The sequence below is a fragment of the Euphorbia lathyris genome, chromosome 2 (assembly GCF_963576675.1).
Source record: "Euphorbia lathyris chromosome 2, ddEupLath1.1, whole genome shotgun sequence".
In the NCBI taxonomy this organism is placed as follows: Eukaryota; Viridiplantae; Streptophyta; class Magnoliopsida; order Malpighiales; family Euphorbiaceae; genus Euphorbia; species Euphorbia lathyris.
The window spans coordinates 94,833,450-94,905,538 of record NC_088911.1 but is presented as its reverse complement, the minus strand read 5'-3'; the positions used below and the strand labels follow the sequence as shown (position 1 = coordinate 94,905,538).

At 37.2% G+C, this 72,089-nt stretch overlaps 2 protein-coding genes, 1 long non-coding RNA gene and 1 pseudogene across 3 annotated transcripts; 1 reads left to right on the top strand and 3 right to left on the bottom strand.

Moving 5' to 3' along the window:
- Window positions 1–2,238, bottom strand: part of LOC136219010 (pectinesterase-like) — a 2,707-nt pseudogene extending 469 nt beyond the window's left edge.
- A 37,574-nt stretch (window positions 2,239–39,812) lies between these two features.
- Window positions 39,813–42,116, top strand: LOC136219009 (uncharacterized). The gene is made up of 2 exons (XR_010684011.1): window positions 39,813–40,413; window positions 42,051–42,116. It is a non-coding gene; the product is annotated as an uncharacterized lncRNA (long non-coding RNA).
- LOC136219008 (pectinesterase-like) lies at window positions 40,946–43,038 on the bottom strand. Its single transcript, XM_066006201.1, has 2 exons — window positions 42,117–43,038; window positions 40,946–41,752 (listed from the first exon to the last, which is right to left on the bottom strand). The coding sequence occupies exons 1-2, from the start codon at window positions 43,036–43,038 to the stop codon at window positions 41,058–41,060; spliced, it is 1,617 nt and encodes a 538-aa protein (XP_065862273.1). The 3' UTR covers window positions 40,946–41,057.
- Window positions 43,039–63,440: 20,402 nt separating this feature from the next.
- On the bottom strand, window positions 63,441–65,248 carry LOC136219007 (thiamine thiazole synthase 2, chloroplastic). The gene is made up of 3 exons (XM_066006200.1): window positions 64,761–65,248; window positions 64,154–64,642; window positions 63,441–63,883 (listed from the first exon to the last, which is right to left on the bottom strand). The coding sequence occupies exons 1-3, from the start codon at window positions 65,181–65,183 to the stop codon at window positions 63,728–63,730; spliced, it is 1,068 nt and encodes a 355-aa protein (XP_065862272.1). The 5' UTR covers window positions 65,184–65,248; the 3' UTR covers window positions 63,441–63,727.
- Between the last annotated feature and the right edge of the window lie 6,841 nt (window positions 65,249–72,089).

Below are 72,089 nucleotides of genomic sequence, written 5' to 3'. Positions count from 1 at the left end.
TCCCTGTGTTTTGATTTGGGTCTTGTCTGCTTTGTGCTGTCACCATGTTTTTCTGGTTTGACATTGGCTTTCTGGCTATTATTTGGCAGTTTTGGAATACTACTGCTGCGTTTCCGAAGATGAAATCGACTGTTCCTGTTATGATGGAGTCTCTGTAGAATTGCCTGTAGTTGTGTGTGTAAAGGGTGTCTTGGTATGCTTCGATTTGGCAACGGTTTATTACGGCTTGGTCTGCACTCACCCGCAGTGCTACTGCTTGGTGTTTTTCGGGTCCCGCTGTGTTTTGGACTTTTATGTCTTGGAGGATGAATCCGTCCCCTGCTACAGCTGCAGTTTGAAATGAAATTAGTGGGAAAGACTGTTTCATTGTTAATTATTGAGCTAAAAAGCCTATTTGTTCGCATTTTTGTTGGGGGTGGAGTTGTGAATCATCCAATATGTCTGGTAATGTCTCCGTTTAATGGGTTGAAGAAATGGTCACCATAGGAAGAGAATCTAATGATTTTCTTGGAAATTAGTCTATATCTTTCTATACATCACAAAATGTTAAAAATTAGAGAGAAGGTGCAACGTTATAAACGATACAATTATACTTAAAATTGGATCAGTTTTATTCATAGTTATAATTATATTCTACATAAATCGATGGTATAAACTTCACTACACTTTTATGTATTATAACTCATCAACAATTGATCAAACACATTTGAAGAAAATCATACTTAGATATGTCTTTGATCTCATGTTACGGATGAGAGATGCATAGAGTGGAGATAATGAGATACATGACATAGAGTGCTCTGTTAATGATGACTAAAAATTTATTCAATTTCAAAAAAATTAAAACTAAAAATGATTCACTTGCAATTGTTATAATAGTAAAATTATGCCATTTTAATAGAAGTGTTCTTAATTAATTATCTCTATGTTTTTAATAATCTTTTATTTGTAATTCTTCCAAATCCTTCATCCAAACAAGATTTGAAAGTATTTTTTAAGTGAACTTAGCTCTATGACAAAATTGTCTTTCCAAATAAACTGAACTGCAGAACTAATAACGACCTCTTTACTCAAATAATATCATGTTATCTTAACGACTGGTGTGACATTATCTAAATAGAAACACTACTACTAATTTCGGTTCACGTAGAATAGACCACTACTGATACGAGACCAATTGATCTGAAACACTATAGAAACCTTTGAACCGATTAATGGATCCCCTTGGAAAATAATAACAATAATAATAAAAGGATATAAAGCCAAAGTTAGAGTAGAAAAGATGAATACCGAGAGTGGCAGATCTGAAGGTTGTTGATCCATCCACAACATTAAGACTACCAGTAATAACAGTAGATTCCATACCATCTCCGTATATCATTACATTCTTTTTCTTCTTGCCCACTTCCACATTCTCCTCATAAATCCCCTTCTTCACATATATCACATATACACTTTTACTCTTATTCGGCGCGGATTCAACAGCTTCCTGAATTGTTTCATAATCCCCACTCCCATCTTTCGCCACCACAACATCCGCCTTAATATTCCCCGACGAACTCCCCACTAATCCCCGATCTATCCAACCCGGAATTCCACCACTCACAACATCCTTTTCCTTATCATCATCTAAAACACTAGCAACAAGAGCTAAAGCTGTCCTCGTTCTCGATATCAAATCTTCAACCAATTCAACAAACTTGACTTCACTGCTATTAGAAATCCCATCTAAACATGTAAAATGGTTAGTAAGTACGCTGCTAAGCCATGTATGAGAATTACCGGAATCAGACTGAGTTTTCCAGTCATCTACAGCGGCTATTATGGAATACGTTCTGTCAATAGAAATGTCTATTAGCTGCATACAATCTTCATGACCTATGTGATTGCTGATCTGGATTCTGCGATTTGTTTCTTGGGATGCTGTTTTCAGTTGCGGGATGGATTTGATCAAGAGAGATTTGAGTAAACTGAGGGCGTTGTGATGTGGATTGGCGGCGAGGGCTTGGGATATGTGGAGTGAGCATGATTGAGGATCGTGAGCTTGATTGCATACATGTTGAAGAGGAGTGGGATTGGGGGTGAAATTGATGAGATGGGGGGCGAGAAAAATGCAGGAGATTAAGAATGTGGATATGGAAAGAAGGGAGAGGAGGATGGTGGGGTGAAATTAGTAGTGTTGGTGGGAGAGTTTAGTAAAGGATGATGAATGTTGGAAGGCATAGTGATTAGTGAAGTGTTTTGTTTTCTACAATTCTAATGGTGTGTATGTATATGGAGAGGAAGAAGAAACATTAATGTCCCTACCTACCTTAATTGTGTCAATAAGTCAAGATTTGCTTTCTCTTTATTCAATACATGGAAATCAATCACCTTGTTTTTATTTGTTTTTTCCTTTTGGGAGGACTTTCTTTTAAATCAATAAAATGTTTTCTTTCATATTATTTTATTAGCAAATAACAACTAATTATACTCGAGGTAAGTAATGGATAATACTCTATACTCACAACCATTCAATATACATGATATCTTATTATTGTAAACTCATTTTATTAAACTATTAGCTCCAATAGTTAAATTCTATGACCATTCAATCATTAGGTATCCACCAATCACAAAAAAAATCTATCAATTAATTAAACTCTATCATGTTATTTTAAAAACTAAAAATATATTATAAAACTAGTCAAAAATTTAATAAACTACTCAATAGATATTGAGTAGTTGATAAATGTTCAATATATTAAACTCACTCCAATGTGAGAGAGTTTAATGAAAGAGTATAATAAGTGGTTCATTATACTCTATTGGAGATACTCTTAGTTGAACAAATAGGGCTCTCAGATTAATCGAATTTGGATTTAAAAAACAATAATATTTTTTAATATTTAAAAGAGTTATGATAAGTAACGAGTACCGGATACCCTGAGGGTATTCCCATACCTGCTCCAAGGATGCCAAAGATGCTCTCTAACTCGGAAGCAATGTTGCTCCCAATTGCTCTCCTCCACTACCTTATGTTCAGCTCCACTACATTTTGTCCATTACATCATTTCTATTTATGTTGTTGTATATTTAATTGGCCACTTACATATTTCAGCCAAAACATTTGGTAAATTATCAAATCGACCTGAAACTTCAAAAGTTACACAAATTTTGGCAGAAAGAGCAAATAATTACAAATTCAAGCCGGATTACCAGGTAACATTACCTAATAGGCTTGCATTTCACAAATTACATAATTTAGGCCAATTTTCGTAATTAATTATCAAATCGTCACAAATCAAAATAAGGGTGAAACAGTTATTTATTATAAAATTGATCCAAATTAAAATAAGTGTGAAACAACTACTATTTTAGGTTTGATAGTATCACTTTTATTTGAACTTTTTTCTCTTTCTTGTATTTTTTTTTATATGAGTGGTCGTGGCCTTTCTTCCTATATTGATGGTTGTGGTTTGCATCATATATGAACATTATCTTGTTTTCAAAAACACAAAAATTTTGTCTACACATAATTTTGTCCAAAGGTCTAAAATTGTGGGCATTTACATTCCCACAATTTGTGCAACCAAATGCTATAAATTATTGGAATGTCTTCATCATTAGTTAAATTCAAAACTTGATGGTATCAAATAATAATTCTATAAGATTGTCCAAGGTCTAAAATTAGCAAAAAGAAGGGTTGCTCATAATGTTAAATTGTTTCCGTTTTCAAACATAAATACAAAAACAAAAAGAAAAGAAAATTTTGAAGTGAAAAATATTTTCACAAAGGAAGTAGTAATTTTCCACGAATCATTATTAGCATGAAAGAATCATTTTATATACATAGAGTGCTCAAGTAGAATTGATTAGTTTGTCTATAAACTATAATTATATGTTTCATGGAGTGCTCAAGTAGAATTGATTTTTGGGAAAATGATAAAAATGGGTCAAATGGAAGGCTCATTTACATATTTAACCTATTTACTCAACCTACTACATATTAAGAGTGATTTTGTGTGACTTTCCCATGATATCCCTAACCTTCCCACTTCCCCTTATGCGAACGTTCTCTCCCCTCTTCTCCTTGGGTGCGCGAACGGCTGTTGGCTCTTCTATGAATGATTCGAAGACTTTTGATCTTCCTTTAAATTGCACGAAATCTGCACATTTTTGCCAAATCACAATGAATTTCTCTTTTTCCTCGCTTCATCTCTTGATTCTGCAACTTCCTAATCCTAGAAAACGAAGTCATGGTTCTTCATCTTCCTGTTCCTGCTCATTACTTGGTTTCTTTCTTCTTGTTACCATCAAAGAAATGGTTATTCTACATTATTTCCATCGTTTTTCCCAGTTTATCATATTGTTATTGTCGCTTTTAAGGGTGAAAGGCGCGAAAAATGTAAGTATCTGCTGTTTTATCTGCGTTTTTTCATAAATACACTTCGCGTAGTCGATGATTTCGCGAAGATCTACGAAGAGAAAGAGCATGAAAGGTGACGATATACTTCGTGAATCGATTAGTTCGCGAAGTCTGCGAATAGAAAAGTTCATGATTTCCCTCGCAGACTTCGCGAAAGCATCGATATGCGACGTAGATCGTCACGTTTCAGACCTCGCATACCTCGCGAAAACATCGATTAGCGAAGTAAAATCACCTCTTTCTCTGCACATTTACATTCGCATGCTTCGCTAATCCTCATTTCGCGAACCCAAAATCGTCTTTTTCCCTGCCTAACATGATTAATTTTTTCTGAAGGTGGTTGATTACATAACATCCTTTTCTAGAAGGCGGCGTATTGGGCTGCAGTGGAGATAACTTTCATTTCTGTATAGGGAGAAATTTCCCTCAAGATTGGCACATTCACTTTAAAATGATTGGTTAGGAGAGATTGTGTCAATCTTGGTGTGCACCATGGGATACGTCCATCCCAAAAGGTCTGGACTTCCATTTCTCATCCCAAAAAGTCTGGACTTCCTGTGGAGAGAGAAATTACTCATCCGCTTCAAAATTGGTACCGGATTAGTCAGGTTCACTTTGAAGTGATTTGTTAGGAGTTTATTGTGGCAATCTTGTTGTAAATTTTGATAATGTTATGATTTTAATGCTGTTATTGTGGTAATCTTGTTGTAAATTTTGATAATGTTATGATTTTAATGTTAGAATCTGTTGTTGTTTGGCATTTTTTGTTATATACCACTTCGCGAATTAGCTTCAAAACATATCCAGACTTCGCATATGCTAATTAAATTCATCAAGTAAACCAAACATTAGCTTCGCATATGCTAATTAAATTCATCAAGTAAACCCAAACATTAGCCTCGCAGGCTTCGCATAATAGCGAATCTGCGAAGTCAGATGGGAGGGAGGGAGACGCGTGTAAATATTGAGGGTATTATGGGAAAGTCATACAAAATCAGTCTAGATGTGTAGTAGGTTGAGTAAATGGGTTAAATATGTAAATGAACCTTCCATTTGACCTAGTTTTGTAATTTACCCTTGATTTTTTTTTTTGGCTTAGACCCTACCTAAATCCGATTTTTTTTCTTATTATAGACAAAAAAAATTATGTTAAGAATCTTCAACACAATATAGTTTAATTTTGAAAAGTTTTACATTGGTTCTTGACCACTCCGATTATAACACGTATATATACACACAAAAAAATTGAGCAAATTCGATTTAGTAAAAAAAAAAAAAAAATTTACACACCACGTGTAAAATTGGTCCCCCAACCGAACAATCATGTATTCACTACTGCTCGTATTATTAAATATTTGATAACATTCTTAAACTAGATTAATAATCTTATCCTTTGAGACATAAAAGTTTATTTATACACTGTTGTTTCAAAAGATAGGATATAGTTACGTATAGTTTTAAATATATATTTTTTTGAAAATAAGTTTTAAAATAATTTTCTATGCCATGTTTCTCACAAGAGATTGATTATTAGTTAAGTAATTAAATTATGTTCTTGCTTAGATGAAAATAAATTTCAGAAAAATAGCCCTAAAAGAATTTTAACTATAGCCGATTTCACCCACATTCACATAACATTAAGTAAAATTGAGTGAAATTATGTAAAACTGGGTGAAATTGGTGGGAAAGTGTATTTATACCTATTGAAACTCAACTATAATTAATCTGATGAAACCTTACGGTTAATCATTTAGAATAGTTTTAATCGGTTTTATATGAGTTTCACCAATTTCACCCACTTTCACATCAGCTAAAATTGATTGAAATCATGTGAAAGTAAATTTACACATGTTGAAACTTAATTTATAATTTTATAAAAAGCCTTAGAGTTAAAACTTCAGAATATTTTTAATTAGTTCTACTAGAGTTTCAGCCAATTTTATCCACTTTCACAATAGGTGTAACTATCAAATTTAGCTAGTCATTCAGAGAGTGAAGCACTCCAATCCAACTCCAATCCAACTCGGTGATATAGCTCTCTAAAATATTCATTCTCAATAGCTAAATTTAATTAGTCCCTTTAATTAGCTATTTGTATTTTATTTATTTATTTATGGCAAAAAAGCATCATTAGGCCCCTAATCTTTCAATTTTTTTTGTTCATTAACTCCTTGATCTTTTAGTTGGATACATTAAACATTTGATCATTTATTTTTGGTATCATTTACCCCTTTATGGCCAAATTAGTAAGTTACGAGCATTCAATTCTGTTAAAAATAAGTTATTAACTTCATCTGTATTTGAAACTATTAAAAAAAATATTTTTTACAGTTTGAATTAAGGTTTTAACAGTTTTCCTACAACCACGTTACACATCCAAATCTGCTTTCAAATAGTGAAAAATTACAAATTTCGAATGCAGGTGTAATGAATAACAGTCAGTTAACCGAATTTTATGTTCAAAATTATTATTTTTGGTCATAAATGGCTTAATGAGATCAAAAAATAAATGATCAGGAGCTTAATGTATCCAAATAAAAGATTAAGGGCTTAATGAACCAAAAAATGAAAGACCAAAGGCGTAATGATGTTTTTTGCCTTTATTTATTCTTTCTCTTTTCTTTATTTTCTTTAATTTTATTTATTTTTAATAATAAAATAATTATTTGGAGAGTTTTTTTTTTTTTTTTTGAAAAAGATTATTTGGAGAGTTAAATAGGTAGCATGGTTGAAGAAATTGAACCATAAATGTGGCTAATTAAATTTTAGTTAGCTAAAGTATATTTTATACTTTAAAAGCTAGTTAATGTTAGACCTTGTTTGATAACACGTTTTATCACTTAAATTAAAATGTTAAGCACTTATTTATTTTAAGTGTGTTTGATAAGAATTATTTTTCTGCCACTTAAATTAGTTAATTAAGTTAAAAATCACTTATTTTGATAAGTCAAAATATTTAACTTAACATTTTAAGCTAAACATTATAACTAATATTTTTATATTTAACATTTATTTTTAGTATTTATCAAACAGTTACGTCATTTAATACTTTCAGCTTTTATAATATTCATCACTTAAAATTCAGTACTTATTTTTTCAGTACTTAATTTTCAGTTTTATCAAACGACACCTTAGTGTTGAAGAAGCTTTTATCCTATTCTTTCAAAAAAAAAAAAAAAAAGAAAGAAAAAAAGCTTTTATCCCTATTAATTTAAAGCGTTAAACAGTTAAATGCGTTTGATTTTTATGGATAAAACATTGTGTGGCAAAACCAACTGGGATCATAATTAGTGCTTAGATTTGGTTGAGTGGAACGTGGTAGGAAAAAATCAGGATAAAAGTATAAATTTCTTCTTAAATTTGATACACTTGCATCAATTAACCTGTGTGTATAATGTTTTTCTTAATCTAACTACTACTAGGAATACATAAATTTCACATTGATATTATGGCTACGTTTGTTTTACCTACTGTTTGCTAGTACGGTTTGTTATTGGAAAAATATGTTTTTTCAAAAAGTAGAGAATTCATGCTTTTATAAAATGCTACATTTGTGTAAAAGGCAAACAAACGATGTCACTAACCAAACGCAAATAAACAACCAAACATCCACGTATAAACAACATATTAAGGGGCGACTGGTTGGAGAGGAGTGAAAAGCCCAGCCCCCTAACCTAATGTGGCGTAAGCCGATGTGGATTGAAAGGAAGTTGAGATCCTTCCGCCTATCCGGAGTGTTGGAAAAAAAGCAATAAAGCCTTCGGAGTATCTTTTTGATAGGCGCCTCTATCTGTATGGGGAATTCGCTGCTGATAGATCCCGCCCAGTGTCCTCCTCCTTCCTCCCATGAGATTGAGATGGAGTCTTGGCTGTCAAAATGCAAGAATAGGCTGTCATTGGATTCAAGGATGACAGTAAGTAGTATACATAGAACATGAAGCTCTGCCCTTTTCCTTTTGAAGCAGCTGTTGGCCCAAAATAAATAAATTTTACTTTTATGTATATAGAAAGCTTGGGTTTAATTTTAGGGTATAGTTTATATTTTTTCTAGAAAAATAACAATGATGAATGGAAAATAAAAATAAATATATATATGTAAACTAACCTCCAGCTCGGCGAGCTGGAAGTCAGCACGGCAAACGAGAGATCAGTCCTCGCCCGGAGCCCGTTTCGGTCCACCCGACTTCTCCAAACGCACCCGAACACAACCACGAGCTAACCTACGAAGCCTAGCCCATCCCCATATCTAGGCCCAAGCCTTAAAATTCTCTCTAACCACAAGGTAGTGGGGTGAGGTGGCATGGAAGTTAGTGGTAGTTGGTGGAAGTTGGTGATGTGGCAAGTTAGTGGGCAAAGTTAGAGAGAAAAATAAGAGTTTAGTTGATAATTAATTACCAAAATGTCATTCCAAAAAACTATAAATAGACCCTCCATTCTTCATAATTATTCACTCACTCAACACAACAAAAAACTCTTCCTAAAGGTTCTTTCCAATGCTCTCATTTTAAGTTCTTAGTTCTTAAGTTCTTTGTTTTTGTTCTTCAAGTTCTTAGTTTTAATTCCTTCTTTTAGTTTCCTTTAGCTTTAATCCAAGTTCCAATAGCCTCTTTCCAAGTTTTTTCAATTCAATTTAGCATTCCCAAGCCTTTAATTTGCTCAATCCTTAGCTAGAATTCTGTTTTCAAATTAATTTTTCAGATTCGTCCAAGTATTTTCAAAGCCCGATTTCGTCCATTTAAATTCATTTTTTGCTTTCGATCCCTTCAACAAAGTTGTTCCTGACGTCTTGAATTTCAATCTAGTATATTTATTTTTCCAATTTCGTGCTCAGAAACTATAGTTACAAGTCAATCTTTACAGCCCAAATTCTTTTAGCTAGTCTGTTTTTCAGATTTTTCCAGATTCGTCCAGTTGTTTTCAAAACTCAATTTCGTCCATTTATATTCCGTTTTAGCCTTCGATCCCTTATAGAAGTTTGTTCCTGACCTCCCGAAGTTAAATTTAGCCTATTTACTCGTCCAATTCCGTGTTCTTAAGCACTCAAACGAGCCCACCGAAGTCGAAGATTAAATCTGCCCCATTTGCCTACCACACGTTTTGACATTGCCAAGATCATATACCATACGGGCCCAACCGACCGCAGCGCTCCGAGAGCCTCGAACCGACACCAAAATTCAACGTCCAGCCGAGATAGCTATTGTGGCTCCGAGTTTGTCGTTGAATTCCAAATTATTATTATTATTTGCATTTCAATTCCTTGTATTTGATTTGCTTTTACAATTCAATTGAATTAGCTATATGTTTAGTATAGAAATTTTTCAATTATAATTAATTTCATTTTTTTTATGCTTACTTTGAACATATGTATTCAAACTTTGATTTATATCAATAAAATACTAATTTTTCTAAAATCTCGTGTCAATTTCGCACTTTAATTTTCTTTATTTTTCCGTCTTTAATTTATCCACATTAGCTTAAATAAAAATAATTTATCTCGCAAAGTTTCTATAACGGCGCGAGAGACCCAAGAGGGACTTTTTCAATCCTTGCGTCCCTCGTCAGTCGCCTCGTTTAGATTTCAAGTTTTCGGTGCGCAAATTCCATAAACTCAACCGTCTTTAATAATTGAGAAATAATTTCTCTGGCACGCCCGCACCCTAACCACACGTGACAAGGTTGAAATTAGCATATTTCGAAAATATCGCTAACAATTCTTGGCACGCCCAGTGGGACCTATTTTTAAGCTTTGCCAAAAAATTTAGAACTCGTTTTTGTGCCTATTTTCTTCCGTAACTTTTTTCATATCACATTTATTTATTTTTTTTCGCCCCACTTCCACTTTACTAAAATTTATTAGCTAACGCTAACAATTTTTGGCACGCCCAGTGGGACCTTTTAATTTTTTTCTTAGCTACCAAAAATTGTGTTTATACCCATTTTTTACGTCCTTAATTTTTTCCACACTTATTATCCCACTTTCACTTTACCAAAATTTATTAGCTAATGCTAACAATTTTTGGCACGCCCAGTGGGACGTTTTTCTTAGGCTTTGCCAAAAATTTCAATACCCATCACACACAATTTTTTCCACACTCATTATCCCACTTCCACTTTACCAAAATTTATTAGCTAACGCTAACAATTTTTGGCACGCCCAGTGGGACACGAACTACTTTTTATTTTAGCTTTGCCAAAAATTTCAATACCTTTTTTTTACTCATTTTTTCATCACGATTCATTTTTTTCGCACACTCAGCTTTTCAATTTAGTTTATTATTATTCCATGCTCTTACTTTATGCAATTTTATTCGTTGTATTTTCATAATAAATTTAATTTAATCATTTTTTCTATTATTCATGGAGAATGCGTCTGAATATCAATAGGTGCAAAGCAATCAAACCATGACGAGGACATCATACGAAAATGTAAGGGATGCTACGATACCGGTATATTTTGGTGGTTTCAATCGAGATCGACATTTCACAATAAGTACAACCGGATTGTGGGCCCATTGGTACACCGTCTTTAGATGCTACGACGATGGCTATGTTCAGTTTATTCATAGCGATGAACATAATATTGACTGCAAGTGTTGTGCTTACGTTCAAACCGCATCATTCTATGATGATCAATATGGTTGCTATGTGGAGCAAGTCCAGGAGTCCCATAAAAATCCACATGGTCCTGATTATGTTGAAGTATGGGAGCATCTACGGATGAGTAATCCTTATTTCCGAAATAGTTATATTTGTAATTATAGGGATGAAAACCTCCATTTTCATCGTCTTTGTCGGCAATCTTGCTTTGAAAGAAGTACGGTCATGGCTCCAGTCGAGCATAAGACATATGAAAATGTTGTGTGCGCTAATATGAGCTACGACCAAAATTCTTTCAAGGATTCCAGTCATGTGGCAGAGGTGGAAGCAGTCCAAGTTGTTAAGGATGATAGAGAAATTAAATCATTACTTATAGAGGAGAACCAATCAAAGGACGATGAATATCAACGATTTTTGGATCAACTCGAGAAACAGACGGCTAATATAGCAGCTTCTTTCAGAGCCTGCATTGAAGGCTGTATTGGGGCCATCCAAGATGGAGTACTTCATCACAATACAAAGTTAGAAGCATTTCCCACACGCCCGACTCTTCCAAAAACGAAGATTCCTAATGGTGAGACGACAATAGAAAGTCAAGAGGATGAAGACGATCCCTATGACTATGATTCTAAGTCCATGCAAGAGGATGACGCCGCTTCCAATGATCTTGATTCGGGGGGCATCCATGAAACTCCTATAGAAATTCAAGAAGAAGAAGGAGATGTTTTTAGGAGCTATGACTCAGAATCCAACGAAGTGGATGATGTCGTGTCTAGTGATCTTGATTCGGGGGGTAGCATAGAGGAAGCAACTCAACAAGACCCCACTCTAGAAGTATTGCCCATATATGCAAATCCCCAAAGGTCAATGGGATTTTTATGGAGCCTCGACATGAACGAGAAGGAAGTTGTGCAAACCCAATACGAGGAAGAAGATGTATCTCATGACCTCAATTCAGGTTTCAGCCAAGAGGATGATGACCTATCCGCTACTCCGAACTCGGGGGGCATCCACGCAACTCCTATAGAAATTCAAGAAGAAGAACGAGATATTTCTAGGAGCTATGACACAGAATCCAACAAAGTGGATGATGTCGTGTCTAGTGATCTTGATTCGGGGGGCAGTAAAGAGGAAGCAATTCAGCAAGAACCCACTCCCGAAGTGTTGCCCATAGATGCAAATTCCCCAAAGTCAATAGAATTTCCAGGGAGTCCTGACGTGAACAAGAAGACAATTGTACAAGCCCAGAAAGAGGAGGAAAATATATCTCATAACCTCAATTCGGATTTCAGTCAGGAGGGTGATGACCCATCAAGCACTTCTAACTCAGAGGGAATCCACGAAGGACCTGTAGAAATTCAAGAAGATGAGGAAGACTTTTCTTGGAGCTATGATTCAGAATCTAGTCAAGAGGATGAGGTATCCAACCCGGGGGGCATCCAAATGGAAGAGGTGCAAGAATTTATTCTAGAAGAATCTCTCATTCTTGTGAAGTTTTTAAAATCAGAAGATTTTATGAAAAGTTGTGATATCGAAGAAGAAGCGGCTTCAGAAACACAGGAAAATAAGGAAGATATTTTCTACGATTGTAATTCGCAATTCAGTCAGGGTGAAGAAAACTTCTATGATCATGGTTTGGGGGGCAGTCAAGATCAAGAGATTAATCGAGAATCCACCCCAGAAATACCTCTAATAATTCTTCCAACAACTCATGTTTTTCCAGAGCCTATGATCACTATGAAGTTTGTTAACTCAAACAGGGGACCAAGTTTGCGGACCATGATTCTTCTTTTCGCCAGTCTACTTCAACTTTCCTACCATCCGGACAAGTCACGAGGTTTCTACTTCTTAACCTTGTTTATTTATGTAGACTCTGGTTTACAATTATACTTTATTATGCGGAAAGAAAGTCATAAAAATAAGATCATCGACATGGAAACTCGCATCCCTCTTGTAGAAATATTATTGGGCATCTTATTATATGAGGCTATAACATGATTTTGTACTTACAACATAGCCCATAAGACCATTCATGGCCAAAATAAGTTGGCGTTTTTGCCAGCACCAACAAAAAAAAAATCAGTCAAATTCAATTCTAGGTACAAGTTCATAATCTTCAAATCCTAGTTTCTCAAATTCAGTTCAAAAGATCAGTGAAATTCATATCTTCCAATAATTTTTTCTCCAATTCTATTCTATATAATTGGCATCTGATCATTCAAATATATTAGTTTAAGTCTAATACGCGATTCAAAATCATTGATTTTGATTAATTTTACTCATCCCATAATCTGTCATTGTCATCTTCTTCATTTGCTTCGAGTTCTAATTCACAAATCAAAACACTCAATTGTTACCCTTTCTAAATCGTATTTTCAATCTGTTAGTTGATTACAATTAATTAAAATACCCAGAACCAAGCTTTTGGTAATTATTGATCTCAAAATCATAATTTTCATCAAACAACTATTCTGGTTAGCCTTTTTTTCAAAATTAATTTCGGACGCCATAAGCCACATTTTTCTTCAAAACCAATCTCGATCTCTTCGTTGATATCCAAATTATAACTCTCAACTTTTGCTTTGTTCAAAACGATTTCCTATAACCTCAATTTTCCCACTCAAAATCACCATATTGTCATTTGATTTTTCTTATATCAGATAACTCGTGTATTTATTTTTCAATTAATTGGCAAAATTTCATTTGAGTCCTTCAAATTTTAAAATGATTCCGACACGTCCAATTTCTACGTCCAATTCAACGAATTCCAATCTGATTATTCTAGAAGTCCATTTAGCTTAGATAAATATTATACACTCCTCAATTCAAGGCAATCGTGTCCAAATTAATTTTCATCGTCATCATAGCTTCAAGTTATTTTTTCATTAACCTGGAATCCTTCAAGCCATTTCCATATCATTATCAAAAGCAATCTCTGATTGTAAAGTATCAATTATCTCAGAACCAAGCTTTTGGTATTTATTTGATCTGAATCAAATTTAATCCCATCAAACAATTGTTCTGAACAACTGTTTTGATCTCAAACCATTCATCGGTCACGAGGTCAAGTTTGTTATCATTTATTTATTTTTGCACAATTATCTCCATTAATTTCGTCGTACATATTGCTTTGTAGTTTTCCTACTTTATTTCTCACATTTTCACAAAAAAAAAAAAAATCCATGAGCTCAAACGAGGCTCTTATATAAAAAAACGAAGCAAAATAAAAAAAAAAAAAAGAAAAAAAAATTGTTCAAAAATTCCTAAATACATTCTTTTGTGTACAAATTTTCAATCCTAGTCAATTTATACACAAAAGAGGGGGGCAATTGTTGGCCCAAAATAAATAAATTTTACTTTTATGTATATAGAAAGCTTGGGTTTAATTTTAGGGTATAGTTTATATTTTTTCTATAAAAATAACAATGATGAATGGAAAATAAAAATAAATATATATATGTAAACTAACCTCCAGCTCGGCGAGCTGGAAGTCAGCACGGCAAACGAGAGATCAGTCCTCGCCCGGAGCCCATTTCGGTCCACCCGACTTCTCCAAACGCACCCGAACACAACCACGAGCTAACCTACGAAGCCTAGCCCATCCCCACATTTAGGCCCAAGCCTTAAAATTCTCTCTAACCACAAGGTAGTGGGGTGAGGTGGCATGGAAGTTAGTGGTAGTTGGTGGAAGTTGAGGAAGTTGGTGATGTGGCAAGTTAGTGGGCAAAGTTAGAGAGAAAAATAAGGGTTTAGTTGATAATTAATTACCAAAATTCCATTCCAAAAAACTATAAATAGACCCTCCATTCTTCATAATTATTCACTCACTCAACACAACAAAAACCTCTTCCTAAAGGTTCTTTCCAATGCTCTCCTTTTAAGTTCTTAGTTCTTAAGTTCTTTGTTTTTGTTCTTCAAGTTCTTAGTTTTAATTCCTTCTTTTAGCTTCCTTTAGCTTTAATCCAAGTTCCAATAGCCTCTTTCCAAGTTTTTTCAATTCAATTTAGCATTCCCAAGTCTTTAATTTGCTCAATCCTTAGCTAGAATTCTGTTTTCAAATTAATTTTCCAGATTCGTCCAAGTATTTTCAAAGCCCGATTTCGTCCATTTAAATTCATTTTTTGCTTTCGATCCCTTCAACAAAGTTGTCCCTGACGTCTTGAATTTCAATCTAGTATATTTATTTTTCCAATTCCGTGCTCAGAAACTATAGTTACAAGCCAATCTTTACAGCCCAAATTCTTTTAGCTAGTCGGTTTTCCAGATTTTTCCAGATTCGTCCAGTTGTTTTCAAAACTCAATTTCATCCATTTATATTCCGTTTTAGCCTTTGATCCCTTATAGAAGTTTGTTCCTGACCTCCCACAGTTAAATTTAGCCTATTTACTCATCCAATTCCGTATTCTTAAGCACTCAAACGAGCCCACCGAAGTCAAAAGTTAAATCTACCCCATTTGCCTACCACACGTTTTGACATTGCCAAGATCATATACCATACGGGCCCAACCGACCGCAGCGCTCCGAGAGCCTCGAACCGACACCAAAATTCAACGTCCAGCCGAGATAGCTATTGTGGTGATTTGAAATTCACTCATACAGATGTTTTGGAAAAATTGTTGGAGGTTCTAAAACCATCTCTAACCAACATCAAGTTGATGCTGGGAATGAAAATTGATTCCAACCGTCATCAAACTCTATTCTCATTTTGATGAATACAGTTTTTTTCATCAAATTTAATGTTGTATCAAAAAATTTGATGTTCCATTAAATAATATTTTATTTTTATTTTTTATTTTTTTTGTTTACTTTTTTATATATAAATATAGTTATTGTATATGTTGTTATATATTATTATTATTTGAAAGAGAATTTTGTATTTGGAGAGAGAAAATGAGAAAATAGGTTGGAACAAAAGCACTGTAGCAACAGCAAAATAAACAGAGAAAATAAAGAAAATATGGTTTGATGTAGCAAAAATGATGACATTTAGAGATGTCTAAATCCTTTGTGTCAAATAGAAGACTATTGTGAGCACGGATTTTTCCGAACCTCGTGATGAACTTATAGTTGTCTTTGCTCAGTATGTTGCAGGTGCTGTCCGAAATCCAATAAAAAAGCTAGAAATGACTCTGTGGAATAGAGTACAAATGTAAAATTATAATAAACCTCTTATTGATTATAGTAATGGTTACATGTATTTATACTAACCTTTACAATATTTAATTACTTTTCTACCCTTTATATTTCTATAGTATTACATCAATACTAAATATATTAATACCCCCTCCTCAAACTGGAGGCTGTGAGGAAACAAGACCCAGTTTGGGAAGAAAGAAATGAAGTGCAGCCCCTGATAAGGGTTTAGTGAGGAGATCCGCCAATTGAAGTTTAGTAGAAATATGAGGAGTAGAAAGAAATCCGGAGAGGATGTGATCACGAACAATATGACAATCGATATCCAAATGTTTTGTGCGTTCATGAAAAACCGGATTTGAAGCGATATGAATGGCAGCCTGACTGTCACAATGTAGAGTGATAGGTAACGGAAGCGAAATTTGAAACTCACGGAATAAGTACGAGATCCATTTAAGTTCACAACTGGTGGTTGCCATACTTCGATATTCAGCTTCAACGGAAGATTTACTGACAGTAGGTTGCTTCTTAGCTTTCCAAGAAATGAGAGCATTTCCTAAAAAAATACAATAACCACTAATGGATCGGCGTGTTTCTTTGCAACGTCCCCAATCAGCGTCACAATAAGCAGTGAGTCGTAAATCAGTAGTAACACCATAAAATAAACCATAATAAAGAGTGCCTTTGAGATATCGGAGAAGATAGAACAAGGCGTCAAGATGATGAGAACAAGGTTGATGCATGAATTGACTCAGTTGTTGGACAGCGAAACCAATATCCGCCTGTGAGGGTCACTTGGTGGCCTTTACAGCCGGTCCCAAGCCCGGACAAAGGAGGAGGGTTGCGGTAGGTTTGTGGCGGCCAGCGTAAAACTTAGCCACATCTTATGACATGAACCATAATATAAATACCGTTGGGGCGTTCCCTACTCAGCGACGCGCTGCACTTCCTAGACCCGGGTGTAGTGATAAATGTGCAAGGGTTGCTAGGTCGTCGCCCCGAAGCGGCGCGCCACCCCAGGACCCGGGGGTGGTGTCAAATATGCAAGGGTTGCGGGTAAATAAGCTAGTCCACGGTAATGGTAGGGGTAGGGGTAAGGGTAGTAGGTTACGCTTTGGGACATGGAACATAGGTTCTTTGACAGGAAGATTAGCTGAAATTGTAGATGTTATGAAGAGGAGGAGAATAAATATATTATGCCTACAAGAAACCAAGTGGGTTGGAGCCAAGGCTAGAGAGATAGCTCCTTGGGGTTATAAGCTTTGGTACTCAGGAAAGGATAAGGGTAGAAATGGAGTAGGTATTCTTATTGATAGGGAGTATATTGATGAGGTAGTAGCGGTGTCTAGGAAGAGCGATAGAATTATGAGTGTTAAGCTAGTGATAGGGGATGAGGTTGTGAATGTCATTAGTGCATATGCGCCACAAATAGGATTAGATGTGTCTATAAGACAAGCTTTTTGGGATGACTTAGAGGAAGTGGTGCAACAGGTTCCTAGGGATGAAAAAATGGTACTAGGGGGTGATCTCAATGGACACGTGGGTTCTAGGCGAGATGGGTTTGAGAGTGTTCATGGAGGGTATGGTTTTGGAGATAAGAATGAAGCAGGAAATGATATTTTGGAATTCGCATCAGCCTATGACTTGAGTATCATGAACACATGGTTTATGAAGAGAACATCCCACTTAGTGACTTATCGGAGTGGCGGTAATGCGAGCCAAATTGACTTCTTCTTAGTAAGGAGTGCTTGGAGAAAGAGTTATATTGATTGTAAGGTGATCCCTGGTGAGAGTACGACAACCCAACATAGAGTAGTGGTGCTAGATTTTCGAAGTAGGAAATGTATAAGAAAACAAACACCTCAAGTAGAGACTAAGATTAAGTGGTGGAAATTGCAAGGGGAGAATCAACAAAAATTTGTGGATGAGATGACCAAAAAAGATATTTGGACTTGCAATATGGATTCAGATATAGATTCAATATGGAATAAGATGGAGCATAGTATAAGGGAAGTAGCGAAGGAAGTTCTAGGGGAATCTAAAGGTAGCATGCCACCGGGTAAGGACACATCTTGGTGGACAGAAGAAGTACGACAAGCAGTAAAGAGTAAGAGAGAATCCTATAAACTATTGGGGAAATGTAGGAGTGACGAGAACTACGAAAAATACAAAGAGGCTAAAAGGGAAGTAAAGAAGGTCATACGAGATGCTAGAGCAAAGGTGAATCGGGATCTGTATACAAGATTGGATACGAAAGAAGGGGAAAGAGACATATATAGAATTGCTCGGATGAGAGATAGGAAGACGCGAGATCTCGGAAAAGTTAAATGTGTGAAGGATGTGGACCAGAAAGTCCTAGTTGGAGATAAGGATATCAAGGAACGATGGAGGTCCTATTTTGATGACTTATTTAATGGAGATCGCCAACAAGATGTTGGAGATATAAGTATCCATCACGATATGATAAATCATGAATGCCTGCGGAGAATTCAAAAGGGTGAAGTCAAAATGGCATTAAGTAAGATGAAGTTGAAGAAAGCAGTAGGACCTGATGGCATCCCTATTGAGATTTGGAGATGTTTGGGAGAAAGAGGAATCGAATGGTTGACGACGTTCTTCAACAAAATTTGGAGAAACAATAAGATGCCATCAGAATGGAGGAAAAGTACCTTAATCCCTTTGTATAAGAACAAAGGCGATGTCCAAGATTGTGCCAACTATCGGGGAATCAAATTAATGAGTCACACTATGAAACTTTGGGAGCGAGTGATTGAACAAAGGCTAAGGAGGACGGTGAAGATCTCGGAAAACCAGTTTGGCTTTATGCCGGGAAGATCAACTATGGAAGCCATCCATCTAATGAGACAATTAATGGAGCACTATCGAAATAAGAAGAAAGACTTGCATATGGTTTTCATTGACTTGGAGAAAGCATATGATAAGGTACCAAGGGAAGTACTTTGGTGGGCCTTGATAAGGAAAGGCATTTCGCGGAAATATATTGACATCATAAAGGACATGTATGAAGGAGTATGCACGAGTGTACGTACTAGTGTTGGGAAAACTGAAGAGTTTCCTATTACGATTGGAGTGCATCAAGGTTCCGCACTAAGCCCATTTCTTTTTGCCATCGTTATGGATGAACTAACAAGTTTACTTCAAGATGGTATACCATGGTGCATGCTGTTTGCAGATGATATTGTGTTGGTTGATGAGACGAAAGAAGGAGTGGAGATGAAGTTGGAACTATGGAGGCAAACTCTAGAATCTAGAGGCTTTAAGTTGAGTCGAAGTAAGACAGAATATTTGGAGTGTAAGTTTAGCGGCCGTAGGAGTAGGGAGGCAGGGACAATCACCCTAGATGGGAGAGTTGTTCAGGCCTCGGATTGCTTCCGGTATTTAGGATCTATTATCCAAACGGATGGAGAAGTAGATGGAGATGTTGCCCATAGGATTAAAGCTGGTTGGTCGAAGTGGAAGAGTGCTACGGGTTTCCTTTGTGATCCCGGCATGCCTAATAGATTGAAGGGAAAATTCTACCGGACGGCAATTAGACCAGCATTGTTATATGGTACGGAGTGTTGGGCAGTGAAACACTGCCACATCCATAAGATGTCGGTGGCGGAGATGCGTATGTTGAGATGGATGTGTGGTCACACGAGAAAGGACCGGGTGCGTAATGAAATAATTAGGACAAAAGTAGGGGTTACATCTATTGAGAATAAAATGAGAGAAAACCGACTAAGGTGGTTTGGCCATGTGAGACGTAGAGCACTTGATGCGCCGGTTAGGAGAACCGAAGAGTGGCAAAGGGATGTAGTGGTGAGGGGTAGGGGAAGACCTAAGCAAACTTGGAGGAGGGTGATCGAGAGTGATATGAGTTTATTGGGAATTGAGGAAAATATGGTAGTGGATAGGACGGAGTGGAGGGAGCGAATCTGTGTCGCTGACACGACTTGATTTTCACGGTTTTATATGATGGTTCATGTTAGCCGACCCCGAATCATTTCGGGACTAAGGCTTTGTTGTTGTTGTTGTTGTATACGACCAACGAGCTTTCGATACTGATCGGGAGCGGGAATAGGACTGCCGATGGAAGGATCCAAATTAGTACAGGATTGCATGGGGCAAGGAGATGAATTTGCGGATGTTAAACCCGTATCAGAAAGCAAGTCAGAAATATATTTTTGTTGGGATAGAAAAATACCCGTTTTATCACGAGCAAGTTCGATGCCCAAGAAGTATTTAGCAGGACCAAGGTCCTTGATAGTAAAGAGGAAATGTAAATGATCTTTTACTTGACGAATGACTTCATCGGAATTACCGGTAATGAGAATATCGTCAACATAAACGATAAGTACGATAAAAATATCAGTTTGAGTGTAAGTGAATAAGCAATGATCACAAGATGCTTGAGTAAAACCAAATGCAAGAATCTGAGATGTAAATTCTTTATTCCATTGACGACCTGCTTGTTTAAGACCGTAAAGAGACTTACGAAGTTTACAAACTTGACCGGGTTTAGCTTTGAGATAGCCATCCGGAGGTTGAAGATAGATGTCTTCATCCACAAAACCGTGGAGATAAGCATTATTTATATCAATTTGGTGAATCGGCCAAGCTTTGGCAGCAGCAATGGCAATCATAAAACGAATAGTGACAACTTTAGCAACCGGGGAAAAACTCTCTAAATAGTCAATACCTTGAATTTGATTATAACCACGAGCGACTAAACGAGCTTTGTATCGATCAATCGATCCATCAGGTTTATGTTTAATACGAAAAATCCAACGAGTGGAAATAGCCTTCTTTCCATGAGGTAAAGAAGTGAGATACCAAGTATCATTGTCCTCTAATGCTCTTAACTCAATATCCATAGCTTGAAGCCAATGTGGGTTAGAAGCAGCCTGTTTATAACTAGTGGGTTCAGTAGAAGCATTGATGGTGGAAATAAAAACAGAGTGTGATGGACTAAACGGAGGTAGAATAGAAACAGGAGAAGAAGAGACAAGTGCAGATGAGTTTGGAGTAGTGGTAACAAAGTCTTGAAGCCAAGATGGAGTTTTAAGTGGTCTGCCAAATTTAGAATGACGTGATGGTGGAGGAGAATTATGTAAGTTAGAAGAAGAAGAAGGAAGATGGGGATTAGAGGGTACAAAGTGATGAAGAGGAGAAGAAGGAGGAGCATTGGGCGAATTTGTAGGAGTAGAAATTATTGATGAAGTGTGAAGAGTTGGGTCAAATGAATTAGGTGAGGGTGGAGCCCCAATATTTGAGTTAATGGAGCATGGGTTATTATTTTGGTTTGTAGGAAAAGATGAATTATTATAGTCTTGCGGCAAAGGTGTAGGGGTAGGATTGGACGTAGGAGAGGTAGTGGATATATTAGGGGTGGAAGACATAGGAAAGAGGGAAGGATTATGTGTATGTGGTAGATTAGAGGATGATGGGTTAGATGTATTTAAAGGGTTGGCAGGAATAGTAGGGGTAGTGATATGCTTAGAATTAGGTAATGATATGTCTAAAATATTAGGAAGTGGAAATAGTGAACTAGGAGAAGTATTAGTGGAATGAGGGGATGAATATGAAGTAGTGGAAGCATAAGGAAAAGTAGTTTCATTAAACACTACATCTCGTGAAATTACGATTTTATTAGTTTGAAGATTGTAAATTTTATAGGCTTTATGATCCGGAGCATAACCAACAAAAATGCCAGAAAATGCTCGAGGATCCAATTTATCACGAGAGGGTTGGAGGTTCGAAAAAAAACAATGACAACCAAACACTTTAAGAAAAGAGTAATTAGGAGTGGTGCCATGTAATTTTTCGTATGGTGATTTCCAATCCAATAATGGAGTTGGTAACATATTAATGAGGTAAGTAGCGGTTAAAAGTGCTTCGCCCCAAAACATTTTAGGAAGCGAAGCATGAAATAATAACGCTCGTGTGATTTCAAGTAAATGTTTATGTTTACGTTCAACAATCCCATTTTGTTGAGGGGTATACACACAAGATTTTTGATGAAAAATGCCTCGATTTTGAAAAAAATGTAGGCAATTATGATTAAGAAATTCAGTCCCATGATCCGTTCTAATTTGCTTGATTTTGGTGTTAAATTGATTTTCTATTAACAAAACAAAGGATTCAATGGCATAAAAGACTTGGGTTTTATCACATAAAAGTATGGTCCAAGTAGCACGTGTGTAATTATCAACAATGGATAGAAAATATTTAGCACCCGTTAGAGTAGCTAATTTATATGGTCCCCAAAGATCCATATGTATCAATTGAAATGGTAAAGTAGTTGAAATATAATTGCGAGAAAAAGAAAGGCGGTGTTGTTTAGCCATAGGGCAAATATTATATGGTAAAGTATGTGAGGTAGAAGGAACAGCAGAAATATGTGCTAATTTGGACACCGAAGCATGTCCTAATCTATAATGCCATAAAGAAACAGAATCAGTATTAAGGACAGCATTAGTAAATGGCAAAGATGATGAAAAAGATGGAACAGTAGCAATCTTATGACAAACATATTTAGCTACTATAGCAGGATCAAAAGATTGAGAAGTAAGGTAATACAAGCCCCCTTGAAAGAAGCCAACAGCAATAGTATGATCAGAATATGGATCCTGAAATAGGCAAAAATTAGGAAAAAATTTAAGCACAAAATTAGAATCATGAATTAATCTCCCAACTGATAACAAGTTGTGAGTAAAGGTAGGAATATGTAAAACGTTTTGAAGTATAAAATCAGAACGTATGTTAATAGATCCAACATGTGTAATTTCATTTTTAGAACCATCTGGTAAATGAACCCAATTATTTGGATTAATGGCGTTAACAAAGGTAAAAAGACTAAACTGATTAGTCATGTGTGATGTAGCACCAGTATCTATAATCCAAATAGGGAAAGCAGTAGATTTGGAAAGATAGGTAGAATGAACATCATTAGAATTAACATGTAAATCAGAAATGGAAGATATACCAGCAGCACCAGAAAAATGCATATTATCAGCCCTAGTAAGCTGTGAAGATATATTGTAATCGCCTTGAACAGGCGAAGAATAGCTTTGATATGTAGAACGTTCATCAAATCGCACATTATTTCGATTATTTATCGGCGTGGGAGATAGAATAGTGTCTGAAAAGGTAGAACGATGTACCTTATGGCGGATGTGAGAGACGCACGACGGACCGGAAGGCTGAGCAGTGCGAGACGCCAGAAGAATCGTATCAGTCGCCATTGCTAGACCGACGTTTGTCCGTCGGCAGGTCGTGTTATCGGTAGGAGGAAACACCGACAAAAATAATTCTGGCGGAGCAGCATGAGCTTTAGCCATCTTGATCGGTGAGGGAGATGAACTAGAGGAGATCGAATCAGTCTCAAAGCCAATGAAACCGGAGTTTTCAGGATGAACCATTAGTTGAGCAATAAGTTCCATAAATTTTGATCGAAAAAAAAGGGTGTTGTTAAACCCAGCCCCATTTTCCCACCCCTAGCCCCGTGAAAGGATGAAATTACCCTTTCATAGGTTTTGGGGTAGAAAATTCACTTTTTTTTCCTCTCTCGATGCAAGGGCGTATGGGCATCACACCTCACCACATGGTGGGACGTGTGAAGATCACGCCTTCCCGTGTGGCCGGGCGTGATAGCCCTACGCCTCACCGAGTGGTCGGACGTATGAGTATCACGCCCGACCACTCGGTGAGGCGTAGGGCTATCACGCCCGGCCACACGGGAAGGCATGATCTTCACACGTCCGTGTATCGAGAGAGCAAAAATTTGTGTTATGTATCCCGTAAAATTGTGTTATGTATCCCGTATATATGCCGTTAAACCCGTAAATAGTCCGTTAAATGTACTTAACAAAAAAAATTTAAAAACATAAAAATTAAAATAAACATTAATAAACATAAACATTTATAAACGTAATATATACAACAAAAAGTGTTCAAATATATGAGTATCTAGTTCGCCCGACGCCACGCATCCATAAACGCATCCATCTCCCTCTTAATGCGTGGAACATCCTCGTCAGATCGGTGGGTAGCCGCTAGTTGGGTGACACGCCACAACCAGCTAACCCACTGCAAAAAAAAATGTATAAATAAATATTTAAAATTATACACATATAAACCAATATAAAATAATAATATTAAAAAATAATAAACTTACCAATTCGCTGTTGGCGCGAGAATGCTGTACCGGTCCAGCCTGTGGTGCATGAAGGAGATGTGGATGCGAATACTGCATATACCAACCTATATAAGCAGGATCACAGGCAGTGGGATCGTATCCGACTGGTCGGCATCTCCTCCGATCGATGCCCCAAGCCGATGGAAATCTCCGCCAGGTATCCTCAACTGTGACTAAGGAATGCGTGAGCTTGTACGATAACGACTTCCATGGTCGTACTGCTTTATCAGGTCTAATACGCTCAGCTGGGATAGGCTGAGTATATCCGACCTGTCGCAGCGCTCGGTCGGGCATATACGGCTCGACGATGTCTCTACACCGTATCCAACCGGCGTAGGACACCCGAAGCCGATCATCATCAGCGACAGGACCATAAGGCAACCACGTCACCTGGAAAAAAGTAATACTCAATTATAAAAATAATATACTATAAATAATAATTAAATAAATTCTAGAATTTTATAAATTACCTCTGCCGCCGTCATACGATCCAGCTGCCCCCGAAAGGTATCTAGTCGGGCGGTCGTCTTGCCTGGGACCCCGAAAGGTATCTAGTCGGGCGGTCGTCTTGCACGGGCATGGTCAGCTGGGATCAGGTGAGCTCCTCTATGCGGCCGGAAAACCGGAAAATACTCATATATCCATGCCTGCAGTAGGGTCAAACATCCGCATATACCGGAGCAATCTCCTCAGCTCGCTATCCCCAGCTGTCGGTACAACATGGCTAATGTGGCAGACCCCCATGATAGTCCAGCTGCCCCGCTGACACCGCTGTAAACCTCATGAAGATGGGCCGGCCTAATCCTATCTCCACTCTTGTCAACAAACAGAGTGGATCCAAGCATAAGCCACATCCACGCCGCTGCCCGAGTAGCGTCATCCCTACCCTCACCCAGTAGCCTCTGTACAGCCGCAACAAATACACCTCCACCTGACCATAAACGACTAGTCGGCAATAGAAGCTCATCCTGACTCACCCCAAACATCATCATGCACATGGCATGAAGCGAGTCAACAGGGGGAGACTCGGACACCATCTGACCGTCGATCGGGATCCGAAGAATATGCCACACGTCATGCAGCTGGATAGTCATCTCACCGAACGGCATGTGGAAGGAGTTCGTATCGGCCTGCCACCGCTCAACGAACGCAGTCAATAACGGAGTGTCGAGGTTCCTGAACATGGCACGTGGAAGGTGGGACAAACCAGTCCTCTCGATCATCTCCCTCAGCTGTAAAATGACACATAAAATTATAAAATTACAGAATGTTTTGTATGTTTATTGTTAAAAATACGAATTACAATAAATGTTGACACACTATATTATGCTTACCTCGGGTGACGCATCAGAAAACCACTGACACAAATCTTTGCATGCTGCTGATCTATTATAGCATGTCAGAAACAACCGAATCTCCCCTCCCAACATCCGTGAGGCAACATGTCCTAGAAAACTAGGAATCACGGAACCATCAACGGGACCACCAGCAACCGGTCCGGTAACTACCCAGCTCTCGTCCTCACTAGCTTTGGAACGTTTGCTTGTCCCTGATAATTATAAAAAATTATACAAAATTATACTAAATTATACTAGATTATACTAAATTATACTAGATTATACTAAATTATACTAAAAAATACTCAATTATACAAAATTATACTCAATTATACTAAAATTATACAAAATTATACTCAATTATACAAAATTATACTCAATTATACTAGATTATACTAAATTATACTAGATTATACTAAAAATACTAGATTATACTAAATTATAATAAATTATACTAGATTATACTAGATTATACTAAATTATACTAAAAATACTAGATTATACTAAATTATACTAAAAAATACTAAATTATACTAGATTATACTAAAAAATACTAAATTATACTAAATTATACTATAAATACTAAAAAATACCTGTACCCGCAAAACGACCTCCTACGCGCTGGGTCGGCTGTCTCCCCGGGGTCGGCTGCTCATCGCTCTCCTCAACCTCGGGATCATGTGCAACAGCGGACTGTCGCACTGCCCGGGCTGCCACATCGAGGTAGTCCTACAAAGAATCGCTACCGGGCTCTCTGTCATCAAAATCAGTCGTCCCCTCTACGTCATGAATATCGGCCTGATCCGCAATCGGCCCTCTCCTCAACTGCTCCGTCGCAGCCCCTCTCCGCCTACGACCAGATATATCTATACCACGCAATCTCGTATGCCGTGGTGTATCATCCTCGTCCTCCATATCTAGACGACGAGCAGATGACGGGATGGATTTTCCACCCCTAGTAGGCCGCTCCGTCTACATAAAAAAATTATACTGAGTTAATAAAATTGTAAATATACTATAATTATAAAATTATAATAAATTATACTAAAGTTTTAATCAATTTATACCAAAATTATAAAATTACCCTAAATTAATAAAATTGTAAAAATCATACTAATACTATACTAAAATTAATAAAATGTTAAATAATATAAATTAAACTAAATTAATAAAATTTTAAATAATATAAAATTTAAAAACCCATGTGGGCGTAAGGGAATCACGCCCGAACCATTGGTCGGGCGTATGAGAATCACGCCCTACCAATGGTTCGGGCGTGATATCACCACGCCCTCCCTACGGTTCGGGCGTATGAGTATCACGCCCTACCGTTGGTGAGGGCGTATGGCAATCACGCCCTCACCAACGGTAGGGCGTGATACTCATACGCCCGAACCGTAGGGAGGGCGTGATACTCATACGCCCGACCTGCGATTCCGGCGAATTCCAACAAAAACCAAATAGATTCGTTACGAGCTCGAATTCAACGAAATAAAGCGGTGAATCTTACCATTTTATCTTTTCCTTTATGTCTTCTCTCGCCATCCATGATTCGGTTCAATGTGTTGTCCGGATTTGAGCAAAAAACGTTTAGGGTTCTAGAGAGGTTTTGGAATTTTTGAAATTTAGTCCAAAGGGTATTTCGGTCACTTCTAGGGGCTTAGTAATCCACAAAAAAAAAAAAAAAAAAAAAAAGAAGAAACCCAAAGAAAAGATCTAAACTGTTTATGATGAAAAAGGTCCTTGAAAACACGCAAGTGTGCCTTGAAAATAGGCAGTGGTGCTGTTGAGGGTCTCAATGTAAAACTATTTTTTTTTTTTTTTTTTGATAAACCTCAATGTAAAACTATTTGCTGTTAAAAGAAAAAGAAATAAGTTCCAATGTTAATTGGAAATAGAAAAAGACGAATTCCAATGCTAATTGGAAAGAGAGAAATGTAAAACTTTTAACAGGTCCTTTCACTTTAGCATTTTATTCTCTGATACCATGTGGAATAGAGTACAAATGTAAAATTATAATAAACCTCTTATTGATTATAGTAATGGTTACATGTATTTATACTAACCTGTACAATATTTAATTACTTTTTTACCTTTTATATTTCTATAGTATTACATCAATACTAAATACATTAATAGACTCATTGTCTCAGTAGTATGAAAATGTGGAAAATCCGAATTAAGAAAATGGAGCGACTTCAGATTCTCGTAAATCCCAAAACATGAGCCCCCATTATCTATCTATTTTTCATAGTTTAAATTATTTCCATCATTATCTATCCATTTTTCATCATTATTATTTTTACCTAATTAATTAGTTATCTTTTTATTAGTTTTATTCAAATTATCATTACCCTTTTAGTTATTATTATTATTAGAATTAGGATTAAGGCTTTCCATTTTTTTTTATCTTAGGTAGTACTACTGTATCACTTCAATTATAAAACAAAAAAAGTATGGAATGATGGAGAGTGGGGGCCGGATTTTGTAGAGACGAGTCCCCTTACATTAGGGAAAGAAAAGTCACAAAAAGGATGGGGGGGCATGAGCATGGGATAGACGGAATGCAGGAAATGGGGATTGAGGATGGGCTTAGACAAGGTAGTGGGGGAGCTCCATGATTTGGGTGGAGCCAATTAGAATAAATGAGGGAGGAAGCTCACTGATTTCGGTGGAGGAGAAGATTGAAAAAGAAAAAATTAAAAATTAGAAAAGATAAAGGACATAGGCTGATTTGGGATCAGAAAAATAAAGAAAAGACAAAAGAAAGAGAGAGAGCTGAAGAACAAAAGAAAGAAATAAGAAGAGAGTGAAACTCCTCAAAATTCATCACGAGACAAAAAGTCGGTTCATTGTTCGTGGGTTTCGGCTATCGGATTTCGTTCCAGACGTATCTCTATGTCAACGTTGGATCAAACCTCGGAAGGTAATTTTCTAAAGGGTTTAAAAACCTCCTTAAAATGCTACGTGTTTTTTGTTTTCGTTAGTCGCATGTTATTTTTCAGAATTATCTAAATATTTTGGGTTTGGACTAATTATCATTTTTCTTTGTTAAATTCTAGTTATAGTTATATTTATATTTTTACCTACTTAATTATAGTATTAGTCATGTAATTGTAATTGTAGTTATAGTTACTAATTTAAATTAATTTTAATTATAAGAGTAGTTTTACGTTTATTAGTTTATCATTTTCGTCAAATACTAATTTTGTTAGATTAAGGTGATTACTACTAGAGCTTTTATTTTTTAATATTAGAACTATTTGTTATCAAATATTAATTTCATTAGATTAGTATAACTATTAAAGCTTTTGTTTTTAAAGAGGAAAAAAAAGTGATGAAGGAAAGGGAAAGACCGAAGGAGCGTGAGAGAGACAGGCGAGACCGTTCGAGATCTGGTGGAGGGCCGGAGATGGCGGCGTCGGTGCGGGCGGCGTCGACGGCAGGAGGGGTGAACGGTGCTGGATCGATGGAGGGCGGATCTGTTTTCTTGGAAAGGCGGGTCGATGATTCTAGATCTGTGTCCCCGAGATCGGCCGACGGTCAGCTGTGTACGGCGTCGGGTTGCTCCGATCTACGGGTTGGGATGGATGGAGGGGTGTCTGTGGTAGACGAGAGGGTGTCGGCCAATGAGGAGAGGGTTGCGAGCGGTTATGGCGGACCGGACGGGTTGGGCGAAGGAAGAGGAGGCAAGGATGGGTCGGCCGGCCAGTCAGATGGGGAGTCGGTGGACCCGCGTAGTGTAGGGTTGGGGATGTCAAACTCTGGGATTTTGTGTAACGACTAGGAGGGTGCCGTGGGTGACCTAGCGGCGGCATTCAATTCCTCCTTGCGCCCGGGAATTACTAAATTGTCTCGGAGGGATACGGTCATGGGTGTTGTGGAGGAGGAGCCATCCCTTCAAGGAGGGATGGGGGATGTAGACTTGGAGGAAATTCTGTCAGATTCGGATGTGGAGGATGAGGAACAAGACGACCCGTTGTGTCCAGTGATTCGTCTGACCTCGGCTGACAAACGGTCCCTGCGTTCTAAATGGAAATTGTCTCTAATAGTGACTGTCCTATGGAAAAAAAATTGGATTTAATTATTTTGCTCAGAGAATCCGGGCCCAGTGGGCTAAAAAAGGAAAAGTCAGTATCACTGACTTGGAAAATGATTATTATGTGATTAAGTTTACACAGACTGAGGATTATGAAGCTGTTATTAATGGGGGCCCCTATATTATATCTAATCATGTTCTGGCCTTAAGGCCTTGCGTCCCTAACTTTAACCCTAGGGATTGTTCGGTTAATAGGATTCTGACTTGGGTGAGATTTCCGTGCCTCTCGATTGAGTATTATAATGAAATATTCCTAAAGAAAATTGCTGAACTTGTTGGTAAAGTCCACCATGTGGATAAAACTACTATTGGAGCTGAAAGAGGCAAGTTTGCTAGAGTCTGTATTGATATTGACCTAGCAAAACCCCTTTTGTCTAAATTCTGTTTACAACATACAATATATTATATTGAGTATGAAGGGATCCATAATATCTGTTATGAATGTGGGATGTTTGGCCATACTTATGAGGGTTGTCCTAAAAAGAAGAAGGTCAAGGAGGATGAAGTTGAAGCTATCATGACCAGGGAAAAGGGTATGCAAGGGGATGGGAGGAATTTCGGCCCTTGGATGGTTGCTAAGCGTTCTGGGAGACGAAGGACATACGCTCCTGTGGCCCATAATCTTCCTCCTGACATTAATAATGATCAGATCCTGCTCCAGAATGATTATGGAAGGAAGGAAATATCTAGTCCAAAGAAATGTGATGCTACCTGTAACCCCTTGGAGGTATGTTCTGGATCTAGATTTGGGGTTCTTCCCGTTGATGGAGATCAAGACCCTGGACCTACTGATGATCAATCAGAGTTGGAAATGTCGGACTTAGAACCTGCAAATCCAGATGAAAATAATGTGGAGACTGTCAACCCTCTGTTTGAATCCAAAGAAGTGTCCCAGAATTGTCCTCAAGTTCAAGACCCTCAAGTATCGGAGTTGAATAAAGAGGTTAGTTTTTCTAAACTCAGTATTGAGGCTAGAAATGGGAAAACCATGGGGGTTAATAAGATGAATATGAAGAAACTTAAGGGTAATCATAAGAATAACCAAACTTCTTTTGGGTTATTAGAGAAAAAGGGGTCTGCAGGGACCTCTATTAGGCTCTTAGGAGCCCCAAATAAATATCTGGTTTAGTTTGGCTGGGCCTGTGTTTGCTGTCCTCTTTTGATGGATTTGTTTGTATGGAATGTTAGAGGAGCGGCAAGCAAGGCGACCCGTATCCATGTTAAGGATTTGATTAAACAGTTCAACCCATCTTGTTTTGCTCTACTGGAAATTAAGATCAGTGGAGCTAAAGCTGATGAGGTGGTTAAATTATTTAGAAGTTGGAAGTGTGTTAGGTCGGAGGCTACGGGTCGAGCTGGTGGTATTTGGCTTTTTTGGAAGCCTAATCTCGTTCAGTTTGATATCGTGAAAATGGATAAACAATTTATTCATATTAAAGTTACTTACCCGGGTAATAAACCCTTCTTTATCACTATTGTGTATGCTGACCCTATTATGGCCAATCGTAAACGTCTTTGGGAGGTTTTGTTTTCCTTAAGTACGAGTATGGTGGAAGCCTGGTTTGTTGCCGGAGATTTTAACGATATTGCTATTATGAGTGATCAAAGAGGGGGAGGGAATCACTATATTAACAGGTGTCTTAATCATAAGAAGAATATGGATTTGTGTGGACTGACGGATCTTGGTGCTACTGGTCATAAGTTTACTTGGAAATGAAATAGTACCTTTGTTCGTTTGGACAAAGTTTATACGAATATTGTTGCTCAGAGCAGGTTTCCTGATGCGGCTGTGTTGAATCTCCCTTTCCGTCATTCTGGTCATTGTCCTATCCTAGTCAGATTGGTGAGAGCTCCTCGTCCTAGAGGGGAAAGACCTTTTAGGTATCTAGTTGCTTGGGCATCTCACCCTGAGTTTAAGAACTTTGATCATGATAATTGGAAACCCCATTCTAATGTCTTACTGGCTGCGGAGGGTTTTAGAAGCAATGTGGTGAGCTGGAATAGGAACATTTTTTGCCACATTATCAAGAGGAAACAGAAAATTCTGAGTAGGATGGAAGGCATCCAACGTATCTTGGAAATCAGGTTTGACCATAGCTTGAGTTGTCTCCTTAGATCCCTCCAGAATGAGTTGGAAGCTGTGCTAAGACAAGAGGAGCTACTTTGGTTCTAGAAATCAAGGAAAGCTTGGATTAAAGATGGTGATCGTAATACAAGGTATTTCCATCTTTCTACTGTTATCAGAAGGCAGAAAAATCGGATTGATGCTATCAAAGATCCTAATGGTAATTGGGTTTATGAGGATGAATAAATTCGTCTCTTGGCCCTCAACTTCTACAAAGAGTTATTTAAAGAGGACCCGGTGGATTTGGTTGAGCTCTATCTAGGTCAACATTTCCGATGGTTTGTGAGGATAAGATTATTGAAGCTTTTCACCCTATTGATCAGAAATAAATTGGTCAGGCAGTGTTTAGCATAGGTGCTACTAAAGCTCTTGGGGTTGATGGGCTCCTGGCCGGCTTTTATCATAAGCATTGGGAAACTGTTAAAGAGGGAATTTATAGTTTTATAAAAGGGGTTTTTGCCGGGTCTGAGGATATTAGGCTTGTGAATAAAACTCTTCTGGTCCTGATTCCTAAAGTGGAGAAGCCTTCCTCTTTCTTACAGATGAGACCTATTAGTCTGTGTAATGTGATTTATAAGGTGGTTACCAAAATCGTGGCTAATAGACTTCGATGTATTCTCCCTGAGATTATTAGCCAGAATCAAGGCAGCTTTGTCCCGGGGAGACAGATGATGGATAATATTGTTATCGTTCAGGAGATGGTTCATTTGATAAAGGTCAAAAAGGGTAAGCGTGGTATTGTGGCTCTGAAGCTGGATCTAGAAAAAGCCTATGATCGGATTAACTGGAGCTTTCTTCTTGACAGTCTGGAGAGAGCTGGGATTCCGAAAAATTGGAGGAAATTAATTGAGGCTTGTATTTCTTCTCCTGTCTTCCAAGTTTTGATTAATGGGGATTTGTCTGAGGAGTTTACTCCTTCCAGGGGTATCCGTCAAGGGGACCCTATGAGCTCGTTCTTATTTGTTCTTGCTATGGAGAGGCTAACTCATCTTATCCAAGATGTTGTTAGCACTGGGAGGCTTCATCCGGTGTCCATTAATAAATTCTGTCCCCCGGTCACTCATTTGTTCTTTGCTGACGATGTGATGATCTTTGTTGAAGGAAGTGAGGAGCAAATTGGTGTGATTATGAATATCCTTACTAACTTTTGTTCTGCTTCTGTCAAAAGCTTAACATCCAAAAGTCTAGGATATTGTGCTCTAATAATATGGACCAAAGGGTCTGTAAGAAGATGAGTGAGATTTTTGGTATTCCTCTAACCAAAGCTTTTGGTAACTATTTGGGGGTTCCTCTCCATAGTGATAGAGTTTCGAAAGCTTCTTTTAAAGAGATCTTTGATAAAAACCAATAAAAAGTGTGCTAATTGGAAAGCTAAATCCCTTTCTCTTGCGGGCCGTCTTATCTTGATCCAATCAGTGAACTGTGCGGCTCCCAATCACTTAATGCAAGCTTGTAAGCTGCCGGAGCCTGTTCTTAATGGCCTTGATAAAATCAATCGTCGGTTCCTGTGGGGGAACTCGGAAGAAGGGAAAAAAGTTCATCTGGTTCCGTGGAAGGAAGTTTGCCAGCCTAAAAATATGGGAGGTTTAGGGATTAGACAAGCCAGGGACAATAATAAAGTTCTGTTAATGAAACTTCTTTGGAGAATGTGGCAATCCTCGTCGGCTCTTTGGGTTCGGTTATTGTGTGGAAAATACCGAAAGGATAGGATTTTTGGGGGGCCAAAAGAGAGAGTTCTTAATTGTTCCTTCTTGTGGAAAGGGGTTAATACAGTGTTCTCAGAGTTTTGCTCGGGAATTGGTTGGTCGGTGGGCAATGGCAGATCAATTAGTTTTTGGAATGACACCTGGCTTGGGAAGAAGCCTTTATTAGAGGTGTGTACTTCTCAGCCGCCTCTGGAGATTCGTAATTGGAGTATTGCTGATGTGGTGGACTCGGATGGTGATTGGATTTGGTCGAGATTTGAGGATTACCTCAATCTGGAAACGCTCTTGAGGATTCAGGGAGTTAAAGTTAGTAGTAAGGAGGAAGATGGGGATAATCACTGTTGGTCCCTTACAAACAACGGGGCTTATTCCTATAAATCTGCGTTCGAGGCGTTCTATCTCAATTTAGAGTCTCCTCATTCAATCGCTTGGAAGAACATTTGGGCCTTGAAAGTTCCCTATCGCATTAGGAGTTTCCTGTGGTTTGGTGCGAAAGATAGATTGCTTACGAATGTGGATAGGAAAGGACGCCATTTAGTGGAGGCTGATACTTGTAGCAGATGCAGAGCTCAGGAAGAAACTATCTGCCATGTTCTTAGAGATTGTGTGAAGAGTAAAAAAGTGTGGAGGGAAATTCTTCTGGTCCATTTGCTTCCTAAATTCTTGGCCCATTCTAATCGTGATTGGTTTATAGATGGAGTTAGGGGTTTGTTATTGCCTTAGCTGGAGCATGGTGCTATCCTCTTTGCCGTTGTCTGTCACCAGCTTTGGCAGTGGAGGAATGCTGATATTTTTGGAGATGGAGCAATTGTCATTCCTAACTTACTTGCTTTTTTCTCTAAAAAAATCAATACTATTATTAAGAGCTTCAAGGAGGATAGTTTATCTAGTACTATCCAGAGGAATGTGGTTCATCTATTGGGCTGGAGTAGACCTGGTGAAGGGTTAGTGAAGTTAAATACTGATGGCTCGTGTCTTGTGGACGACAGTATTGCAGTTTGTGGTGTTTTAAGAGATGCTGGTGGTGCTTGGGTGTCTGGCTTTGCTCAGAATCTAGGATTGGGATCTTCCTTCACTGCTGAGCTCTGGGGGATCTTCTCTAGGCTTAGGCTCACCAAAAATCTGGGTTTGAAAAGACTACTCATGGAATCTGACAACCTAGAAGCTGTTAGAATTATCTCTGATAACAAGGCTTTGTGTTTGGGTAGCCAAAATTTAGTGAAAGGGATCAAAAGTTTATGTTCTTCCTTCGACACCATCAACTTTGGTCATGTATTAAGGGAGCAGAACATGGTTGCAGACCGCCTTGCTGCGGAGGGCCATGTGAGGATGTTAGGAGTCTCAACTTTCTCGTCTCCTCCGGACTTCCTTTTTTCATTGCTTTCAGATGACCTGGTGGGGGTTAGCTTTCCTAGGCTAATCCCGGGTTAGTTTGTGGTTTTGTTTGTTTGTGTTTCTTTCCTTTGCCTACCGAAAAAAATTAAAGCTTTTGTTTTTTCTTAAGATTAGAGATAGGTTTATAGTTGTAATTTATTTCTTAATCCCAATTGATTAGATGCTCTCTAAAATGGTTTTTAAAAATATTTAATATGTAATATTTAATTAATTACGAGTAGTTTTGGAATAAAATTAACCCACTAGAATAAATAGACATAATTCACGGATCCATTACTATATTATCGTGTTAGAATCATATGATTTATTTGAGTCCTGGTTTATTGAGTCTGGTGTCATAGTATAATTCCGAAGACGGATTCGAATGTTTCGCGACTAACGTTTTTTTTATTTTTTTATTTCGCATGCTTAATAGATTTATAAACATGTTAAATGAGTCATGACCCTTTTTGACACCTCTATAAACATCAAATAACAACAGTAAACCAAACGGATCCTAAATCCTTTTATAACGGATTGGAATAACACATGTGAAATCCACACTTGTTTTCATCCATAATCTTTAGGGTTAATTTTAAATAGATGTCATGTGGTTTCACGGATTTGCAGATAGGTATCTGTGGTATTTTTTGTTACAAACGAAACCTATGGTTTGCTTCGTTACCAAAATCAATGAAACTGCTCGGGGTAATTTCTGGAAAAAATATTGACTTCTTCTTCTTTCTTCTTTTTAATTCTGAAATTCTAGAACGTGTGTTTATCAATTCTCATGGATTCTCTCGCGGATTAAGGCTTCGATGTCCACCAACATCTTTTCACAGTAACAAGGTTTCTCTCCCTTTGCATCTCTCTGTAATACTGGTTTAACATTTTTCGTTTTGTTGTTAGGTTTTGGATTCTCTAGTGTCTGTGTAGTTAAGAATTTTTGTGCTGCTTCAATTGGTTAGATTAGCTTAAGATATTAATATCCGTGCTAAAGATATTAATTTCCGTGCTAAATTCAGCAAGGCGGTTTTGTTCTTTGGTTGATTGTTGTTGTAGAAGTTTTAGCGCTCACTTTTAGAATTTGAGTGTCTATATAGTTAGGAGTTTTTGTGCTGCTTCGATTGATTTTGTTGAAGGATTAGATTAACTGAGGATATTAATTTCTATATGCTAGATTCAATAATGCTACTTTATTTTCTTATCGATTTTTGTTGGAAAAGTTTATCGCTCGCTTTTAGAATTTGAGTGTTTATGTAGTTAGGTGTTGTCTGCTTCTTCAATCAGATTTGTTGAATGATTAGATTGACTTAAGATATTAATTTATGTGGAATTTCAGAATTAAAAAACACATAATAAAACAGTAACGATGGAGCTGAGGTGTCACTTCCTCATTTTTTACTGATAAAAAATATTATATATTATATAATATATTAATTTTAATTATATTATTATATTTATCCACAAAAAGATTATTTTATCCGTACTATATCTAAGAGTTCTACAAAATTTAAATTAATCCCTAAAATCTCTCTAATTCTCTGCATATCTATCTATATATATAATATAAAACAGTAACGATGGAGCTGAGGTGTCACTTCCTCCTTTTTTACTGATAAAAAATATTATATAATATATTAATTTTAATTATATTATTATATTTATCTATAAAAAAGATTATTTTATCCGTACTATATCTAAAAGTTCTACAAAATTTAAATTAATCCCTAAAATCTCTCTAATTCTCTGCATATCTATATATAATATAAAACAGTAACCAATGTTTTAAAAACCGGACCGGACCGACCGGTCCAACCGGTTCAACTGTGAACCGGCCATGTCTCTGGTCCGGTTATAGGTATACTAGGTCACTTCTATTGAACCGTCGAGAACCGGAGTCAACCGGTGAACCGGTATCAAACCGGTGAACCGGTATGACTCCGGTTCTTTGAGATAAAAAATAAAAAATCAGATGTAATATACTCCATTTTTACGCCAATGATCGATGAGAAGGAAATGAAAGCACAAAACAGAGGTAGAAAAGGCCAGGGCAGTAAAATTAAAGAAGCAAAACCAGTGGAGAAATGGTAGTGGTCAAGGAGCGGTGGAGATAAGAAAGAGGGGAGGAGTGGTGCGGAAGTGGTTTACATTTTTCAGATTTTTAGTTTGAAAAAAAGGTGTGGATGGGAGAGGAAGTAGAAGAGTCACGAGACAAGAAATAAATGGATTTAGGTTTTCTAGATTCCATTATTTAATGGTTAGATAATAAAAATAATTAAAAATTACTAATATGATGATGGAGTATCACGCGAAATATATGGGTTAGGTTTTCTAGGTTTGTTTTTTATGATAAACTAAATAATTATATATAATAAAAAGATGGGGTTAGAAGAATAGAAACATGAATTATATGGAATTGTGACTTTGCTATGGGCCATGTTTGGTAAAGAGTGTTTTGAGATAAAAAGAGCGGTTTTGATCAATTTTAGAGGTTTGACCACTAAAACCGCTAATTGGAGTGTTTGGTGGAGAGAAGTTTGGAAGAGAGTTTTGGGATGAAAACGCTAATTTAGAAAAAGCTCTTAAAATGAGTTTTTTCAATTAGCGTTTTGCAATATTAAAATTAATGGACTTCCTTAACCCTAATAGATAGACTCATTCTTCTCATGCGCCAAAATTAATACCCTTATTCGTCTTTTTACACAAACCGCTATTATCAATCAGCTAATTTTTACCAAACAGGTCTACACAAACAGCTAGTCAAATCAGCTAATGTAATCAGCTAACAGCTAACAGCTAATTTCCAAACAGGGTCATGGTATAGGAATAGGATATAATAAAGGGTTAAGGTGCAAAAATACCCCTAACGTTTTGGGTCAGGAGCAATTTTACCCCTAACGTCTAAAATGGTGCAATTTTGCCCCTAACGTTTGTAGCTAAGAGCAATTTTACCCCTAACGTTGGTAATTTGGGTCAATTTTAGAAATAATTCATCAAACTGTATTCTCGGTCATGAATCTTATCATCTACACTTCAAATGTGCGTCATTTTATCAGTAACAAATCATAAACAAATATTGGGATGTGAAAAAAATAAAAAATAAAAATAAAAAATATACTGTCTTTTCTACGAATTAGACAAAAAAAATTCAAAAAATTCACCGAATTTATAATATTAATCTCAAATTCTATTATTAAATTACAAAAAACATGAATTTTTTTTATAGAATGAATTGATATGCAATTGGTGCAAAATAATGAACAAAAATATATGTGTTTTATAATAGTGTCTGAAATTGATCCAAATTACCAACGTTAGGGGTAAATTTGCTCTTGGCTACAAACGTTAAGGGCAAAATTGCACCATTTTAGACGTTAAGGGTAAAATTGCTCCTGACCCAAAACGTTAGGGGTATTTTTGTACCTTATCCCTATAATAAATAAAGTATATTTATATTTTTTTAATTTTTCTAATTAATTTTTAACGTCTTCAGTATCTATTGAGTTTTAATTATTTATAATTATATATTGAATTTATAGTTTTTTATTCATGGTTATTGGTACAAATAACATATATTTAATAATTTATATATATATTATTTATAATTTAATCCGGTTCAACCAGTTCGGGTCAATCGGTTGAACCCATTGATCCCTGAATCCTTTGTCCCACCGGTTCGATGTCCGGTCCGGTTTTTAAAACATTGACAGTAACAATGGAGCTGAGGTGTCACTTTTTCATTTTTTTACTGATAAAAAATATAATATAATATATTAATTTTAATTATATTATTATATTTATCTATAAAAAGATTATTTTATCCGTACTATATCTAAGAGTTCTACAAAATTTAAATTAATCCCTAAAATCTCTTTAATTCTTTGCATATCTATCTATCTATCTATCTATCTATATATATATATATATATATAATATAATATAAAACAGTAACGATGGAGCTGAGGTGTCACTTCCTCATTTTTTATTGATAAAAAATATAATATAATATATAATATATTAATTTTAATTATATTATTATATTTATCTATAAAAAGATTATTTTATCTGTACTATATCTAAGAGTTCTACAAAATTTAAATTAATCCCTAAAATCTCTCTAATTCTCTGCATATCTATATATTATATAAAACGGTAACGATGGAGCTGAGGTGTCACTTTCTCATTTTTTACTGATAAAAAATATTATATAATATATTAATTTTAATTATATTATTATATTTATCCACAAAAAGATTATTTTATCCGTACTATATCTAAGAGTTCTATAAAATTTAAATTAATCTCTAAAATCTCTCTAATTCTCTGCATATCTATCTATATATATAATATAAAACAGTAATGATTTAGTTGAGGTGTCACTTCCTCCTTTTTTACTGATAAAAAATATAATATAATATAATATATTAATTTTAATTATATTATTATATTTATCTATAAAAAGATTATTTTATCCGTGCTATATCTAAGAGTTCTACAAAATTTAAATTAATCTTTCTAATTCTCTGCATATCTATATATAATATAAAACAGTAACGATAGAGTTCAGGTATCACTTCCTCCTTTTTTACTGATAAAAAATATAATATAATATAATATATTAATTTTAATTATATTATAATATTTATCTATAAAAAGATTATTTAAAGTAAATGTAAAAATAAAATAATAATATTTAATTTATATAGCACCTTTATATCATTAATTGTAATTATTAGATTATATTTTTGTTAATATTTATAGGTTAAGATGAATTCGTGCATCGCACGGGCCAAATACTAATTTGCTTTGATTTTGGTAACGGCACAAACCACAAATTTACATTTGTAATAAAAAATACCTCAAATATCTATCTACAAAACCGTAAAACCACCCGACATTTATTTGGAACTAACCCTAATCTTTATCTTCAAATCGTCACGTTTGGTTTGGGGCATCGGGAAATCCGGAAAGAAAAGGACAGGTTCGCAAAAATAAGTTTCTAGTAACGACAGCGTTTTGCCTTAACATGATAAGCCTCATCCCTTCTTTTCCCATTTTCACTTGTTTTCTTCGTTCCTTCGTTGACAGCAGCCTGTGACAGTACATTCCGTCCAGCCGGCGTTTTGATTGCTTCAGCAAGTGGAAACGATGCCACCAAGTCCACTTACACTCTTCCATTTGAAGAGTCACCTCCAGCTACTATTCCGCTGCCCGGCAGCTATTCCTTGCTTGCTTACTTTCCCGGCCAACCATCGGCGCTGATCTGATCTCATCCCCTCTTTTCCCTCTCCTCTGCCTTACCCCTCCGTCGCTACTGCTGCTGCGCTGCCCTCGTCTTGGTCATGGATTTGCTTCCGCAATAGCAAGGTTGTCTCTGTTAGGTGCCGTATCCACTTCCTCCCTGCCTCAATGAAATAGAGCTCTACTGAAGGTATAGTTCTGATTCCCTATCTTTAGTATCATTTTTTTTTTGTATTAGTTCAGTATATGAATCGCTAGCTAAGAAAATCGAATAGCCACAAAAAGCATTGCATTGACTTGGAAAATACATTTCATGATTGATTTTATTTGTGTTTTTGACTAACTTCAAAGTTAGACTTTAGTTACTTGATTTTTTTTTTTTTTTTTTGGTAACTTTATGGTCAATAGTTTTGGAAGATTTAGCAGTGTAATTTTAGACTGTATGCAAATTGTAAATTTGTTGGTTTCCTTGAATGCTTAATGCATTTTGGTAAACTGTATTGGAAAATAATGGGATGAAGTTGGGAAAATCTCAATTTCTGCTCATCTCTATCCTGGTAATATGGTAATGATCCAAAATTTGTTGAGACAACTATTTTTTTCTCAGCTTAATAATACTGGCAAATTCGTCAAGATGAGTTTCAACAAAGCTTATCTTCCTGCGGATTCCCTTAATAGGTTTAATAGCAAATTTAAAACATTCTCTTGTTTACTACAAGAGCTCCTTGAAAGATGCATTTTATTTATAGAGCATTAAAAACAGCACTTACATACAGCATATATATCATATTTTAGAAGCAGATATTGGCAAGGTGATACAAGCTTTATGTGGCATCAAAGACCCTCATTATAAGGAACTCCAGTGGAACTAAGCCATAAATCGCCTTGAATCAACTCCGTCACAGTAAATTTCCCTGCTTCATATGGGTCCGTAATAACATGATAGCCAGGCCAATTCACTCTCTTACTAGTTCCTGCACCTGGCCCCCTATTTGCAAACTCACCATAATACAAAGTGGTCAGTGCAAAATCCTCATGATTCCATCTGTCCCAACCAGCAGGATCAATATGGTCATCAATGTAAGATTGCATAACTACAGTCCTTGAGTACTCTTTCCATGGCCTGCCAAGATATGAAGGGATCACAAACTGTACTGGTTCTAGGTCTGAACTAGGAATAATGTCACAAAACTGGATTGAAATCCCACTGTTTTGATATGGGTCTACTCTGCCTTGTGCAGTGATCATGTTTTGCTGGTTGTCCATTGGCCTTTTCGCTACAATTATGCAATTTTGGAGTACTACAGCTGCATCACCGAAGATGAAATCGACGGTTCCCTTTATCAAGCAATCTCTGTAGAATTGTCTGTCCCTATGTGTATAAAGGGTGTCTTCATATGCATCAATTTGACAACGGTGTATCACAGATTTGTCAGCACTCACCCGCAGTGCCACTGCTTGGTGTTTTTCTGGTCCTGCTGTGTTTCGCACCCATACGTCTCTTAGGATAAATCCATCCCCTTCAGCAGCTGCAATTTCAAACAAATATTTTCAAATTATATACTTGGAGTAAATCAAGGGATTTTCTTCCTAAAAATGCTCCACCACATATGGAGAACAGTCACTACTTTACTAAAACTGAAAGACACCAAATCGTGCTCTCAACATGAGAGCATTCATCTCATATTTTTCACTCTTACTCTACTCTCACTAAAGAACTGTAACTGGTTTGAGCATTGGAAACTCTCTCACCTTTTTCACGGTATAGATGACCAAATTTCGACAGTTATCATCGACTGACTTATGACAATTTTCACTTGTCTATAGGAACAAATTCAATTGAAATGACTAGTTAAAGGAGAACAAAGAGTAGAAAAGTAGAAAAGAGCATACTGAGTGTAGCACAGTCGAAGGTTGATGTTCCATCCACCACGTTGAGGCTACCGGTAATGATAGTTGAATGCATACCATCTCCAACAATCATTACATTCTTCTTCCTCTTTCCCACTATTACATGCTCGTGGTAAACCCCTCTTTTCACATATATGACATATCTGCTTTTACAGTTATCTGGGGCTGAATCCACAGCTTCTTGTATTGTTCTGTAGTTTCCGCATCCATCTCGTCCTACTACTGCATTCAGCTTAATATTTCTCGGCGGATTTTTCAGTAATCTCTGATCTCTACCCGAGATCCAAGACGGAAAACCACTACTCAATGGCTGGAGAACATCCTTATGATCCGGGGCTAAAAGACTAACAAGTAGAGCTAACGACGTTCTTGTTCTTGGGATCAAGTCTTGCACCAATTCTTTCATGGATGATTGCTGGATGGTATTATTAGCAAGCCCATCTAAGCATGTAAAATGGTTAGTGAGTATGCCACTAAGCCATGTATGAGCATTTTCAAGATCAGACTGAGTTCCCCAGTTAGTTAGGGCGGCTAACGTGGAATTGGCTCTGTCAATAGACAGATCCATTAGATGCATACAATCAGCTAAACCTGCATCTTTGTGATTATTGATCTGGATGCTGCGGCTTGTATCAGGGGCAGCTTCCATTGCCATTCTCATCTTGGGGAGAGATTTTATCACGAACGATTTCAGCAAACTGAGGCCATCGTGTTCTTTATTGTCTGCGACGGCTTCTGATATGTGGATTACACATGATAGAGGATCATGAGCTTTATCACATACATCTACTGGGATGACCGGGTTAGCATGGCTAAATCTGATCAGATCGGGGGCAAGAAAAACATAGGAAATTAAGATTGTAGATATAGAAAGAACAAAGAGATGATTAGTATTGGAAGACATGTTCAAGTGTTGCTACTCTGCAACTGTGATGTGTCCTATGGTTGTTCTCTATTTTATATTTAGGCAATTGGAAAATTCACCTTAACTCCTTGTCATAAAGATTAGCTATTATTTCAATGACATTAGACCTTTATTTTTCATATGAAAATGGATTATAACGTTTTTCCTAACATTGTATTATTGAATTTGAACTCATAATTAAATGATATCGGCAGTGATTCTCATAATATTGATTTAAAGCTTTACACAATTTAGTGTGCTTGATTCTAATGGTTGAAACATTGTGTCAGAAATTTGGGATAAGGCTTCGATTGATCAATTATAGTAAAGTCATTTTTTATTATCATCAACCAAGTTGAGCCAAAAGTTTTAATCATGCTTGTGCAATTATTTTACTTTTTTTATGAAAGGTGCTGAAAGATTGCATGTAACCGAACTCAACTTAGGATCTGGTGACCGTTATTTCTAGGGTTAATTACAAAAAACTACCATGTGGTTTGGCCGATTTGTGATGTGGTACCTGTGGTATTTTTTGTTACAAACAGGAACATGTGGTTGTCGCGGTTACCAAAATCAAGGAAACGGATGTTTGACTGTTAAATTGTAGGAGTATTTTCGGAAACACATTTTTTTGACTTTTTTGTTGACTTCATCTTCTTCTTCTCTTCTTCGTTCGTCTTTCTTCTTCTTCTTCCTCCATTTGCTCTTCTTCTTCTTCCATTTTACGTTCTTCTTCTTCCATTTTCTCCTCTTCCTTTCTTTTCTTCTTCTTTTTCTTCCTTATTTCTTCTCTTCATCTTCCTCTTGTTTTCTTTTTTTTTCTTTTTTTAATTCTGGAAATTCCAGACATGATTCACGTCTGTAATTTCCAGATTTCTGGAAATTCCAGATTCTGGAATTTCCAGATTTTTGGAAATTCCAGAATTAAAAGAAATTAGAAAAAAAAAAAAGAAAAAAATAGGAGGAAGAAGAGAAGAGAGGAGGAAGAAGAAAAGAGAGGAGGAAGAAGAAGAAGAAGAAGCAGAAGAAGAAGAAAAGAAAACGCGACGCAGAAGAAGAAGAAGAAGAGAAGCAACGATGAAGGAGAGAGGAGGTGAGAGAAAAAAAAATTAAAAATTTGAATTTCCTAAATTGCCCCTGTGCCACGTCAGATTTTTAATAGATTTTCTACCGTTTCCTTGATTTTGGTAAAGGCGACAACCACAGGTACCTGTTTGTAACAAAAAATACCACAGGTACCACATCGCAAATCGGCCAAACCACAAGATAGTTTTTTGTAATTAACCCTCATTTCTATTATTACATGTAATTTTATCTTTTCAAACCAAATAAATAAATAAATAATAAAAGAACTGCATGTACATTTAAAGTAATAAAGTGTTATTATTGAAAGAATAATTTAAATTACTTGTTGGTTGGGATTTGATGCAGCTCATCTCGTCGTCTAAAGTCTTCAATTAGTAAACAACCTGTAAAATTTCAGTTGTCAGCATATTTGGCTACAAAAGTTTAGATAGTGATTTCAAAATGTGCATAAAGTTTAATTTGTCTCAATAAAATCACTTAAATTTAATTTTATTTCAATAAAGTTATTTTGGACGTTTTCCAATCATTTTTCTGTCGGAGTTGATAACGTCTAAGCACATGTCTCGATGTCATGTCTCATCATAGAAAAAATTAATACAAACAAAGAAGGATTGTCAATTAAAATTTTAACTATAAATTAATCCACGTATCATATCGATCAGTTAAATGTAGTTAATAGTTATATTTTTTAATATATTAAATGACGTTAACATGATGTTGAGATGCCACGTCAGCAATTCCAATGAAAAGATGAATGAAAAATGTTTAAAGTGATTTTATTGAGACGAATTGAATTTTTTGTAACCTTTTGAGGATATTGTCTAAACTTTAATGACAGCTAATACTAACTACCCTATAAAATTCTCCTCTTTTTTCTTTACCAAAACCACAGTATGAGTATTGTAGTTTCTTTTTTGAAGTAGAATCAATATGATTATTATTTTATTATTTTTCTTCATAAAGAAAAAGTTTAGGTAAGAGTATTTATCCACTTCTAAGGTCAAATTAAACTATAAATTTTGATGAAAATTTAAAATGAAATTTATAAATTATCAATTAATAAAAGTTAAATTTTGAGGGAATAAAAGAATCCAGCCTCAAACATCACAAATAGAGATTCAACTCAAATTAACCTTCATTGGCTTTTATCATTCTTTATAGCTTTATATTCTGATGCTGGAAAAAAAAACATTAATTATAAATATGAGTAAGTTGAATCAATTAATAAGTTTTCCTGACTAAAATATATTGATTTAAACTAATAACAAATAAATAAAAGATATATTCATATTAATGGCATCGATGAAAGATAAATATTTTGAACATGTGGATCAATGGGAGAGGCACACCAAATCATTAGAACTGTTATCTTGAGTTATACTACTTACAATTGGTATATGTCAAATCTTGATGGTCCTACCGGAGGATATACTCCCATCTATATCCTTACATGTGTGTGGCGTCAACTAGGGTATAGAAACCAACTTCTCTCCAAACTTCCCTTCAGTATCTTATAAATGGAACATGGAACAAGATTACTGCGTAACTAAGGTATCTAAATACTAAATCCTAGAATTCTCTTATTCATCATCGTGTTCCTCTTAAACTCTACTAACTTAGACATGAGAGTGAGGTCACTGGCCTCCTTTTTGTCTTATTGCGGAAAAGTTGCAATCTCAGCCATACCACAAGAATTTTCACAAAAATTTGTGAGGTGAGAATGGACTAAACCTCACATCCATGACTTGTCTAAACAATTGTTTGGGCTATGTAGATTCAGAAGGGAGAAAGTTCATGCACTACAAGAAGATAACTGTTTATGATGGAAATTTCCGTCGGTAAAGCACATTAACAGAATTATGACGGAATAAAAACCGTCAGATAAACACATGTCAATACACACATTTCGACGAAATATTCACGGAATAATGTGTTGACAGAACATGACGGAAATATCCCGTCAACAAATTCTGATGTTTTATTTGACGTTTGAACCATCAAAATGTTCAGACGTTTTCACTAACATTAAAAATGTCAAAATTGTTGCTGTTATTTTACACGTAAATGTTTTCGTCAGGATAGTTTTGTTTGACAGAACGTTCAGTCAGTAAATTTAAAACCAAATTTCTTAAAATATATAATAATATATTAGCATTTGCTTTTATAATTATAAATTCATAAATTAAAAAAAATAAATTATTTGTTAAATATGGATTGGAGGGAGCTAATTATATCTACAAAGATGTTCTACTTCTAAATTCCAAAACAAAAGCATAGTTAACAGTCAGTAGTTAATTGTAAATAATAATAATAAAACCTACAAATAAGTAAATATGAACATGTCAAGTTTTTCCAAGTAAATGCTAATAGATGAAGTATGAAATAGATGTGGATGTTTTTCTGATAATCCTTACTCTTGGATGACGCCTTCTGCAATTTCATCAGCTCTCGCAGCAATTTCTAATCCATTCAGCTTTATGAATGCAACTGCCAGCTGAAAGTAGACTCTAATGTGATAAGACTCTATGATTAGAATTTAGATGGCATAATAAAAACCAAAATTTTTGCCGGACTCTATGATTAGATGTACAAGCCTAGTTAATTTCGTGGAAAAGATAACAAAAGCAAAGTTGATCTTATTGATAGTTGATATGGTAATACATCAAATGAGCTAATTATGAACAACAATTTATCACTGAAAGTTAATGTATTATTATTTCATCAGTTCTTGATCATGCTATAGCTAATTATGTTAATGTATTATTACGCTAACTGTTCTTAATTGAGCCAACTTCAATAAATTTTGATCACTTACAAAAAAAACTAAACTGCATCACTATAGTGCATGGTAAACCATTCAGATAAGAAGCTTACAACAGTTACAAAAGTGAAAATAGAACTTCACATGAAATTTGATCATACAATTAATCCATACCAATTTCAACATCTTTCCTCATGATTACCACTGTTGACCCAAAAAATAAAATAATTATTTTTATGTATATAAAATGCTTGGGTTATGTTTTTAGGATATAGTTTATATTTTCTAGAAAATAATACACGTGTAAGCTAACCTTCAACCCATGAGAGAGTCCGGCACCACGCGGGGCGTGTCCTCAATACGCAGCGCGTAAACAAGGCGTCCGGAGAAATCAACGTCACAGACTCAAATACGCAGCGCGTCCTTCACTTTACGCGGGGCGTACTTTCTTACGCGGGACGTACTTGCCAATACGTCATGCGTAAGACGCATCCGCAGAGTATTCCAAGATCAGAAGCACGGATACGCAGGGCGTATCCGCCAATACGCAGGGCGTACTCCTTTACGCGGGACGTGACACCAGAGACGCCACGCGTAAAAATCATCAATGAAACGCACAAGGCCCAGGAGCCACAACACGCAAGGCGTAGTAGGACATACGCGGGGCGTATCGTCTCTTCCGGAAACAGTCAACGGCAGTTGAGGAAGTTAAGTTAGTTGGAGTGTTAGTTGGAGTTAGTTGAGTTAGTTGATGATGAAAAGACCAAAATACCCTAATACCACTAACTAATTACCAAAACGCCACTTAAAAATACTATAAATAGACCCCCTCCCCTACACTAAAATACACACTCAATCACAACACAAAACCCCTCTCTAAAGGTCCCTTTCAATGTTCTCTTTTTAGTTCTTAGCTCTTAGCTCCTAGTTCTTCAAGTTCTTCTAAGTTCTTCTTTCGTTCTTCGTTTTTCTTGGTTTTAATCCCTCATTTAGCTTCCTTTAGCTTCAATTCAAGTTCCAATAGCCTCTTTCAAAGTTTTTTTTCTAATTCAATTTAGCATTCCAAGCCTTTAATTTGCTCAATTCCTAGCTAAAACTCTGTTTTCAAAGTAATTTTCCAGATTCGTCCATCCTTTTTCAAAGCTCAATTTTGTCCATTTAAATTTATTTTTTGCCTTCGATCCCTTCGAAAAGTTGTTCCTAACGTCCTGAATTTCGATTTAGCCTTTTGATTCATTCAATTCCGTGTCCAGAAACTCCGTTTACAAGCTGATCTTTATACCCCAAATTCTTTTAGCTATTCTGCCCAGATTTTTCCAGATTCAACTAGTCATTTTCAATCTTCAATTTCGTCTGTTTACCATTCGTTTTGGCCTTCGATCCCTCATACAAAGTTATTCCTGACGTCCCGAAGTTCAATTTACACTATTTATTTGCCCAATTCCGTGTCCTTAAGCACTCCAACCAAGCTCCCCAAGTCAAGATTAAATCTACCCCATTTGCCTACCAACGTTTAGGCATTGCACAAGGCACATACCGTACGGGCCCGACCGGTTGCAGTTCTCCAAGGACCTCACGCCGACACCAAAATTCAACATCAATCCGAGATAGCTATTGTGGCTCCGAGTTTGTTATTGAATTCCAATTTGTTTTATTGCATTTCAATTCTTCGTATTGATTTGTTCGTTCTAATTCAATTGATTGCCTATATGTTTAATATAGAGATTTCTCAATTGTAATTCATTTCCAATTTTATGTATTCAAACCTTTATTCATCAATAAAATACCAATTTTCACCAAATCTTGTGTCAATTTCGCACTTTAAATTCCTTTATTTTCTCGTCTTCAATTTACCCGCATTAGCTTAAATAAAACAATTTATCTAGCAAAGTTTTCATAACGGCGCTAGAGACCCAAGAGGGACTTTTTCAATCCTTGCGTCCCTCGCCAATCGCTTCGTTTAAGATTTCAAGTTTTGGCGCGCAATTCCATAAACTTAACCGTCTTTAATAATTGAGAAGTAATCTTCTCTGGCACGCCCGCACCCTAACCACACGTGATAAGGTTGAAATTAGCATATTCGCAAAATATCGCTAACAATTTTTGGCACGCCCAGTGGGACCTTTGTTTTTTTTTAGGCTACCAAAAATTGCATATAGAACCTAAAACTTTCTTTTTTACACAATTTATTATTTTTTGGACCTCATATTGCACTTTTCTCGCCCCACTTTACCATTCCAAAATTTATTAGCTAACGCTAACAATTTTTGGCACGCCCAGTGGGACATTTATTTAAGCTTTGCCAAAAATTTCAATACCCTTTTCATATAAACACGACTCATTTTTTTTTCTCGCCCCACTTTTCCTTACCAAAATTTATTAGCTAACGCTAACAATTTTTGGCACGCCCAGTGGGACGTTTGTTTTTTTTAGGCTACCAAAAATTGTGTTTAGGACTTAAAATCTTTTTACACCATTTATTTATTTTTGAAACCTCGTATCGCATTTTTTCGCCCCACTTCCACTTTACCAAAATTTATTAGCTAACGCTAACAATTTTTGGCACGCCCAGTGGGACATTTTATTTTTTGTTTTGGCTTAGCCAAAAATTTGTAAGACTTGTTTTTTCATACCACGTATATATTCTTCACGCTCATTTTTTAACCCACTTATTTTTCATGCCTTGCTTTTGTTCCGTTAATAAACATTTATTTATTTCCTTGTTCTTTCTTTTTCAGCACTAGATTACTAACATAATTTCATAATTTTCACCCATAAGTACTCACGAAGAATGCCTTCTAGGAAGAACACGGGGAAAGATCCCATCCCATCGGACTCCGAAGAGAGTCAAAATCAGAACCGGGATCAGAGCAACGAACCCGGCATGCCAAAAGGTTATGCGGCTGAGACCATGAACAATAGAGGAGGTGCAAACCAACAACCTCAAGGCCCACCCATATTTGACATGGCACCATTTTTAGCAAAACTAGAGAAGCAGATCGACCAATTTCTACATGGATTTTCACAGTCCATGAGAGAAAGTTATGAGGATGTGTGCAAGGCAATGCAAGCCAACAACGAGGCGGTGAAAAATTCCAACAAGAGATCGGCTCTCGAGGAAAGGATCGTTGATTTAACCGGAGAAATCAGCAAAATCCCGGAAAAGTGCGCCGAGCTGTTCACACAAAGGTCGACATCTCAAGGACCGGTAGACGGTGGGAAGAAAGCACCGACATCAAGAACTGGGGAAAGGTATACCCCGCCACCAGCTCGAGAAGAGAATCTCAGGTTCAATGAGCGCGGTGACAGGATCAGCCCAGAACCTATTCAAATCCTGCCACCTCAACAACAGTTTAGATCTCATACAGGACCTAGTAACCATGCCGAACATTACGAGGAAAGCTATGCTCGTAATGTGGGGGGCAATGTGAGACAAGCCAACTTTCACCCACAACGGACGACGCATACACGCATGGAGCCCACCAACAACTTGGGAGAGGCCCAACGCATAAGAAACATCATCCAAGAGATCTATGGGCCAGCCGTGAGGGAAGTATACCGACCCGAGTTCCAGAAAACAATATCCACGGCACTATGATCAGCTATACCCTTTACCCCACAATTTTAGAGTACCCGATTTCGCTTTATTTTCAGGAGAAGAAGGGCAATCCACTGTGGAGCACGTGGCACGCTTCACCTTTCAGTGCAGCGGTTTGAGCATGGACACGAACTTTGACATGTTACGCTTGCGGCTATTCCCAGGTTCACTAACGGGACCAGCTTTCTCTTGGTACACCACCTTACCATCCGGATCCATTCATGGATGGGAACAAATGGAAAGACTGTTCCACAACCAGTTCTATCGAACGGAGCCCGAGATCTGTGTTGCGGAGCTGTCCCGAATGACGCAACGATATGGAGAACCGGTTGAAAATTTTATCAACCGATTCAAAAAGATGCGACATCGTTGTCGAATCAACATCCCCGAGGTCGAGTTCGTGAAGATTGCCCAACGTGGGTTAGAATTCGAAAACCGGAAGAAATTTCAGGGGATAGATTTCCGCGACTACTACGAGTTGGTGGCCAAGGTTTCAGAGTACGAGGAGTTGATGAGGGAAGATCATCGACGTAAGAAGAACTCTGTAGGAAGCTACCAAGGGGATGTACAAACGCATGAGGTAGCCATTGCCGACTTAACGAACACCGGATCTCGAATATGTCCCGTGTTGGTAAAGAATCCCAAAGCACCCGAGGTAGTTAAAAGGATCCCAACCACTCAATATACGTTTGACGTCTCGAAGACGGAAGAGATCTTCGACTACCTGCTAAAGGAGCAGTTCATCACATTGCCTTCTAGACATGTGATCCCATCCAAAGAAGAAATACACGGACGAAACTACTGTAAGTATCACGACAACTGGAGCCACAACACTCAAGCATGTTTTGGTTTTGGAAACGCCGTGCAGGATAAGATTAACCGCGGGATACTCCAATTCCTGGAGAAGAAGGAAAGCATGCTGATCGACGAGGACCCATTCCCAGTAGCCAATATGACCAATGCCACTTCACTAGTGTGGGGGGCAAAGGAAAGCAACAGGGTGACGTAAGAACCCGGCAGGTATGGGTACCAAAAGCGACGCCACCAAAGTTGGAGGAAAGCTCAAGGCAATCACAGAATACAAAGATAAGAGACGTGCAACAACAACGGCCACGTTTCGTGACACCCTCGAGCACGTCGCCCCTAAATCAATGGCAATTGAATAGCCATAAGAAATTCCCAAGACCTCTCTCTAAGAATGCGAAGAGAAGATTAAGGAAAAGAGAGGCAGAAAAGAGAAATAGTCAAAAGGAGTCATCCAGCGTCAACTCCAACGATGCGGAAAGAGGAAGAAAAAACCAAGAGAAGAACCTCCAAATCCGGGTTGGAGATTTCATCATACGGGTAGATTGTGCAGCTACCTCTTTAATCTTACCTTCGGATTTTAGAAGCGAAGACACCAAGAAGGAATGCCCCAAATCCGAGCACAAGGAGCAAAAAGACACAGCCCCGAAGACACCGGGTGAAGAGGGCATGAAGAGGGTTTACTTTGACAAGCCCACTCCAAGGATGACTCGCCATATCAAACCTCTATACGTCAAGGCTTATGTAGATGGCAAACCAATCTCCAGAGTGCTCATCGACAATGGATTAGTCGTTAACATCATGCCTATGAAGATGGTCCTAGCCTTAGGGAAATCAGAGGAAGATATAATCTCATCAGAGGTGTCAGTTTCAGCCTTCACGGGAGAAATTGCAAAGACATACGGCGTCCTACCATTGGAACTCACCGTTGGCTCTCACACCGCCATGGCCGCTTTCTTCGTGGTAAATTCAACCGCGAGTTATCAGGCACTGTTAGGGAGAGATTGGATTCATTCCAACTCATGCATCCCCTCGTCATTACACCAATTCCTTCTATTTTGGAAAGGAGACGAGGTGGAAGTTGTTCGGGCAAACGAGAAGCCATTCGAAGCTTACTCCGATGTGGTCGAAGCCAGACTCTACGAGGAATCTGTTGGCCCAATCCGAGTTGGGTCCAATCACAAAGAGCAATCATGCGGCAAAGAGATCAAGAATATCCTAAGGCCAACGGCAATCGTGCCCCGTTGAAGGCCATTCCGTGATGAGCCGATAATTGAAGAAGTTCCATGATTAAGACAACATCTGGAAAAGAAGCGGTAGCTTCAGCCGCTATATCAAAACTGAATGCGCAACAACTAGCAGAGAAACTGTATCGAGAAAACGACATGAGGGTCTCAGAAATCGAAACACCCAAAGGAATAACAGAACTAGATCCTCAAGGAGAAGAAATCCAATTACAAGATCTGAAAAGGGCGAACCCGAAGTTAGAAGATGAAGGTTCCATGGCAGTCGACCCTCTAGACGAAGTAAACCTAGGGACAGAAGAGGAACCTCGGGTTACATTCGTCAGTAACTTACTACGCCCGACGTTGAAAGAAGCCATTATCACTTTGCTTCAGGAGTTCAAAGACTGTTTCGCTTGGAATTATGATGAAATGCCCGGGTTGAGCAAGGACGTAGTGGAACATAGATTGCCAATCAAACCGGAGTTCAAACCATTCAAGCAACCAACAAGGAGAATGAGCAAAGAGGTTAAAAGCAAGGTGAAAGAGGAGATAGAAAAGCTTTTCAAAGCTAAGTTCATCAGACCAGCAAAGTACGTCGTATGGCTATCTAACATCGTGCCTGTAGTGAAAAAGAACGGCAAACTACGCGTATGCGTAGATTTTCGCGATCTAAATTTAGCCACGCCAAAAGACATCTATGTGATGCTTATAGCCGACATGTTAGTAGATGATGTGTCTAAAAATGAATTAATATCTCTGTGTGATTGCTATGCGGGATATAACCAAATCCCCATTGCCGAAGAAGACATTGCAAAAACGGCATTTCGATGCCCAGGGTCAATCGGCACATTCGAATGGGTCGTCATGCCGTTCGGTTTAAAGAATGCCGGCGCCACATACCAAAGAGCAATGAATGCCATTTTTCATGATTTACTCGGCACCTCTATGGAGGTATACGTGGACGACATCGTTATCAAGTCCAAGCGAGAAATGGAACATGTCGGCCATTTGAGGAAGAGCTTCGAGCGGATGCGTAAGTACAACCTAAAGCTCAACCCTCTGAAGTGCGCCTTCGGGGTCAAAGCAGGGAACTTTCTCGGATTCTTAGTCCACCAAAGAGGAATCGAGATTGACGATAATAAGGCAAAAGCAATCAAAGAAGCACAACCTCCGAAGAACAAGAAGGAGTTGCAGCGGTTCTTGGGCCAAGTAAACTATTTGAGACGATTCATATCAAACTTGGCTGGAAAATCCAGAGCCTTCTCAGATCTGTTAAGACTCAAAGACGAAGAAAGCTTCAAGTGGAACGACAAGCATCAAGCGGCGTTCGAAGAGATCAAAACTTACTTGAGCAACCCACCTGTGTTGATGCCACCAAGGGAGGATACTCCACTCAAGCTCTATATATCAGCAACCGACGAGTCAATTGGATGCTTGCTTGCCCAAGACAATGCAAACCGTCATGAACAAGCCATCTACTATCTAAGTCGAACATTGCTATCGGCAGAAACGAGGTACAACCCAGTTGAGAAGACGTGCTTAGCCCTCTATTTTGCTTGCACGAAGTTGAGGCATTACTTGCTCAAAGCGAGAGTTTATGTGATTGCTAGCACCGACTTGATCAAATACATGCTAAACCAGCCTATCCTCTCAGGAAGAATAGGAAAATGGTCACTAGCATTGGCCGAGTTCACTTTGGTGTATCTCCCGCAATCCTCGATAAAAGGGAAAGCAATTGCAGATTTTGTGGCCGACCACCCAACCAACTTTCAATATCCCGAAGAAGCAGAACTGCCAATTTATCTGACGCACAAAGAACCGTGGCAGTTAAAGTTCGATGGTTCAAGCACAGACAGTTCCAACAGAGCAGGAGTGATCATCACAGCCCCATCCGGGACTAAAACAATATTAGCGGTAAACTTGGATTTTGAATGCACGAACAACCAGGCTGAGTATGAAGCTCTAATCATCGGCTTAGAAATCTTGATAGACCTAGGAGCGAAAGAGGTCAAGATTTTCGGTGATTCACAATTGGTTATCCGGCACCTAACAGGAGAATATAAATGCTCAAGTTTATCTTTGCTACCGTATTTCGCGTTTGCAATTCAACTTCTGGAAATGTTTGATGAGGTCAGTTTGGAGCATATTCCAAGAAATGACAACTGGGAAGCTGATGAGTTAGCCCAAATCGCTTCTGGAATGAAGATCTCCAAAGAAACAGCATACAAAGTCGTCATCATCAAAAGACAAGGTCATCCATCCGTGGCAGACAGAGGTGTCCAATTTGAATCGTTCGATACCGACATCAACTTAGCTCAAGATTGGAGGAAAACATTCATCGATTACCTCAATGATCCTTCCAAAAAAGTAAAATATTCACTAAGCATTCAATCTCGAAATTACATGTTGATGGCAGGTGATTTGTACCGTAAGAGCTACGATGGAATGCTACTCAAATGTCTCGGCTTCCCAAAAGCAATGGAAGTCATGAAGCAAGTCCATGAAGGCATATGCGGAGCTCACCAGTCCGGAAGGAGAATGCGATGGCTTATCAATCGCCATGGATACTTCTGGCCAACGATCCTACGCGATTGCATCACATATGCGAAGGGTTGCAAGAAGTGTCAACTGTATGGCCAAATCCAACGAGTCCTTTCAGAATAATTACACTCAGTGGTGAAGCCGTGGCCCTTTAGAGGATGGGCTATTGATCTAATAGGAAAAATATTCCCAGCTTCATCAAAAGGTCATTGTTTCATCATAGTTGCCACAGATTACTTTTCCAAGTGGGTAGAAGCAGCACCAATGAAGCAAGTCGGCCAAACGCAAGTGATCCAATTCATCAAAGAGAACTTGATTCATAGATTCGGAATCCCAGAATCCATCACCACGGATCAAGGGACCATGTTCACAAGCGAAGATATGAGCGAGTTCGTAGAAGAGTACGGAATTAAATTAATACATTCCACTCCGTTTTACGCACAAGCAAATGGTCAAGCCGAAGCATCCAACAAAATTCTAATTCAAATCTTGGAAAAGATGCTAGAAGACAATCCTAGAGAATGGCACAAAGTTCTCTCAGAAACACTGTGGGCTATGCGAACATCTAAGACACGGGCGACCGGAGTAAGTCCGTTTTTCCTAACCTTTGGCCATGATGCGGTAATACCATTGGAAGTCATCGTTCCTTCACTCCGAGTGATGCGTCAACATGATTTAGAGCCGGATAATTATGTGCAAGCCATGACTATGGAACTCAAAGACTTGGATTATGAAAGACAAAAGGCGCTCGATTGCATGATGATCCAGAAAAAGAAAGTCGAAGACGTGTACAACAAGAAAGTAAAAAAGAAAAACTTTAAAGAAGGCGAGCTAGTATGGAAGCTGATTCTACCAATCGGGACAAAAGATCGTGAGCTTGGGAAATGGTCGCCCAACTGGGAAGGACCATTTCAAGTCCACAAAGAGCTTCCCGAAAACGCGTATTGGTTGAAGAGCTTAGACGGAGAACCACATAGGAGATACATTAACGGTAAATATTTGAAGAAATATTTTCAAAGTATGTGGGACGTAATTAACACAGGAACCGATGGGAACGTCACGCACAACACATGATGTGTAACGTGCGAAGTAGCCAGCCAACAAGGCGTAGAGGAAGCACATCCCAAAGGACAGCTCAAAAAGCCAAGTACGCGGGGCGTCTTTATTTCACGCAGGGCGTGACTCAGGCACGCACGAAAGTCACACCCCAGAGGCTCATTTACGCGCGGCGTAATCCCAAAGATGCCACGCGTAAATTTCTTCTTTAGATGCCCCAAGATCAGAAGCTCAAATACACAGGGCGTGTTTGACAATACGCGGGGCGTAAACTAGACGTGTGTAAAAGACAGCTCCAGGAGCACGAACACGCGGGGCGTGCATTCTTATACGCGGGGCGTGCCTCAAAGACGCAGGACGTGTACTAGATGTGCATAGAAGATGTACTCCAGGAGCGAGAATACGCAGGGCGTAAAATCAAAGACGCCACGCGTATTCATCATCGAGCAAGCGCTTCAGGATCAGGAGCACAAATACGCGGGGCGTAACCAGGTACACGCAGGGCGTATGCGCTCTTTTTCTGGGCATTTACTCTTTTTCTGGGCATTTACAATTTTTCTGGGCATTTATATATTGTCTTTGCAAGTGCGATAAATGTTCATCAATAAAAGAATAAATGTGCCATGGCAAAAAATAGATGGCTTAGCAAATGTTCAAACGGCAATCAATTCACAAAACAATGTCCATTTGTACTACACAAATAAATAAATGAAAGAATAAGCGTACAAACTCAAAACAAAGATGAAAAGTACGGGCAACCCGTGAACGTACCTCACGGAAACAAACAAAAATCAGGCTTTGGGTATTTCGCCCAAGATTCACAAAGTTTGGAGGCAGCCTCTTTGTGTTGCTCGCTCTGTCGGTGCCATGCCACCATCTCATCATAATGATTGGCCAATCGATCTTTCTCACGGCACAACTCTTCCTCCATCCGCGGGAAACAAGCCCTAAACCCGGAGCTAGCTCTAACCATATCTTCCTTAAACACTCGAGCTTCAGCCACCTCCCTCTCCAATGCCGCAAGCCGCTCCTCTACAGCTGCAATTTTAACCAATCGTTGCCTATCCGCTTCTTCAGCATCAACCAGAGCATTAAACTTCTTGCTGTAGGCCTCTAACTCTGCCATATTTGATCTAACTCGAGCTGCGAGACCTGCTGCCACGTTTTTCTCAGTAACATAGGATTGATAGCAAAATAATATATGGTTCTTGGCGGATTTCAATGGCTCAGTCTTGAAGGGATGAACACACACACCCATCATAAGGTCAAAATCAATCATAGCTCGTTCAACACGGGTCGGAGTCCAAGAGTCAGCTACGGCGTTAGGCGGTCCTTTCAAACACGAAAAATCCAAACCAGCGAAAGGATTATCAGCCTTAAGACCGACAGGAACTAATGGAGGATGCACTAGAGCTGATTCCTGCCATATTCACAAATGACAATTCAATCAAACAATATGACTTAAGCATCCCAAACATAGTTCATAAAATAACGAAATCGCAAAATCATACAAACCTGAGACAATGGTGCGGCAATCAATCAGTTTAAAGAAGATGCAGAAGGAAGATGTGTTCATGCTGGAAGTTGCAAGGGAGTCATGTCCACCTCGGTCGAGCCATCATCAAGAGACAGAGTTCTAATTGAAGAAGTCACGTCCCAACGTGCCCCTAGTTGATCCAGCGCTCCATCCTCAAAACCAAAGTACAGGTCTTCATCAGAATCAATTCTCTCTTCTGGTCTCACAGAAGGGCCTGCCATGGTAGGTACCTGCTCTCCCCCATCCAACATGATTGCTTTGCCTTTGCCTTTGCCCGTTTCGTTTATCTCAAGATCATTCGGGACCAGAAGGGTCAGATTGTCATCCTTTCCCGAGCTACCGCTCGAATCTAAAAAAAAATGAATAAAATGTATATATATATAAAATGTACATACAAGACAAAATAAAAAAGAGCTTACCAATGGGTGGAATACACTGCTGAAAAACGGTATCCCACCAAGCATCAAACGAAGGTCGATCTGATCCAAGCAGAAGTGGTCCCTGATCATATCCCGCGTCCAGAACCGCAGCGGCTATATCTTCGTCACTAGCTCCATACCGCTGAGAAGAGGTAGGAAATGGGAGTGGCCCTGGAATAGCTTGGAAAAATCCTAATTGACGTGCCCAAAGACAAGGTGCATATAAAGTCAGACCAGGATTTGATGATCTCGAGGTTCTAGTTCGGTTCACCCCGTGGTGTAACCGACGTGTTGCACACACCGTCATCCACCATTCAGTACCTTCATGGGGGGCAGCAGTCAAGTAAGAAAGCGCCCAGGATGGTAGACATGAATTACTCTTATTCCAAAAGAGAAACAGCTCATTGTGAGGGGATGGCACTAAAGTACGGAGAAATCTCACAACCACACCAATGGCCAAACTCGAAGAGCTGTAGCAAAGGTCTACACCAAGATGATCTGAAACCCCCACTGATGAAACAGTAGCCAAATGAGGGAAGTAGATAAAAACCCACAGTTGTAACAACCACAGGCCACCCCGAGGTTTTACAAATGGTCTACCCTCAACCGTAAGAGCTAGACGGTGGAAGGTTGAAGCTAACAACATGGTGCCAAGAGCTAAACGACGGCCTGAAGCCAAAGCCTTAGCAATAATCAATATTTCAGCGGTAGGCCTAAGACCCAACGGTTCAAAAATGTAATTGCTAAGCATCATCCACAGGAAATGCACATGATCCTCATCATCCAACTCCGCCTTATCCAATTTCTTCTTAATTATTTGGACATACGTCCCAGCCTCTTTAGATAAGATGGCTTGCACTCCAGGAAATGCAGGTGTATCGACACAACTTGGGACTTCCTCTCCAATAATAGGCAACCCCGTCAAAGCAACCACATCACGTAAAGTGATAGACATAGGACCCAGCGGGAGAATCAATGAGTTGCATGTCGGTGACCAAAAATTCAAAACTCCTTCAAGCACATTCACACAAGGAGTAATTTCATGACGAGTCAAACGAACAAAATCCCTGATGCCAACCTGGTCCCAAACACTTGCATACCTCAATTCTAAACGATCTACAAGGTCATTCCACCCAGTGTAACAACGAGGGAATACCAGACCTTTCTTATTCGCAGGAAATTGATAAGTTTCCCTATGAAGGGCTAATTCGGTAGCACTACTCATGGGATAAGGGGGCAAAGGCGAGTTATTCATAGCAACAGGGCTAATAGTAAAGACACTGTCCTGAAATGGGAAGTACAGACACAATCAATCAAAGCCTATGGATGCTACCTTCAAATACATGATCATGAAATTACAAAAATTACCTCCTGCAAGCCAAGAGTTATGCCTAGGCGAGAATCAGCGCGAATGGTGTCAGAATATGAGTTCGCAGCTGTGACAGACAGAGGCAAAATTTCAGCAATACAATTCCATCTCCACGTAAAAGCTCTAAAATTCTTATGTTTTATTCCAGTTCAGTTTATTCTCACATAAAATGTGAGTCTACACACACAAAAGCAAAAGAAAAATCAAAAAGAAAGAAAATAAAGAAGAAAAATAGTTTGCATACCCATGCTTGAGAGACTGAGAGCTTGATTCTGAGTGTTCTTGAGCTTGGGGAAAAGAAAATGGCAGAAACAAAGATAAAAAAAAGAAAAAAAAAGAGTTGTAGATTGATTAAGATAGAGAGTTCCAAGGAATTCAAATTCTAAAATCCTGCAGGATTCTTTTCTCTATTATCTTAAAAAAGAAAAAGTATTTAATGAAACTTCTTTTGTACATAAATTTTATTATTACTAATTCATTTATGCACAAAAGAGGGGGGCAATTGTTGGCCCAAAAAATAAAATAATTATTTTTATGTATATAAAATGCTTGGGTTATGTTTTTAGGATATAGTTTATATTTTCTAGAAAATAATACACGTGTAAGCTAACCTTCAACCCATGAGAGAGTCCGGCACCACGCGGGGCGTGTCCTCAATACGCAGCGCGTAAACAAGGCGTCCGGAGAAATCAACGTCAGAGACTCAAATACGCAGCGCGTCCTTCACTTTACGCGGGGCGTACTTTCTTACGCGGGATGTACTTGCCAATACGTCATGCGTAAGACGCATCTGCAGAGTATTCCAAGATCAGAAGCACGGATACGCAGGGCGTATCCGCCAATACGCAGGGCGTACTCCTTTACGCGGGACGTGACACCAGAGACGCCACGCGTAAAAATCATCAATGAAACGCACAAGGCCCAGGAGCCACAACACGCAGGGCGTAGTAGGACATACGCGGGGCGTATCGTCTCTTCCGGAAACAGTCAACGGCAGTTGAGGAAGTTAAGTTAGTTGGAGTGTTAGTTGGAGTTAGTTGAGTTAGTTGATGATGAAAAGACCAAAATACCCTAATACCACTAACTAATTACCAAAACGCCACTTAAAAATACTATAAATAGACCCCCTCCCCTACACTAAAACACACACTCAATCACAACACAAAACCCCTCTCTAAAGGTCCCTTTCAATGTTCTCTTTTTAGTTCTTAGCTCTTAGCTCCTAGTTCTTCAAGTTCTTCTAAGTTCTTCTTTCGTTCTTCGTTTTTCTTGGTTTTAATCCCTCATTTAGCTTCCTTTAGCTTCAATTCAAGTTCCAATAGCCTCTTTCAAAGTTTTGTTTCTAATTCAATTTAGCATTCCAAGCCTTTAATTTGCTCAATTCCTAGCTAAAACTCTGTTTTCAAAGTAATTTTCCAGATTCGTCCATCCTTTTTCAAAGCTCAATTCTGTCCATTTAAATTTATTTTTTGCCTTCGATCCCTTCGACAAAGTTGTTCCTAACGTCCTAAATTTCGATTTAGCCTTTTGATTCATTCAATTCCGTGTCCAAAAACTTCATTTACAAGCTGATCTTTATACCCCAAATTCTTTTAGCTATTCTGCCCAGATTTTTCCAGATTCAACTAGTCATTTTCAATCTTCAATTTCGTCTGTTTACCATTCGTTTTGGCCTTCGATCCCTCATACAAAGTTATTCCTGACGTCCCGAAGTTCAATTTACACTATTTATTTGCCCAATTCCGTGTTCTTAAGCACTGCAACCAAGCTCCCCAAGTCAAGATTAAATCTACCCCATTTGCCTACCAACGTTTAGACATTGCACAAGGCACATACCGTACGGGCCCGACCGGTTGCAGTTCTCCAAGGACCTCACGCCCACACCAAAATTCAACATCAATCCGAGATAGCTATTGTGGCTCCGAGTTTGTTGTTGAATTCCAATTTGTTTTATTGCATTTCAATTCTTCGTATTGATTTGTTCGTTCTAATTCAATTGATTGCCTATATGTTTAATATAGAGATTTCTCAATTGTAATTCATTTCCAATTTTATGTATTCAAACCTTTATTCATCAATAAAATACCAATTTTCACCAAATCTTGTGTCAATTTCGCACTTTAAATTCCTTTATTTTCTCGTCTTCAATTTACCCGCATTAGCTTAAATAAAACAATTTATCTAGCAAAGTTTTCATAACGGCGCTAGAGACCCAAGAGAGACTTTTTCAATCCTTGCGTCCCTCGCCAATCGCTTCGTTTAAGATTTCAAGTTTTGGCGCGCAATTCCATAAACTTAACCGTCTTTAATAATTGAGAAGTAATCTTCTCTGGCACGTCCGCACCCTAACCACACGTGACAATGTTGAAATTAGCATATTCGCAAAATATCGCTAACAACCACTAATAAATCTTATCTTATTGATTCAAAGTAATACGAATATTCCTTTAATTGTTGGACTAAATAAAGGAATATAGAATTTGAGTTTTTTTATAATATTATTATATATGAATTATTTTATTTGCAAAAATCAGAATGGATCCTTATTGTAAAAAGTTTCAAGTACCAGATGATTAACGTAATTTCCTCTTAGCCTATTTCTCTAGTAGATATGGACCCGATAGTTCGTCCAAGTTTCTATTTGTGGCTTGGACTTGTACATATTTATTTATATTAAAGGAATTGGGCTTCAGATTTATTCCAAAACCTGTGTTAAGTCAGATTCAACCGTGAACCCGCATAAGTCAACACGTCAAATGGATTGGGTCCACTTTGAGATTTATTTCAAAGCCCGACCCGACCCGTCCCGTCCCATCCTTATGATTTTTAATGAGATACTCGTTCTTTGATTCACAACTTAACAATAATTAATTTATTATTGTATTAATGCACCCCATTTATTATAGATTAAAGATAGAACTAACGGGGTGTTTGTTAGAAGGGATATAGGAGGTGGAATAGGGATAAAAAAAAACACGAGATAAGTTATCCCGTGTTTGTTTGGGAGATAAAAGAGTGGGACGGATGAGGGATAAGCCTCTTATCCCTCAAATCCTATATCCAGGAGGGGGTGGTATAAGGAGGTGGAATAAGCTCCTGCGATTTTAATAGGATGGAAAAGTTCATCTTATCCTCAAATTAATGTTATGTAGTTTAAATAAGGTTAAAACAGTAAAATGTATTATTTTATCCTTATCTCTATCCCACGTATCAAACATTGAATAATAATTCTCGACTATCACATTTTTATCCTTATCCCAACCATTTATCTTTGTCCATATCTCAACCTTTATCTTTATCCCTATCCCAATAGAATACCAAACACCCTGTAAGAAACTAGCTCACTGTCTACTGTTAGGTTTTTAAATACCATACATATCCTTCTCTTTTATTTTATTTTTTAATCATTTATTTCTTAGTCTAGTCTATATCAATCCGAACCCAGAACCCAATATAAATATAGCATAAATCAATCCAAACCCAATGTAAATATAGTACAGGCTGGCTAGATAGAGTCCGAACCCAATATAAATATAACCTAAATCAATCCAAATCCAAACCTATATAGTACAGGCCGGTTAGATAGAGTCCAAGACCGAGCCCGGTCCAGCCTAAGGTTACTCTGGCATGTCCTAAGGTCAAATTCAATGTTGTGAACGCACTCAAATCCACAACTCATTATCAATTGATTTTTACTTCCTCACGACAAACACTAATTGCTGGTGATACTTTCCCCAAATGTTAGATTTAGTTGTTGATCCTCAATACATATTGGCCATAAACGAACTCTGATAATTCTGCCAAAGTTTGTGCAACCCCACAAGGTCTTTCACCGTCAAGAGCCACTCACCACCATTTTTATGGACCAAATCGTTCAAGATGCAAGGCACAATGCTATCTACTAGCAATGCTTATCACCCTTACCCCTAAACCAAAATTGAGGTTGTTAATCCATGCCTAGAGGATTGGAATACTTGCATTGCTGAAACACCATTACATGGAGAATTTAAGCATTAAATACCAAATATGTTTTTATTAATTGTTCAGTTCCAAATTGGTGAAAACAAAAGATCTACGACCCTGCAACCGCAGTCATCTGAAATTACAGAGCAGTCTGGGAAATGGCTACCCAAGGAACAAACTAAGCACTTCTCAACAAACTTAAACTTGGAGATACAAACACTATAAACAAAACTTAACAAAGCTCATTTCAACCATATAAGGTCTTCCACAAACACCAATTTCTACAGTCTACTTTGAACATATCTGATATTTGCCGCTTCCACCACCATTTATGCATCAACGATCTCCGCAGATTCAGCTGCGGCTAGGACCAGCTCTGGCTGCATGGTGAATGTTCCATCTAGAGCATTTGGCAGTCCTAGTGCCCTCAGTGCAAGATGAGCTGCCTTCTGACCTGATATCATCATAGCTCCAAATGTTGGCCCCTGCATCCCCATTTAACACACTCTCATCAGTCAACACAAATCATGAAAAATCAAGCATTGAATAACTCAGTCCTAATTAAGCTCTTGCTAAGTAGATTTAGCAATCAGTTTTAGGTTCATCAGCACAATTCAATTTAGGTGTAAAGGGTGCATACTTTCCCAATTAAGGTCTGCTACTTACCCTAAAAATCGAATTCCTTACCTAACTGGTATTCTATGTTTGACTATAGCAATTATTTACAGCCAACAAAAGGGAAATTTGGAAATTACCATTCTTGGAGCACCATCAATCTCAGCAACTTCCATGCCGGTAATAATCATGCCTGGGACAACCTCCCTAGTGAGGCGGACAATGGCATCCTCAGCAGTATTCATGTCCAGAGCTTTCATCCCTGGAATAGTGTCAATCATGCCAATGCTCTTGAGCCTCTTGACACCAGTGGCACCAAAGGGTCCATCATGGCCGCAAGAACTCACCACAACCTTGGACTCCATAACATTAGGGTCCATACAGGATTGTGTATTATGGTTCATTGCAACTAGAGCCCAGTTAGTAACAACTCCACCTACTCTTCCATTCTTCACTATCAAATCCTCAGCTGCAACTGCGTTGAAAAGCTTGACATTAGGACGGGCTAGAAGCTTGCTCATGATTGTTGAGGTGAACAGAGCAGCGTGCTTGATCACAACATAGTGGTCTGCCTCGTCGTATTCAATTTCCAACTCATCAAGGAACCGATGTGCCGGTTTCCTCACCACCTGCAAACAAATATCGACATGCAAGTTTAGTGTTCGATGAAATGCCTAAGAGAGCATATATATACAAAATTGAAATTCAAAACATAAGGGAAAAGGTGAAATTGAAGATTTAGATTACCATGGCGGAGAAGAGCTGACCACCGAGCCACGCGCCACCTCCAGGGCTAACAGACTGCTCGATTATGGCAACTTTAACGGAAGGATTCTTGCTAAGCTCGTAAGCACAAGAAAGACCAGCAGAACCAGCACCGACGATGACGACATCAGTATCAGCATGGGTGACCATGTCGGTCATGTACCTGCGAGTCATCTCACGAGCCACAATGGACTCTTTGATGGGGTCAAACTTGAAAGCGTTCAAATCGTACTGGGGAGATGAGGGGGAAAATGCTGACATGGAGATGGAAAATGATTTGGGAGAGGGTTGGATGCGGACGGAGGGTGCGGCGAGGGGTGTGCCATTAAAGGCGGAGGAATCGAAGAGAGAAAGCTTCTGGGGTTTGGCGGAGAGAGAGGTGAGAGCAGCAGCCATGGTTGCCATTAAAATTGGAGATAGGAAAGGAAGGTTTGATGAGATAAGGGGAAATTGGATGGAAGAGAAGAGAAGAGGTGAGTGAGTATTTATGGAGTGTAGAGTGAGGAATCCAAATCAGATATTTACCTGTACAACGGAATTCAACCGTTGGATCATCTTACTTTTTCATTAGGATTCGCTAACTGAACATATTTAAAAATAAAAATAAAAATCACCAAGTCTATCTCATCTCGATTTTTTATGGAGTAATTTTTTTCAGAGACTAATCTTTTATTTCAATATATTATACCTTTTTCATCTATCTAAAATTTTACTTTTTATTTCCTCAAAAAAAAAAATTTACTTTTTATAATTTTAAATAAATAAAATTATAATTTTTGTATAATACATAGATAAACAAAATACTTTAGAACATTAAAATGAACTTTTTAACACTATTTGTCGTTAAATACTTAGGGTGAATAATGTTTATCGTTTCACTTAAAATACGTGAAATATGTTGTTTTGTTAGATTTATACAACAATATCTTTTAATTTTTTATAAAATTCACAGCGTTAAAACTTTATTTTGGAGCCTTTTATTAAGAGTTGTTTGTTTCACTTTTTTTTAAAAGCATTTAATATTTTATTTCAAACAGTAAGAAATGTAGCGTTTGAGTAGATTTATATAACAACATTTTCTATGAAAATTACATCGTTTTAGAATTTTTTACGAAAAAACTCATTTTTAATGCTTTTCATGAACATTTATTTGTAGTTATTTACATTTATAAAATTATTCTTCTTATTTTTACAAAAATATATGTTTATTCTTTAAGATTATTTCTATTTCTATAATATTATTACTCGGGTTTTGTTGTATTTAATAAATTTTTATTTTTATTTTTTTATTTAGATTATTTTTATTAATTTGTATAATATATTTTTTATTTTAAAATTTATTTATTAATAAATTTAAAACATGTCCATATTAAATATTTTAAATACTATCTGCAACAACAGTTCTATATAATTTTACCAAACACTAATAATTAAACAACTAATAAGAAACAGTTTATTGCAACAACTATTAGCTAACAACTGAACCAAACATTTGAATTATTATTATCGAAAGAATAAGGTTTTACTCCTATCAATAAATTATTACTTTTAATTTTTTAAAGGCAATTATTGTTTTTAATTATTGTTTAGTTATTTATATTATTTATATTAATTTATGTTGGATAAATAATTTATCAGTTCCTATATTTTTATCTAATATACTATTTAGTCCTCGTATTTTAATAATATACTGTTTGATTCTTAACTTTTGTTCTATTCAATAGTTTAATATCTCAAATATTTGAATTTATTAAACAGTTTAAATCATCCATAAAGACTAAATTATTGAATAGAACAAAAAATTAAGGACTAAACGATGTATTATTAAAATACACGGGCTAAACATTATGTTAGTTAAAAATATAAAGATGAATAAATTATTTTCCCATTTGTATTGCAATTTTTATTTTTATAATTCATTTTATTAATTTAAACATGTTCATATTATATATTTTATATATTAAATACTTATCGTTAATCATAATTTACTAAACGCTAATAATTATTCAACTATATCTAACTGTAGTAGTAGGTAAATTTATTAGCTAACAGTTGAATAAAAAATTATAAATTTAATGTATTAAAACAAAAGTTTATTAACATAAAAGTTTATGTATACAACCCATAAAAAAACTGGAAAATTAAGGCAGGTGATATATATAGATAATAGATTCAGCAAGAAGCTGTACTTTACAAAATTGTCTGCTTTTTTAATAGTATATAATACTCTATTTTGTAAAGTACAGCTTCTTGCTGATTCAGGTTAAAATTTGGGTGAAAAAAAAAAGATTAATGCACAATATTAGAACAATTTATTGTCAGAAATTTAAATTAAATTATTATTATTTAAAAATAAAATCAACTTCATTTATTAAAAAAGAAGGGAAAGGAAGATGATAAATAGGAAAATGGAAATATATTTGAGAAAGAAGGTAGGAATATCAAGGAGGGACATATAGGTACCAAGTGGCTGCCATGCATATATATTGTACTCATTTTTATGTTTTTGTTTTCTTTCCAATTATTGTCTTTTTCTTTTGGATTTGGTATAAAAAAAAAAACTTAATACATCATTTCCCACTGAACTTGTCGAAAATAGTTTATTGACCCCCTGAACTTTCAAAATATCTCCATAACTCCTTGAACTTGAATAAAATGTTTAGTTAGCCCCCTGAACTTCCGTAAAACGTAATCAATTGATCACTCGGTTGCAAAAAAGTAAGTTAAATACGGAATATGTATTCCACGTGTCTTAGAATGTTATTACATAATTAAAAAATAGAGTAAAAATGAAGTTATCACTTGCTCAACTACAAATCTTGTATTCTCTATTATTACAACCGCAATACCCCGATCTTGATTGTTTTACTTTTTTTTAAACGCGTGCAATACATTTTCCGTATTTAACTTACTTTTTTGCAACCGAGTGATCAATTGATTACGTTTTACGCAAATTCAGGGGGCTAAGTGAACATTTTATGTAAGTTCAGGGAGCTATTGAGACATTTTGAAAGTTCAGGGGGCCAATCAACCATTTTAGACAAGTTCAGGGAGCAAATAATGTATTAAGCCCAAAAAAAATCTTGCCTCTTCCTAGTAAAGAATGTTTTACCTTAATTCAATTTAGTACAAATGTTGATAAGATCTCTAGTTACATTTTGATATCGAAGTCAATATAATTGTCAGAGAAAAATATTAAAAATGAATAAAATATCTTAAAAAAAAGAAAAATATATTTTTTTTATAAGGGTTTCAATAGGTAAAATTGTCTTGTTGTCCTTAGATAAAGCGGTAGCTATATATCGATATAAGGAGAGAGAACTTTCTGGATCTCTTAAAAGGATGGGCCCTCTTAAGAGTTTCAAACTCATTTATGCTTGAGTCTTTATTTTAGAGGATCTATAATAGATATTTGTTTTTCGAATCATTGCATGTGAGACAATGCTTTAATATCTGTCGTTCGATGGTAGGCATGCTTGATGTCCGTTTGAATAGGAGGGAGTTAATAGTTGTAGTATTCTGATCTCATTGGTGGTTACGCAATGGTGAAGGGTTCATATGCCAACTGTTTCGTCTCCTTATAAGTTTTGGCTGAATCGCCTTTTGGAGGTCTATACTTCTTTCATTTTTTCGCAATTTTCTTTTAAGCAAGGTTAGGTCTCTTTTCTTTCTTCTTCTCTTGTTAATTTTGTTCTTATTTTCTTTTTCTGCACTCTTGGGGCGTGCATACAAAACCTATTAGGTTGTAATTTGTCACGACCCATCCCACGGACCGTGACCGGCGCTAGGGAACGGGTAAGCTCAAGCTATCGGAACGCCTTAATATAATATACGATCAATCTTACCAATAGTCTTAACATAATTTAATATTAAAACCTTCAAAAAGAGAAAACACACAACATAATCCTCAAACTGGTACTGCGGTCTAGAATATAAATTTTAACACAACTCTTAAATAGTCATACATAGTAAGATAGATGTGCTGCCCGAAGAAAGAAATTAGGCTGCAACAGACTTCTAGTCACCTGAAAAATTAAAGGAGTCAAACCTCCCATAGTGAATTAATTATATGCAATGCATGAGTAATTTAACATTTATGTCACACACAATAATAATAATACTATATAATATAAGTGATCACACAATATGCTTTTCACAAAATTGTCTTATAAATAAATAGATAGGTGGTTTAATATGTGTGTTGGACCCTAAACCTCAATACCCAATCTAATAATCCACCAATAATCATCATTTCACTCATATCCAATAACTGGGGGACCGAGAATAACTCAACCGACCACACGCCCAGTTAGCTGGAGGACCGAGAATAACTCAACCGATTCCGTACCCAGCCTCACTTAAATCCAAAATCCACATATCATATAGCCCGAGAATATCTCAACCGAGCTTATCCATATATCACAACATTCACAACATTAGTATCATCAATATCCAATAACCCGATAGTACCTGTGCGCACAAGGTCCTGATGCCGCTCACCAGGAAGCATGTCCATAACACGTATTTATCCACAAATAATTACGTATAAATTATTATAAACAATAAGACACTTTTATAAGTAAAAATAATACTTTACTTGAAATATCATGAAATCATTTATTATGAATGCAAATGCTAAATTAAAAATGCAAAACATATAATTAACTCACAAATTGCTCCTAGCCGACTGTCCTAATTTTCAGGTACTGCTCCTCCTCCTACCAGTTGAGTATCTAAAAGAGATAATATTATTTTTAGAATTTATATGTTTAGGGAAATATTAAAATTTATTTTGTCTCGTTTTACAGACTGTCTATTGAAAATTCGGCAGAGTCTCCCCTATAAAACGAACATCCTCCTAGTAATAACTAGGGTCAACCCTGCAATAAAATACACTTCTATATTAAAAAATATTTAAAGTCCAAACCGGGACTCCATAGACTACAATTTATCAACCCGGTTGGACATAAATCATCCGACAGTTCAATAGCTGTCAGTAATTCCAATACTTTACTCCCAAAATTACTCATCATCAAACAACATATAAACATATATACTTATAATCCATTTTCATAATATCTATATCAACCAAATTAATTAACCAATAATCTTAAGAGCATAATTAATTAATTATGCTTAGTCCAATCTCCCTTCAACCTTTATTTTTAAAATTATATGTTCTGAATATTTATTTAAATAAGGATCCAAAAATTAATTTTAACTCAACTTAATTTATTTTCCTTAATTTCAGCCAACTATATACTTTCGTAATTTATAAAGACTAAAGGGTAAGGAATTTGGCCAAAGTCCAAGAATTAATATTGCTCCAAATAACATTTAGAACATTCTGAAATTAACCAACTGTTTTTTCTGAACTTATTTCGTATGTCACCGGAAAATATCACCAGTGTTCGGGATCCCCCTATCGGAAAAATTAAAGTTGTTTGTTTTGAGAAACTAATTATACCACTTTGTTCCTTATGATTCCAGGAGTCTAGAATCACTCTCAAAACATCCAAAATCAACCGGAAAATTAAACTTCGGTTAGATTTCTTACTTTTTCCGGTCTAGCTCCGATGACACCTCAAAACTCCTTGCATGCATTAAAATCTAGTGTATCCATAAGTAAATCGACCCCCTGAGTCCATTTTTGGTGTTAGAATTGCAAAATAATGAACATAGAACCGAGAAATAGAGAGAATAGCAAAAGTGACGAATTTTCTCTCTCTAAATGATTTTTTAAAAATCAAAATCTCACCATAAAACTTACATGCACTTGTAGCTGGAATTGAGAGATTCGTTTCGGTATAAAGAACGCCAAAAACGGTGAAGAAATGAGGAAGATTGAGGTTAGAGAAGAATGAAGAGTGAGGTTGGAGCTCGAATGGTGCGAGGAAGAAGAAGATCCCGCAGTCTTATTTCATGCATATTGGTCAATTTCAAATTGATCCCTATGTTTATAATATCTTTTAAAAAATTTCCTAAAAGTAATTATAATTTAGCCTTAACTCCTTCTGACTAATTCATTTTAGCAATTAGTTTATGTATATATAAATTGGGGTATTACAATTCTTCCCCCCTTAAAGAAATTCGTCCTCGAATTTAAAATCGAAGCACTAACCTCATGTTTGAAATAGATAAGGATAATTGTTCTTCATCTCCAATTCGGATTCCCAAGTGCACTCTTCCATGGAATGATTACTCCATAACACCTTCACCATTGGGATGACTTTGGATCGAAGTTGGCGAACTTGACGATCCACTATTGCTACTGGTTGCTCCTCATAAGATAAATCTCCATTAACTTCTATCGTCTGAGGATGAAGAACATGAGAAGGATCAGGAACATATTTCCTTAGCATTGATATATGGAACACATGATGAACCCGTGATAAGTTAGGAGGCAATGCTAATTGATATGCAACTTCACCTATTCTCTTCAAAATCTCAAATGGTCTGATGTATCTAGGTGTCAACTTTCCTTTCTTTCCAAATCTCATGATTCCTTTCATTGGTGACATCTTGATAAAAACATAGTCCCCTTCCATGAATACCACGTCCTTCCTCATTGGATCCACATAGCTTTTCTGCCTACTAAAGGCAGTTTGCAATCTCTGACGAATGATAGGAACCTTTTCAGAAGTTATTTGTATTAGCTCGGGACCAGTGAGCTTCCTTTCACCAACTTCTTCCCAACATAAAGGAGATCTGCACTTTCTACCATATAATGCTTCATAAGGAGCCATTTGAATGCTTGAGTGGTAGCTATTATTATATGCAAATTCAATGAGAGGCAAATATGTATCCCAATGACCACCAAAGTCCAACACACACATTCTCAACATGTCTTCCAGCGTTTGGATTGTTCTTTCAGATTGATCATCTGTATATGGATGAAAAGCTGTGCTAAAATTTAACCTAGTGCCTAAAGCACTTTGGAGTTTTTCCCAAAATTTTGGAGTAAACACCGAGCCTCTATCTGACACAATAGACATTGGTACTCCATGTAGGCAAACAATTTTATCCACATACAACTGTGCCAATTTTTCAACTGAATATGTTGCCTTTACTGGAAGAAAATGCGCTGACTTGGTTAATCTATCAACTATAACCCAAATAGAATTATATCCGGTTAAAGCACGGGGTAATCCAACTACAAAATCCATGGTTACTCGCTCCCATTTCCATTCTGGAACAGGCAATTGTTGTAATAATCCTGAAGGCTTCTGATGTTCGAATTTCACTTGTTGACAAGTCAAACATCGAGATACAACTCTACTACATCTCGTTTCATACCATTCCACCAATACA

Bases quoted from the DNA above. Each gene is read 5' to 3' on its own strand.
- LOC136219008 (XM_066006201.1), bottom strand. From the start codon at position 43,038: ATGTCTTCCAATACTAATCATCTCTTTGTTCTTTCTATATCTACAATC. The intron at 41,753-42,116 runs GTATGCTCTTTT...TTGAAATTGCAG, and splicing joins CTTCGACTGTGCTACACTCA to CTGCTGAAGGGGATGGATTT.
- LOC136219007 (XM_066006200.1), bottom strand. From the start codon at position 65,183: ATGGCAACCATGGCTGCTGCTCTCACCTCTCTCTCCGCCAAACCCCAG. The intron at 64,643-64,760 runs GTAATCTAAATC...ATTTGTTTGCAG, and splicing joins GTCAGCTCTTCTCCGCCATG to GTGGTGAGGAAACCGGCACA. The intron at 63,884-64,153 runs GTAATTTCCAAA...ATGGGGATGCAG, and splicing joins TTGATGGTGCTCCAAGAATG to GGGCCAACATTTGGAGCTAT.